General features: G+C 45.0%; 4 protein-coding genes across 7 annotated transcripts in view; all 4 read right to left on the bottom strand.

Annotated features, from left to right (window-relative positions):
* The window catches only part of LOC149457057 (rab GTPase-activating protein 1-like), a gene marked incomplete at its 3' end in the record, with an annotated part of 62,228 nt that extends 56,334 nt beyond the window's left edge, over window positions 1-5,894 (bottom strand). Inside the window, exon 1 of the mRNA XM_089684125.1 lies at window positions 5,800-5,894. The remainder of the gene's footprint in view (window positions 1-5,799) is intronic.
* An 11,887-nt stretch (window positions 5,895-17,781) lies between these two features.
* ZBTB6 (zinc finger and BTB domain containing 6) lies at window positions 17,782-24,975 on the bottom strand. The gene is made up of 2 exons (XM_089684144.1): window positions 24,149-24,975; window positions 17,782-21,739 (listed from the first exon to the last, which is right to left on the bottom strand). The coding sequence occupies exon 2, from the start codon at window positions 21,725-21,727 to the stop codon at window positions 20,471-20,473; it is 1,257 nt and encodes a 418-aa protein (XP_089540270.1). The 5' UTR covers window positions 21,728-21,739; window positions 24,149-24,975; the 3' UTR covers window positions 17,782-20,470.
* Window positions 24,976-33,915: 8,940 nt separating this feature from the next.
* ZBTB26 (zinc finger and BTB domain containing 26) lies at window positions 33,916-44,951 on the bottom strand. 4 transcript variants are annotated; one of them, XM_089684143.1, is made up of 2 exons: window positions 44,811-44,951; window positions 33,916-37,798 (listed from the first exon to the last, which is right to left on the bottom strand). In XM_089684143.1, exon 2 carries the CDS (start codon window positions 37,730-37,732, stop codon window positions 36,488-36,490), a length of 1,245 nt encoding a protein of 414 aa, XP_089540269.1. In that variant the 5' UTR covers window positions 37,733-37,798; window positions 44,811-44,951; the 3' UTR covers window positions 33,916-36,487. The 4 variants fall into 4 exon arrangements, with proteins under 4 accessions (XP_089540269.1, XP_089540268.1, XP_089540266.1 ...); XM_089684142.1 differs by having other exon boundaries at window positions 44,570-44,867; XM_089684140.1 differs by having other exon boundaries at window positions 44,588-44,867.
* Window positions 44,952-52,637: 7,686 nt separating this feature from the next.
* LOC149457054 (ADP-ribosylation factor-like protein 13B) lies at window positions 52,638-71,744 on the bottom strand. Its single transcript, XM_089684138.1, has 9 exons — window positions 71,679-71,744; window positions 71,312-71,382; window positions 70,227-70,476; window positions 68,698-68,803; window positions 65,960-66,144; window positions 62,923-63,031; window positions 61,117-61,336; window positions 59,523-59,618; window positions 52,638-53,818 (listed from the first exon to the last, which is right to left on the bottom strand). The coding sequence occupies exons 1-9, from the start codon at window positions 71,735-71,737 to the stop codon at window positions 53,751-53,753; spliced, it is 1,164 nt and encodes a 387-aa protein (XP_089540264.1). The 5' UTR covers window positions 71,738-71,744; the 3' UTR covers window positions 52,638-53,750.
* Between the last annotated feature and the right edge of the window lie 345 nt (window positions 71,745-72,089).

Raw genomic sequence — 72,089 nt, 5'->3', positions numbered from 1 at the left:
GACGGACTGTAGTGCGTTTCTGCAAGAAAAAAAAAAAAATCGCATTGGTGTGAACGGAGCTTTATGCAGGCCACAGATGGGTCGAAAATTGGCTGATTTTTCTGCCGAAAAAAAAAAAAAAAAAAAAAAAAAAAAAAAAAATCGGCTGATTTTTGCACCATTAACGGGTTAATTGGTCGGCCGTTTTTCCGGATTATGGCACATTTTTTTTGAGCGGTAAAGTTGGAAAAAAATCAGCCGATTTTCGCAGCAATGATGGGCAAATTGGCCGATCTTTTTACCGATAAAAAATCTGCGCATGAGAGGAAGAAAGAAGAATTCCAGTCCGCTATTATATTTGACATGAAAAAGTCTCGCGGTTGCAACAATGTATCCGTTTGTATCCGAATAAAACCATCTGTATCCGAAATGGATACAAATGGATACATTGTTGCAACCGCGAGACTTTTTCATGTCAAATATAATAGCGGAGCTCTCTGCAGGGACAGAACTAATTAAATGCCGGCCGTAGACGGGATGAAAATCGGCCGATTTATTTACCGTTGGTGGTAACGTCGGCCTATTGAACGACCGAATTTGGGGTTTTTTCTTAAAAAGCCCATCTATGGCCAGCATTATGCGGGGCATACATGGTTCAAATTCCGAATGATTTTTGTACGAAAATCAGACCTAAAATAATCGGCTGATTTTCGCTCTGTTAGTGGGGCGATGGCATCGGCCGATTTTTATGGTTCCTCCCCATTTCGTTCATCGGGCATGCTGGAAAATTCGGGAAAAACGACCGATTTTCGAAATCATTGGTGGCACCATCGGATCATAGAACGACCGACGTTTGGATTTTCGGAAAAATCGTTCGGAATTCGAACCATGTATGGCCTGCATTAGGCTAGGTTCACACTAATGCGGTGCATTACATCGCATGTTATTCTCTCAGAAACCACGCCACATTCCTGTGCCAATCACATGCGATCAGTGTGCGGTACATTTTGTATGGCTCCAAACGCACCGCACCCAAATGACGCAGGACCCTTTTTTTTTTTGGGTCCGCACTAGAATTGGATCGCATGGGCATTGACACCTCTGCGATCGGATTCTGCACATCGCACCGCATTTTACGGACTGATTTCGGTGGTGGTTGACTTAACATACACACCCGCAGCGGTTCGCGTGAACGGGGTGCGATTCTGATGCGGTGTGGAAATCGCACAGAAAATGCTGCGCGTTCCGCACCGCGTCAGTGTGCACCCGGGGCTGGCTCACCCCGGGATGCACATGTTCCCATGTGAGCTTTTTGCATGTCCTGTTTCTGACAGCATGTTCATTTCAATAGGTTGCCAAATGCACGGAAGGGCACAAAACGAAGGGCGGGCACAACTTTTAAAAATCGCACTGAACCGTACCACACGTTACTGCAGTGCCATGAGGTTTGGAGGATGCAAATACGCCACATTTGATTGATGCGTTTGGGGTGCCATTTTAAAATGAAAAGTCTAAGGAAGGGTAACACGTTACCATGCGGCTCGGGAAATCAGTCCCGAAACTTGCCTTCCCCCGCGCCTGCATTCCCACTACTGCACTGTGTACAAAAATCGCATGCCTTCATGAAACGCACGTGAATGGCAAGAACTTTCTTAGGTGCGTGAGAATGCGCAGACACTTCCTCCAGCCTCCCCATTCCTCTCCTGCGTTGTCACCTCATCACAAAGGCTTCTGGTGCAGATTATGACCTTGGAAATGAGTCAGCTGTCATTCCGGAGCCAATCAGCTTCGTCCGGGACATTCTCCGCCCCTCAGCTGTACGTTCACAAAGAGGGTGGGGATGCTCATGACATCATTGACCTAATATGGTCACGTGGCTACATTAGGTCCATGATGTCATCAACGATCCCTACTGCTTGTGTACGTGCAGCTGAGGAGGCGGGGAATCCTCTGGCCGCATCCCATTAGCCCGGGAACTACTGACCCCCCCAAGCTCCGCCCTAATTACGTCACAATGTGACGCCACCAAACAGTATTATACAGAAATGACAACTCCACATTCGTACCAGTGTAGCGTCGTAACGTGCAAAATTCCGCACGCTCACGAAACGCACGTTAATGGCAAGAATTTTATTTTTTGTGTGCGTGAGAACATGCAGACACTTCCTGTTATAGGGTGACAACACTCTCCTCCAGCCTCCCCATTCCTCTCCTGCGTTGTCACCTCATCGCAAAGGCTTCTGGTGGAGATTAAAACCTTGGAAATCAGTCAGCTGACATTCCGGAGCCAATCAGCCGAGTCTGGGACATTCTCCGCACCTCAGCTGCACGTACAGCCAATCAGCTGCATCCATGATATTAAAGCTCGGGAAGAACAACTGACCCCTCAAGCTCCGCCCCTAATAACAGCACGTCACGTTAAAATGTGACGCCACCAAAAACTATACAAGTCCACGTTCGTAGCAGTGTAGTGTGTATGTGTGCGCAGATTTGCACGCATTCACAAATCGCTAAGACCTCATTCACATTCATCAAAACATGATGCCACCGAACAGTATTATACAAAAATGACTCATTTCCACATTCCTACAAGTACAGCGTGTAAACGTGTGAAAAATTGCGCATATTCACAAAACACAGGAGAATGGCAAGCAAGAACTTTTTTTTTTTTTTCATGTGCGTGAGAACGTGCAGACACTTCCTGGTATAGGGTGACAACACACTCTTTCAGCCTCTCCATTCCTCTCCTGTGTTGTCACCTCATCACAAAGGCTTCTGGTGCAGATTATGACCTTGGAAATCAGTCAGCTGTCATTCCGGAGCCAATCAGCTGCGTCCGGGACATTCTCCGCCCCTCAGCTGCACGTTCATAAAGGGGGTGGGGATGCTCATGACATCATTGTGTACGTGCAGCTGAGGAGGCGGGGAATCATCTGGCCGCATCCCATTAGCCCGGGAAAAACTGACCCCCCCCCCTAAACTCCGCCCTAATTATGTCACGTCACAACGTGACGCCACCAAACAGCATTATACAAAAATGACAATTCCACATTCGTAACAGTGTAGCGGTGTAACGTGCAAAATTGGGCACGTTCACGAAACGCACGTTAATGGCAAGAACTTTTTTTTGTGTACGTGAGAACGTGCAGACACTTTCTGTTATAGAGTGACAACACTCCTCCAGCCTCCCCATTCCACTCCAGCGTTGTCACCTTATCACAGAGATTATGACCAGCGCTGAGCTTGGAAACCAGTCAGCTGTCATTCCGGAGCCAATCAGCTGCGTCCGGGACATTCTCCGCCCCTCAGCTGCACGTTCACAAAGGGGGTGGGGATGCTCATGACATCATTGACCTAATATGGTCACGTGGCTACATTAGGTCTATGATGTCATCAACAATCCCTACCGCTTGTGTACGTGCAGCTGAGGCGGGGAATCCTCTGGCCGCATGCCATTAGCCCGGGAAAAACTGCCCCCCCCAAGCTCCGCCCTAATTATGTCACGTCACAACGTGACGCCACTAAACAGCATTATACAAAAATGACAACTCCACATTCGTACCAGTGTAGCGTCGTAATGTGCAAAATTGCGCACATTCACGAAACGCACGTTAATAGCAAGCACTATTTTTTTGTGTGCGTGAGAACGTGCAGACACTTCCTGTTATAGGGTGACAACACTCTCCTCCAGCCTCCCCATTCCTCTCCTGCGTTGTCACCTCATCGCAAAGGCTCCTGGTGGAGATTATGACCTTGGAAATCAAGCAGCTGACATTCGTGACGCCACCAAACAGTATTATACAAAAATGACCCATTTCCACATGTTCACAAAACGCATGTTAATGGCAAGCAAGAATTTTTTTTTCCCGTGCAGACACTTCCTGTTATAGGGTGACAACACTCTCCTCCAGCCCCCCCATTCCTCTCCTGCATTGTCACCTTATCACAAAGGCTTCTGGTGGGGAATATGAGCAGCGCTGAGCTTGGAAACCAGTCAGCTGTCATTCCGGAGCCAATCAGCTGCGTCCAGGTCATTCTCCGCCCCTCAGCTGAACGTAAACAAAGGGGGTGGAGATGCTCATGACATCACTGACCTAATATAGTAACATGGCTACAATAGGTCTATGATGTCATCAACAATCACCACCGCTTTGTAAACCTGCAGCTGAGGGGGCGGGGAATCCTCTGGCCGCATTAGCCTGGACACGACAACTGGACCGCCCCAAGCTCCGCCCTAATTACATCACAATGTGACGCCACCAAACAGTATTATACAGAAATGACAACTCCACATTCGTATCGGTGTAGCGTCGCAACGTGCAAAATTGCGCACATTCATGAAACGCACGTTAATGGCAAGAACTTTTTTTTAGCGTGCGCGAGAACATGCAGACACTTCCTGTTATAGGGTGACAACACTCCAGCCTCCCCATTCCTCTCCGCCCCTCAGCTGCACGTAAACAAAGGGGGTGGGGATGCTCATGACATCACTGACCTAATATGGTCACATGGCTACATTAGGTCTATGCTGTCATCAGGGGCGGACTGACAACTCATGGGGCCCCCGGGCAATAGGGGATCATGGGGCCACTGTGTCCTTGCCCAAACTCAAAAAAAGCCTATGAAAAAAAGGTATCAGGGGCATCTCATGGGGCCCCCTACTGACCCCGGGCCCTCGGGCAGTGCCCGAGTTTCCAAATGGTCAGTCCGCCCCTGGATGTCATCAACAATCCCTACCGCTTTGTGTACCTGCAGGTGAGGGGGCGGGGAATCCTCTGGCCGCATCCAATTAGCCCGGGCATGGCAACTTGACCGGCCAAGCTCCGCCCTAATTACGTCACGTCACAACGTGACGCCACCAAATAGTATTATACAGAAATGACAACTCCACATCCGTACCAGTGTAGCGTCGTAACGTGAAAAATTGCGCACATTCACAAAACGCACGTTAATGGCAAGAGCTGACTCCTCCAAGCTCCGCCCTAATTACACACATCACGTCAAAAACGTTGCGCCACCAAAAACGTCCACATTTGTACTAGCGCATGACACATGTGGATGCCGATTGGCAGCCATTAACAAAGCGCGAGCAAAAGGGCCCATTTGCATTTGCGTTTTTTCTTTCCCGCGCCGTATTTGTCGCGTGACAGCGTAGGGCAGCCAAAGCGGCTCTTGCGCTTTTTTTTTTTTGGTAGCCGCGTTTGACGTGCCGATAAGAACGGTTCGCCCAGCGTGATGTGCGTTCTGGCGCAGTTTCCAGAAACGCGAAGGTGCGTCGAGGTCTTATAGCGACTTTGCATGCACGGCGAGATGCGCGGCGCTGGAAAGGGTTACGGAAGCCTCTTTGCCGCGTGCAGGACGCACGGTTGACATAAAAGAGACCACCGAACGCACGTCTCCCGCCAAACAAACAGGAAAAGCTGCAGAAACATGGCGGAGTTGAATTAGTACGAAGTTCTAACGTGAACTGTCACTGGGCACTATTATGGGGTGTCATGGAGACCGGAAGTGGCTGCAAAGAGGGTGCAGGGGACTAGCAGCACCCAGGACGGACAGGAGGTGACAACAGGGGTCCCAAGAAACACCACACAGAGCCATAGCACACCAGAACACCCGCCTGGGGCCTCCGAGGGAGGAGGGGGCCTCCGGTGTGATGAGGAGACACCCTGTCACCCCTCACAACACTGACAGGGGCCCCGGGCCCGGATGAGGCCTACCCGTGACCTCCGAGGAGTGCGGGGCCCTCCCGGGCAGTCCCTGTACACCGGGCCGCGGCTCGACACCCTCCCCTCCGAATCCCAGACACCCTGGGCTCCTCACCTCCCGGATCCAGGCCATGGACGGATCCGCGCCGGAAGTGACGCCGGGGCGCCGCAGTCACGTGACGTGCCGGCGCCATGGGATGTAAACATCCGCCGTCCTTTCAATCACCTTTATTGACAAAGAGACAAGAAGGACAGAGAGTGTAGGGGAGGGGGTGTGGAGGGAGAGGGGGGCTCAGAGTGTTCCCTACAGGACAGGGGCTGTCCCACTCTCCTCTGTCACTGATATCCCATGTGGAAATCCATTTTATACCGGATATAAATCATACATATTGTCTCCTTCATAAATCATTATATCAACTATAAATCATAATAATATATTTATTTATTATATTTATGTATTTTATAAGTCATGCCATCAATTATAAATAATTTTATACATATGGTATCCTTTATAAATCATTCTTAGAATTAGTATAATATATATATGAATGTTTCAATAAAGAATATAATAGAATTATTTGTAAAGGTTATAATATGTATAAAATGCATTATAATTAATGTCAGAATTATTGATAATTAATAGAATGATATAAGAATGATTGATAAAGGATATAATATGTATAAAATTATTCATAATTAATGTAACAATTATTCATAATTAATAGAATGATTGATAAAAGATATAATATGTATAAAATGATCTATAATTAATGTAACAATTATTTATAATTAATAGAGTGATTGATAAAGGATATAATATGTATACAATGATTTATAATGAATGTAACAATTATTTATAATTAAGAGAATGATTTATAAATGATATAATATGTATAAAATTATTTATCATTATTGTAACAATTATTTATAATTAATAGAATGATTGATAAAAGATATAATATGTATAAAATGATCTATAATTAATGTAACAATTATTTATAATTAATAGAATGATTGATAAAGGATATAATATGTATACAATGATTTATAATTAATAGAATTATATAAGAATGATTGATAAAGGATATAAGATGTATAAAATGCATTATAATTGATGTCATAATTATTGATAATTATTATAATGATATAAGAATGATTGATAAAGGATATAATATGTATACAATTATTTATAATTAATGTAACAATTATTTATAATTAATAGAACAATTTATAAAGGATATAATATGTATAAAATTATTTATAATTAATGTAACAATTATTTATAATTAATAGAATGATTTATAAAGGATATAATATGTATAAAATGATTTATCATTATTGTAACAATTATTTATAATTATTATAATGATATAAGAACGATTGATAAAGGATATATGTATAAAATGCATTATAATTGATGTCAGAATTATTGATAATTATTATAATGATATAAGAATGATTTATGAAGGATAATATGTATAAAACTATCAATAATGTAACAATTATTTATAATTAATATAATGATATAAGAATGATTGATAAAGGATATAATATGTATAAAACTATTTATAATTAATGTAGCAATTATTTATAATTAATATAATGATATAAGAATGATTGATAAAGGATATAATATGTATAAAACTATTTATAATTAATGTAGCAATTATTTAGAATTAATATAATGATATAATGATAAATAATTTTATACATATTATATCCTTTATCAATCATTCTTATATCAATATATTAATTATAAATAATTGTTACATTAATGATAAATAATTTTATACATATTATATCCTCTATCAATCATTCTTATAACAATTATTTATAACTAATATGATGATATAAGAATGATTTATAAAAGGATATATGTATAAAATCCATTATAATTGATGTTAGAATTATTGATAATTAATATAATGATATAAAAATGATTTAAAAAGGATATATGTATAAAATTATTTATCATTAATGTAACATTTATAATTAATATAACGATAGAATGATTGATAAAGGATATAATATGTATAAAATGCATTATAATTGATGTTAGAATTATTGATAATTAATATAAGATTGATTTATAAAGGATATAATATGTATAAAATCCATTATAATTGATGTTAGAATTATTGATAATTAACATAATGATATAAAAATGATTTAAAAAGGATATAATATGTATAAATTATTTATCATTAATGTAACATTTATAATTAATATAATGATAGAATGATTGATAAAGGATATACTATGTATAAAATGAATTTTAATTGATGTTAGAATTATTGATAATTAATATAATGATGGAATGATTTCTAAAGGTTATAATATGTATAAATCAGTTTTATACCAGATATGTCATTCTTATACATCCTGTATTAATTTGGATTGTAATTGTACTGTCTGCCCTTATGTTGTAAAGCGCTGTTGGCGCTATATAAATCCTGTATTATAATAATAATATCTCCTTTATAAGTCACTCTTCTCTCAATTATAAATAATTTTATACTAATTATAATATATCCTTTATAGATCATTCTTATAATTGGTATAATATATATAAGAATGATATATAGAGAATAAAATTGATATAAGAATGATTTATAAAAGTTAGAATATGTATGCAATGATTTATAATTGATTTCAGAAATATTTATAATTATTATACTGAATCAAAAATTATCTATAAAGGCTATAATTGATATAAGAATGATTTATAATATGTATGAAAATAATTTATAATTGATGTAGGAATTATTTATAATTAATATGAAGATATAAGAATGAATGGAGGAAAGATCAAAACTAATCTCAGAAAGTACTATTTTACTGAAACAGTAGTTGATGCTTGGAATAAACTTCCAGCAGAGGTAGTGAGCCAGTCAGCAGCAAATAGCTTCAAACATGCTTGGTACAAACATAGGTTTATACTCAGGCAAAAAAGGTAACACAAAAAAAAAAAAAACACACACACACAACCCCCTCCCCTTAAAAAAAAAAGAATACAAAAAAAAAAAAAAAAACAGGCAGACTTGATGGACCACTCAGTATTTTTCTGCTGTCACTTTTATATGTTTATAAAGGATATAATTCAGATAAGATTTATAGATAATATATTTGATATAATAATAATAATCTATAGCTGATATAATTAGTAGAAGAATGATTTATTATGAATAAGACTGATATAAGAATGATTTATAAAGGACATATGATGTACCAGAATAATTTAAAAAGAATATAATGGACATAAAAATTAATAATTACAACGGATATAATTGATATAGGAAATATTTATAAAGAATACAATATGTATAAGAACAATTTATAATTGATACAATTGGTTTAAGAATGATATATAAAGATATATGTGTAAGAATGATTTATAATTGATACAATTGGTTTAAGAATGATTTATAAAGATATAATATGTATAAAAATGATTTGGAATTGTGAGTTTTTTTTTATTTAAATAAATATGATATAAGAATGGCTTATAAAACATATGCTGAATATAAGATGCATAAAGAATAGAACTGATGTAAGAATGTTTTGGAAAGGTTATAATATGTATAAGAATGATTTATTGTATAGTTAATGTAGGAATTGTTTATAATTAATATGATGTATAATGCATATAATTAGTATAAAATATATAACAAATACATTTAATACAATAATGTATAGCTGATATAAGTATAAGAATGATTTGTAAATATACAGTAATTGATTAGAATTACATTTAAAGGCTATAATTTGTGTTAATTTATAAAGAATATAATTGATCTAAAAAAAGAATTATAAACAATATAATATAGATCAGGATAATGTATGAAGCTATAATTGATATAGGAAAGATTTATAAAGGGTATAATATTTATCAGAGTAATTTATGAAGCTATCTCTGATATAGGAATGATTTTTAAAGGTTTTAATTGCTATAGGAATTATTTACAGTGGGGCAAAAAAGTATTTAGTCAGCCACCAATTGTGCAAGTTCTCCCACTTACAAAGATGAGAGAGGCCTGTAATTGGCATCATAGGTAGACCTCAACTATGAGAGACAAAATGAGAAAACAAATCCAGACAATCACATTGGCTGATCTGGAAAGAATTTATTTGCAAATTATGGTGGAAAATAAGTATTTGGTCAATATCAAAAGTTCATCTCAATACTTTGTTATATATCCTTTGTTGGCAATGACAGAGGTCAGACGTTTCCTGTAAGTCTTCACAAGGTTGGCACACACTGTTGCTGGTATGTTGGCCCATCCTCCATGCAGATCTCCTCTAGAGCAGTGATGTTTTGGGGATGTCGCTGGGCAACACGGACTTTCAACTCCCTCCAAAGGTTTTCTATGGGGTTGAGATCTGGAGACTGGCTAGGCCACTCCAGGACCTTGAAATGCTTCTTACGAAGCCACTCCTTCGTTGCCCGGGCGGTATGTTTGGGATCATTGTCATGTTGGAAGACCCAGCCACGTTTCATCTTCAATGTCCTTGCTGATGGAAGGAGGTTTGCACTCAAAATCGCACGATACATGGCCCCTTTCATTCTGTCCTGTACATGGATCAGTCGTCCTGGTCCCTTTGCGGAGAAACAGCCCCAAAGCATGATGTTCCCACCCCCATGCTTCACAGTAGGTATGGTGTCCTTTGGATGCAACTCAGCATTCTCTCTCCTCCAAACACGACGAGTTGTGTTTCTACCAAACAGTTCTATTTTGGTTTCATCTGACCATATGACATTCTCCCAATCCTCTTCTGGATCATCCAAATGCTCTCTAGCAAACTTCAGACGGGCCCCGACATGTACTGGCTTAAGCAGGGGGACACGTCTGGCACTGCAGGATCTGAGTCCCTGGCGGCGTAGTGTGTTACTGATGGTAGCCATTGTTACGTTGGTCCCAGCTCTCTGCAGGTCATTCACTAGGTCCCCCCGTGTGGTCCTGGGATTTTTGCTCACCGTTCTTGTGATAATTTTGACCCCACGGGGTGAGATCTTGCGTGGAGCCCCAGATTGAGGGAGATTATCAGTGGTCTTGTATGTCTTCCATTTTCTAATTATTGCTCCCACAGTTGATTTTTTTCACACCAAGCTGCTTGCCTATTGCAGATTCAGTCTTCCCAGCCTGGTGCAGGTCTACAATTTTGTTTCTGGTGTCCTTCGACAGCTCTTTGGTCTTCACCATAGTGGAGTTTGGAGTGTGAATGTTTGAGGTTGTGGACAGGTGTCTTTTATACTGATAACAAGTTCAAACAGGTGCCATTGATACAGGTAATGAGTGCAGGACAGAGGAGCCTCCTAAAGAAGAAGGTACAGGTCTGTGAGAGCCAGAAATCTTGCTTGTTTGTAGGTGACCAAATACTTATTTTCCATTATAATTTGCAAATAAATTCTTTCCAAATCAGCCAATGTGATTGTCTGGATTTTTTTTCTCATTTTGTCTCTCATAGTTGAGGTCTCCCTATGATGCCAATTACAGGCCTCTCTCATCTTTGTAAGTGGGAGAACTTGCACAATTGGTGGCTGACTAAAAACTTTTTTGCCCCACTGTATTAGGAGTATAGTATGTATAAAATGATTTGTAAAGGGTATATTATGTATCAGAGTAATTTATGAAGCTTGAGTTGATAGAAGAATGATTTATAATGGATATAATATGTAGAAGAATGATATAATTGATATGTAGAATAATACTGGGTATAAAAATAGCTTCCAACTGTCCCTGATTTGTAGGATTGTCCCTCTTCCAGAACAAAGTCCTCCTCATTTGTCCCTCTTTTTTGGTCTGATGTACCTACCTGTATAAAACATGTATTATTTCTCTTCCAAAAAGCATTTTACAGCACTAAACTTTTCATTGACTTTCTAAATTGCATTTTCAAATTCCAAAAGCCGATATAAAAGGAGTAGTAGTGCTTAAAAAACAAAAAAAAAACACAAAACCAAAAAAAACAAAAACAAAACAAAAAAAAACCAAAACAAAAAAACAAAATAAAAAAAAACAACCCAAAAAAACAAAACCCAAAAAAAACAAAACCCAAAAAAACAAAACCAAAAAAAACACTTGTGGGTTTAGCAAATAATTTTTTGTGCAATTCTCCGTGTAACAGAAGATGTTGCGGAGGGTAGGCAGCGATTTGATGATTCATGTACCATTCTGAGGGTCTTACATTCCTTCTTGCTGGGGGTCCTTGCTGGTTTCACATTCCACAAAAAGGTAGGAAATCTTCTCTTTTGCAGCAGATTTGTTCATCCGGCCACCTCACCTTTACCTGGGAGCTGGCACCTGATCGCAACTTCCCTTTTTTGCCACTTGACTCTCCAACAGAAAATCATGGCACACAGCATATCCGTGTACTTGGAGAAGAATTCCAGGTACTGATATTTAATGCATAGTCACATTGGGCCAGCTTGGATCAACGTAACTATATATACCCACATGGAAGAAAAATATATTTGAAATATATTTTAAAAATATCCTTCCCAAATATGTTGACATATATTTGAAATGCTAAAATTTTGGCCGTATTCAATATATTTAAAAATATATATTCAATAAATATATATTGCATTTGAAATGCGTTTTTTATATATTACATAACATATGAAAAATATTTTTAAAACTAATTTTTTTTAAATATATTCTTCAGATTTTTTACATATATTTGTAAATTCATTCCAAAAATGTAGATTTGTATTTTTAAAGACTTACAGTGTATTTGAAATGTATTGTAATAAAAATGCATTTCAACATGCAATATATATATATATATATATTTATTGAAATATATTTTTAAATATATTGAATACGGCCAAAATCGTAGCATTTCACATATATGGCAATATATTTGGGAAGGATATTTTTAAAATATATTTCAAATATATTTTTCTTTCAAATATACAAACACAAACCTCCTTCAATAGTAGATCTAGATCCCTTCCAGCAACACTAGACCCCTCCTTCCATAGTAGATCCCTTCCAGTAACACTAGACCCCGCCTTCCATAGTAGATCCCTTCCAGTAACACTAGACCCCTCCTTCAATAGTAGATCCCTTCCAGCAACAATAGACCTTTCCTTCAATAGTAGATCCATCCCAGCAAAAATAGACCCCACCTTCAATAGTAGACCCCTTCCAGCAATAATAGACCCCACCTTCAATAGTAGATCCCTTCCAGCAACAATAGACCTTTCCTTCAAAAGTAGATCCATCCCAGCAAAAATAGACCCCACCTTCAATAGTAGACCCCTTCCAGCAATAATAGACCCCACCTTCAATAGTAGATCCCTTCCAGCAACAATAGACCCCTCCTTCAATAGCAGATCCATCCCAGCAACAATAGATCCCTCCTTCAATAGCAGATCCATCTAAGCAACAATAGATCCCTCCTTCAATAGTAGATCCATCTAAGCAACAATAGATCCCTCCTTCAATAGTAGATCCATCTAAGCAACAATAGATCCCCTATTTAATAGTAGATCCATGCCAGCAACATTAGATCCCTCCTTCAATAGTAGATCCATCCCAGCAACAATAGATCCCTCCTTTAATAGTAGATCCATCCCAGCAACAATAGATCCCTCCTTCAATAGTAGATCTATCCCAGCAACAATAGATCCCTCCTTCAATAGTAGATCCATCCCAGCAACAATAGATCCCTCCTTCAATAGTAGATCCATCCCAGCAACAATAGACCCCTCCTTCAATAGTAGATCCATCCCAGCAACAATAGACCCCACCTTCAATAGTAGATCACTACCAGCAAAATTAGACCCCACTTTCAATAGTAGATCCCTTCCAGCAACAATAGACCACTCCTTCAATAGTAGATCTCTTCCAGCAACAATAGACCCTTCCTTCAATAGCAGATCCCTTCCAGCAACAATAGATCCCCCACCAGCAACACTAGACCAGCATTGAAAAACAGATCCCCTCCAGTAACAATAGATTCCCCCAGCAATCAACACCAATAGACCTTCCAGCATGTTTAAACTTGCCATCATACAAATGACATGTAAAAGAATCAGGCTAAAATATTTATTACAATACATTAAAAAAACATTTTTTATTATTTTTTTTTTAATTAGAACGACTTTTTATTATATTGTTATAGTTTTATTATACTCACAATGACAATTATAATTCACAATATTTACTATTTCATCAACAGCATTTCCATGCCGCCACATAGATTTACTGTCACCACTAGCAAACATAGGATCAAAATTCGTGGCAGCACAGAGAATGCTTCATATAGACAAGAAGATAAATTGAAGTCGAAAAAGTTTTTCTTGCTTGAAGCTACCAAATCTACAAAGAAACGGATGAAAAAGTCCACAAAAATGAAAATCCGTGAGCAGGTTCATTATAGTCTGGCTTAAGGCCCTGAACTCTCAGGTCCGTCCTCAATCTGGCCCTCAGCTCTCAGGTCTGACCTTGGTCCCGCCCCCAACTCTCAGGACTGACTTCAGTCTTGCTTTGAGCTCTCAGGTCCAACCTCGTCCTGAATTCCAAGGACCCACCTCAGCCTCGTCCTGAATTCCAAGGACCCACCTCAGCCTCGTCCTGAATTCCAAGGACCCACCTCAGCCTCGCCCTGAATTCCAAGGACCCACCTCAGCCTCGCCCTGAATTCCAAGGACCCACCTCAGCCTCGCCCTGAATTCCAAGGACCCACCTCAGCCTCGCCCTGAATTCCAAGGACCCACCTCAGCCTCGCCCTGAATTCCAAGGACCCACCTCAGCCTCGCCCTGAATTCCAAGGACCCACCTCAGCCTCGCCCTGAATTCCAAGGACCCACCTCAGCCTCGTCCTGAATTCCAAGGACCCACCTCAGCCTCGTCCTGAATTCCAAGGACCCACCTCAGCCTCGTCCTGAATTCCAAGGACCCACCTCAGCCTCGCCCTGGACCCGCAGGTCCGACCTCAGCCTCGCCCTGGACCCGCAGGTCCGACCTCAGCCTCGCCCTGGACCCGCAGGTCCGACCTCAGCCTCGCCCTGGACCCGCAGGTCCGACCTCAGCCTCGCCCTGGACCCGCAGGTCCGACCTCAGCCTCGCCCTGGACCCGCAGGTCCGACCTCAGCCTCGCCCTGGACCCGCAGGTCCGACCTCAGCCTCGCCCTGGACCCGCAGGTCCGACCTCAGCCTCGCCCTGGACCCGCAGGTCCGACCTCAGCCTCGCCCTGGACCCGCAGGTCCGACCTCAGCCTCGCCCTGGACCCGCAGGTCCGACCTCAGCCTCGCCCTGGACCCGCAGGTCCGACCTCAGCCTCGCCCTGGACCCGCAGGTCCGACCTCAGCCTCGCCCTGGACCCGCAGGTCCGACCTCAGCCTCGCCCTGGACCCGCAGGTCCGACCTCAGCCTCGCCCTGGACCCGCAGGTCCGACCTCAGCCTCGCCCTGGACCCGCAGGTCCGACCTCAGCCTCGCCCTGGACCCGCAGGTCCGACCTCAGCCTCGCCCTGGACCCGCAGGTCCGACCTCAGCCTCGCCCTGGACCCGCAGGTCCGACCTCAGCCTCGCCCTGGACCCGCAGGTCCGACCTCAGCCTCGCCCTGGACCCGCAGGTCCGACCTCAGCCTCGCCCTGGACCCGCAGGTCCGACCTCAGCCTCGCCCTGGACCCGCAGGTCCGACCTCAGCCTCAGATTTCACGGCAAACAATTTTGCTAGTTTCTTCATAGAGAACAAGATACACCCAGTGGAGACCTCATTGCTCGGCGTTCAGTCCAAGTGTGGCCTGCAGTTAAAGTGCAAAAACAAAAGACTTCTCCTTGAGGGTCTGTGAATATTTCAAGAGGCCGGTAGGTGACTCAACCTATTTTTTAAATTTTAGTTTTGCATTAACACTATACACAGGTGTTAAAAAACATTTCAGGGAAGCAAGACAAATATATTCCCAGATCCCACTGTTGGGTTTATGGATCTTTGCACCCTGGCCAAACTAATGTCTTGTCCCCGTTTGATGTGGAGGTCCCTACGGAACGCCTCAGTGTGCTTACTTGTCATGGAGACTACGTACCATATTCACACTTTCCAGACCACCATACAAAACACCTAAAATTGAAAGTGAAAGAGATACCATCTGTACCTAGAGAGGAAAACTGAGCTGGACAGTTCAGTGCTAAAACCATGTTTAGGATACAAAGAAAAAAAATGTTCTAGATATAAATTTTACCGGCTCCTCCTCCACACTAACACCTACGGGTTCAATTTATGAAAGCTAGTACATAAAAGACTGTGGCGTCGGCCAAATCAAACATTTGCATTACCCCTGCCATACATGCCCATTCAAATCAATGGGACCGCATCACAACCACGTGCCAACCGCTGGGCAAACAGGTGGCCGTATTTCAATTGTAAAAATCACCTTGAGATTGGGGGAGGGGAAAAACAGCATTCAGGAGGAATTAGTATCACCTCCTGAATGCCTGCAAAACAACCACTCAGCCTCAGATCGATTTTCATGACGTGCGCCACCGTGTGGAAGAGGCCTATACCCACATGGAAGAAAAATATATTTGAAATATATGTTAAAAATATTCTTCCCAAATACATTGACATATATTTGAAATGCTACAATTTTGGCCATATTCAATATATATATATATAGATAGATAGAGAGAGAGAGAGAGAGAGAGAGAGAGAGACACAAAAACACATTTCAACATGCAGTATATGTGTGTGTATTACAAAATATCAAAAATACTTTTAACAATACATTTCAAATATATTGTATGTCTTTAAAAATACAAATCTACATTTTGGAATGCATTTACAAATATACGTGAAAATGACTTTATGTTAAAAAAAAATCTGAAGAATATATTTTAAAAATATATATTTTTAAAAATATTTTTAAAAATATTTTGTAATATGTAAAAGATGTATTTCAACATGCAATATATATATATATATATATATATATATATATATTACAACATATATGAGAAATATTTTTAAAAATACATTTCAAATATACTGTATGTCTTTAAAAATACAAATCTACATTTTTGGAATGCATTTACAAATATATGTTAAAAGGACTTTTTTTTCTATGTTAAAAAAATGTGAAGAATATATTTTAAAAAATATTTTTTTTTTTATATTTTGTAATATATAAAAGACGTATTTCAACATGCAGTATATATATATATATATATATATATATATATATACACACACACACACAAATAATATATACATATATATACATATACACACACATATATACACACACACTATATATATATATATACATACACACACACACATACACGCACTGTATGTTGAAATGTGTTTTTTATAGATTACAAAATATATGAAAAATATTTTTAAAAATATATATTTTTTTTAAAATATATTCTTCAGATTTTTTTAACATATAAAAAAGTCATTTTAACATATATTTTTACATCTATTTGTAAATGCATTCCAAAAATGTAGATTTGTAATTTCAAAGACATACAGTATATTTGAAAATGTATTTTTAAAAATATTTTATAATAAAAACGCATTTCAACATACAGTATATATATATATTTTTTTTTATTTATTGAAATATATTTTTAAATAAATTGAATATGGCCAAAATTGTAGCATTTCGAATATACGGCAACATATTTGGGAAGAATATTTTAAAATATATCTTTCTTCCATGTGGGTTGGTGCAGAGCTCCAACCTGGGATGCGAGGAAGCAGGGAAGAGGGAGAATGGGACAGGGGCAGAGGCGCTGCACCATGGGCCTCTAGGTTGTACTTGCCCCCTGGGCCAAAAGTTGCCTGTCAGCCCCCTGTGGGGCACCTGGAAGAGAGAGGTGACTCCATGCATGTGGCGCATCATGGCAAAGGGTGGACGTGGCTTCAAGGGGCACGGCCAAATAAACCCTGACCCTTCTCTCTGTGTATACTACACCCGTACACCACAGTAATTGCAGCATCACAATATGCCAGAGACTCTCACAGACACACGTAAACCTCAGCACAAAGGAACATATAAAAGAGCAAAAAAACAACAAAACACTCACATGACATCCGTCTTCCTGCATACAGGATATAGGCAGAAATCACAACTGTTACTAAGCCGAACTTAGAACTTTCATTAAACAGTTGGGGATTGCTTAACAACTAGCAATGGTTAAAACAACGAGCATTTCGGTCAGGAGTATGTAATGTACATCACAGCTTGCACAGTGCAATTGCCAGGGGTATGGAATGTACAGCAAAGCTTCCAGACCAATGGTCAGGAGTATGTATTGTACATCACAGCTTGCAGAGTGCAGTGGCCAGGGGTATGTGATGTACAGCCTAGCTTGCAGAATCCAGTGGCCAGGGGTACGCAATGCACATCACAGTTTGCAGAGTGCAGTGGCCAGGGGTATGTAATGTACAGCAAAGCTTCCAGACCAATGGTCCGGAGTATGTAATGTACAGCAAAGCTTTCAGACCAGTGGTCAGGGGTATGTAATGTACAGCAAAGATTGCAGACCGGTGGTCAGGGGTACATAATGTACAGCACAGTTTGCAAAGTGTGGTGGTCAGGAGTATGTAATGTACAGCACAGTTTGCAAAGTGTGGTGGTCAGGAATATGTAATGTACAGCACAGTTTGCAAAATGTGGTGGTCAGGAGTATGTAATGTACAGCAAAGCTTTCAGACCAATGGTCAGCAATATGTAATGTACAGCAAAGCTTTCAGACCAATGGTCAGCAGTATGTAATGTACAGCAAAGCTTTCAGACCAGTGGTCAGGAGTATGTAATGTACAGCAAAGCATGCAGTCCTGTGGTCAGGAGTATGTAATGTACAACACAGTTTGCAAAGTGTGGCGGTCAGGAGTATGTAATGTACAGCACAGCTTGCAGAGTGCAGTAGTCAGGGAGTATACAATGCACATCACAGCTTGCAAAGTGTGGCGGTCAGTAGTATGTAACGTACAGCACAGCTTGCAGACCAGAGGTCAGGAGTATACTTCGTAAAGCACAGCTTGCAGAGATCAGGGCAGTATAATGTACAGCATAGCTTACAGAAGGGACAGTGGTTTGCCGGGCCTAGACAGAGTGGCTGGTGGTGAATGTCCCCATGTAAAACAGGTAATTGGTGTAGAGTGGGAAGCTCCAGGAGGTCCTACTGACTGCTTTTGGCCCTGGTGAGGGATGTTGTCATTGACATTATGCAGACACCATCTGGCGGGAGATCACTCCAAGTTCGGTCACTAGGTCTGGACACCAACCAATGAGAAAGTGGCACTGGTCCTATAGTTGAATAGACACCACCAAGCGGGAGGTCAGTCAGTTGCAGCTCAAGGCACCCCTAGCGACGTCTGGAGGAATCTCGCGGTTTTTATGGAAATCTGGTTGAAAACGACTTCCAGAGGGTCACTTAAGCGAGTCTTCTCGGGCAGCTAATATCATATTCAAGATGGCGGCACCCAGCAGCTGTCTCGGGGCTTTTGAACATCCACACAAGGGTAGATTTTAGGAATTGGCCGCCTTGGGCTCTTCGGCAAGAAGGGAGTGCCAAATGTATGGAACATGCAAACTATGCTGCTTAAGTTGTTCATGGCAAATGGGGAGCACCTCAGGATCGTCGCCTTGGGTGCTAAAGGTGCTGCCTCAGCACTGTCCCTGCTGCTCTGTTCAGCTACTGAGAATGAAGTGAAATACCTGGCACTACGGGTATGGGGACATGGACTTGCTTTCTCTCACGTGACAATGCTGGTGTCTCCTAATTAGCCCAGTGCGATCACATGGGGCATGGAGAGAGTCGTCGTTGGTGGCAGTGGGAGGAAGAGTGCCCCGTCGTTGGTGGCAGTGGGAGGAAGAGTGCCCCGTCGTTGGTGGCAGTGGGAGGAAGAGTGCCCCGTCGTTGGTGGCAGTGGGAGGAAGAGTGCCCCGTCATTGGTGTCAGTGGGAGGAATAATATCCCACCAGTGGGAGGAAGAGTGCCCCTTCGTTGGTGTCAGTGGGAGGAAGAGTGCCCCTTCGTTGGTGTCAGTGGGAGGAAGAGTGCCCCTTCGTTGGTGTCAGTGGGAGGAAGAGTGCCCCTTCGTTGGTGTCAGTGGGAGGAAGAGTGCCCCTTCGTTGGTGTCAGTGGGAGGAAGAGTGCCCCTTCGTTGGTGTCAGTGGGAGGAAGAGTGCCCCTTCGTTGGTGTCAGTGGGAGGAAGAGTGCCCCTTCGTTGGTGTCAGTGGGAGGAAGAGTGCCCCTTCGTTGGTGTCAGTGGGAGGAAGAGTGCCCCTTCGTTGGTGTCAGTGGGAGGAAGAGTGCCCCTTCGTTGGTGTCAGTGGGAGGAAGAGTGCCCCTTCGTTTGTGTCAGTGGGAGGAAGAGTGCCCCTTCGTTGGTGTCAGTGGGAGGAAGAGTGCCCCATCGTTGGTGTCAGTGGGAGGAAGAGTGCCCCATCATTGGTGTCAGTGAGAAGAATAATATCCCACCATTGGGAGGAAGAGTGCCCCGTCATTGGTGTCAGTGGGAGGAAGAGTGCCCCGTCATTGGTATCAGTGGGAGGAATAGTGCCCCATCATTGGAGTCAGTGGGAGGAATAGTGCCCCATCATTGGAGTCAGTGGGAGGAATAGTGCCCCATCGTTGGTGTCAGTGGGAGGAATAGTGCCCCACTGTTGGTGTCAGTGGGAAGAATGATGCTCCATTTTTTGTGTCAGTGGTAAAACGATTCTCCATTGTTAATGTCAGTGGGAGGAATAGTGCCCCAAGGGCCAGATAAAGGCAAGCAAAGGGCCACAGTTTGGAGACCACTGCTCTACACCAAGCACTAGTCATAGTCTATGGTGACTTTTGTAATGTCCAGGCCTGACTTATCTCCCCCACTTCTCCCGTGAACTGAATTAAGATGCTTTTTCAAAGCGGACTTGTGCTTGAAGTCCATGTCACAACAATGGCACTTGTAAGGCCTGTCCCCGCTGTGAATGTTGAGGTGGTCCTGTAGGGTGCTCTTGGCGGTGAAGGTCTTCAGGCACACAGAGCACTGGAACGGCCTTATGCCCATATGTCCACGGATATGTCGATTCAAGTTCTTCTTCTGGGTAAACGTCTTCCCGCACTGCAGGCACAGGAACAGTTTGTGCATCTTCAAGTGGCGCAGGTAGTTCTCCAAGTGGAGGAAGCCGCGGGGGCACTTTGGACACTGATGTCTCCAGGAACAGGCCCATTCTGCTGTGCTCTGAAGACCTTGTATGGCTCCGGCAGATGAATCTCCAGCTTCTTGGTAGCTCGGGTACGGACCGCCTTGCAGATCAGTCACACGGTTTTCGACGGTGGAGTTTATGATCGAGTGCTGTGTGTCCGAAAAGTACATGTTGGACTTTGACGAGGTGCAAGGCTGAGGGAACTGATCGCTATCGGCGTTATTGGCGTTATCAGACATGGAGCCCATCTGGAAAACGCAAATGTCGCTTTCTTTGTAGTCAATATCCACGCCAGAGAGATCTTCGTTTTTGGACATGGGGCTCCGCAATGGTTCTTGGTCGTCTTCCTCTTTCTTGACCTGGTAATCGATGTTCAGCTGGCTGTCCTCCGACAGTTCGATGATCTCGCAGTCTTTATCCTGACCGCCGCCGGCGTCGATCCGAGGCTCGCTGGGAGGGTTGTCTTCTGGTTTCAGCGTCGCTGCGTTTTCGCACGTCTCGCTTTGTAAGTACCGAGAGAGGGCTTCTGTGCATTTCTCCACAATGTGGACCATCTGCAGGTAGCTGGCCGCTGTTAGGTACTTCAGGAGCTCTTTTCTTTTGACCTCCAGGACCCCGGTGTAGCAGGACAGCAGCAGCTTCTGACCCACGTCCGTGTTTTGCAGGATGGTGATGTGAACTTGCCTGGACTGGTTCAGCAGAAACTGGTCCCTCATGAAGGTGGAGCAGGCGGCGAAGACCACCTTGTGTCCGTGGAACTCAGCATCGTTGATGTAGATGGACACGTCGCAGAACAGGTTTTGCTCTCGGAGAATGTTCATCTTGTGTAGTATTCCATCTGCTTGCTGCTCGAAGCGGAAGTGAAGGACTTCGGAGTCAGTCATGGTGCACAAACCCTGGAAGAACATGAATAGAACATGGTTACAGAATATGCAGGGGTTCAGGGACATGTAAAGTCCTGGCACCTATCTGGCCATGCTTGGGCGCCATGTAGCCCTCTGGACCCCTGCAGATAGTAATCTGTGCTCTCCTGTTACACCGTAATAACAGGGATCTCTAGCAGTCTCATGTAATGTGTCATTAGGCTGTGCCCAGTCACCAACAACTCCAGTAGCACGTCTACACTCTCTGACCATCGCTTTTAGTGCGCCTGCACTCTCTGACCATCGCTCCTAGCATGTCTGCACTCTCTGACCATCTCCTGTATCTCATGTACACTCTCTGACCATCCTTTTTAGCGTGTCTACAACTCTGACCATATCTTTTAGCGTGTCTGCACTCTCTGACCATCTCTTAACGTGTCTCCACCCTCTGACCATCTCTTTTAGCGTGTCTGCACTCTCTGACCATCTCTTTTAGCGTGTCTCCACCCTCTGACCATCTCTTTTAGCGTGTCTCCACCCTCTGACCATCTCTTTTAGCGTGTCTCCACCCTCTGACCATCTCTTTTAGCGTGTCTGCACCCTCTGACCATCGCTTTTAGCGTGTCTGCACCCTCTGACCATCGCTTTTAGCGTGTCTGCACCCTCTGACCATCGCTTTTAGCGTGTCTGCACCCTCTGACCATCGCTTTTAGCGTGTCTGCACCCTCTGACCATCGCTTTTAGCGTGTCTGCACTCTCTGACCATCGCTTTTAGCGTGTCTGCACTCTCTGACCATCGCTTTTAGCGTGTCTGCACTCTCTGACCATCGCTTTTAGCGTGTCTGCACTCTCTGACCATCGCTTTTAGCGTGTCTGCACTCTCTGACCATCGCTTTTAGCGTGTCTGCACTCTCTGACCATCGCTTTTAGCGTGTCTGCACTCTCTGACCATCGCTTTTAGCGTGTCTGCACTCTCTGACCATCGCTTTTAGCGTGTCTGCACTCTCTGACCATCGCTTTTAGCGTGTCGACACTCTCTGACCATCGCTTTTAGCGTGTCGACACTCTCTGACCATCGCTTTTAGCGTGTCGACACTCTCTGACCATCGCTTTTAGCGTGTCGACACTCTCTGACCATCTCTTTTAGCGTGTCGACACTCTCTGACCATCTCTTTTAGCGTGTTGACACTCTCTGACCATCTCTTTTAGCGTGTTGACACTCTCTGACCATCTCTTTTAGCGTGTCTGCACTCTCTGACCATCTCTTTTAGCGTGTTGACACTCTCTGACCATCTCTTGTAGCGTGTTGACACTCTCTGACCATCGCTTTTAGCATATCTACACTCTCTGACCATCTCTTTTAGTGTGTCTGCACTCTCTGACCATCGCTGTCAAATTGCATGATAAATCGCATTGGCCTGAATGGTGGCTAAGTGTCAGGTTGCCCACCGCACTATCGCGGTCCCATTTTAGATCACGGATTATAAATACTGTATAATAATAATATTATAAATCCTGTATAATAATAATAATATAAATCCTGAATAATAATAATAATAATAATATAAATCCTGAATAATAATAATAATATAAATCCTGAATAATAATATAAATCCTGTATAATAACATAAATACTGAATAATAATAATATAAATCCTGTATATTAATAACATAATTCCTGAATAATAATATAAATCCTGAATAATAATAATATATAAAGCCTAAATAATAATGTAAATCCTGTACAATAATATTAGTAATATAAATCCCGAATAAAGCTATTATAAATTCTGTATAATAATAATAACATAAAATCCTGAATAATAGTAATAATATAAATCCTGTAAAATAATAATAATATTATAAATCCTGTAACAGTAATAATATAATTATTGTAAAATAATCATATAAATCCTGTATAACATAAATCCATAATAATAATATTATAAATCCTGTATAACAATAAAATAAATCCTGAATAATAATATAAATCCTGTATAATAACAATAATATAAATCCTGAATAATATTAATATGTATAATAATCATCATATAAATCCTGTAAAATAACATAAATCCTTAATAATATTATTATAAATCCTGTATAATAACATAATTCCTGAATAAAATATAAATCCTGAATAATATCAATCCTGTACAATAATATTAGTAATATAAATCCTGAATAAAGCTATTATTATAAATTCTGTATAAGAATAGTAATATAAATCCTGAATAATATAAATCCTGAATAATATAAATCCTGTATAATAATAACATAAAATCCTAAATAAAAGTAATAATATAATTCCTGTATAATAACATAAATCCTGAAGAATAATAATAATATAAATCCTGTATAATATTGATATGTATAATAATAATCATATAAATCCTGTATAAAAATAACAACATAAATCATGACTAATAATAAGTGACTTGCCGGCAGTGTCAGATCCTCTACTCGTCGTCATACAATAATCCTCCTTCCATAAGGCGATCCTCCAGAAATTTCGCCTCTTCCTCTCCGTCCAGAATTCGTCTCTTCTCGGCGATCATCCGGCTTGTGAGAACATCGCTTCCTGGTCCTCTCCGCAAACCCCTCCGACCAGAAACACAGGAACCCAGAGCGGATTCTACTTCCGGGTCATGGCGTCCTCCATTGCCCAAGGTGATTGGAGCCGTTGTAGTGGCAAGAAGAGTTCCCCCATGAAGATGTCTCCCTGACGCATCTGCGCATGTCACGGTTTGTATCCGCACACTTGCAGCAACACAGCCGAGTCCAGTCCGGATACTGTATCTTTGAATCATTGGCACCAACAGTTACACTTTCAGGAAGATCTTTCGGAGGTCCGCCACCTTCTGCGAACCACCCCGCCCCCTACTTCCTCTTCAGCTTCACCCTTGTGATACCTGATAAAACCAGCACATAGTAGGTGCAGCGATTAGAGAGACATCAACTGCTGGGGTGCAGAGAGAGACAACCTGAAATCCGATCAGATAAAATCAATCAATATAAATAAAATACAAAAAAAAAAACCCACAACAAATTAGGATACATAAATAATACAATCCTGTACCTTCAACAAAATAAAAAATAAGCCTTTCAATACCTAAAGCGGCATCAAAATATCTTAAAAAAAAAAAAAGCTCAGGGATCACTTTGACGCAGTTGGTCAGAGAGGGATCACTTTGACGCAGTTGGCCAGAGAGGGATCACTTTGACGCAGTTGGCCAGAGAGGGATCACTTTGACGCAGTTGGTCAGAGAGGGATCACGTTGACGCAGTTGGCCAGAGAGGGATCACGTTGACGCAGTTGGTCAGAGAGGGATCACGTTGACGCAGTTGGTCAGAGAGGGATCACGTTGACGCAGTTGGCCAGAGAGGGATCACTTTGACGCAGTTGGTCAGAGAGGGATCACGTTGACGCAGTTGGCCAGAGAGGGATCACGTTGACGCAGTTGGTCAGAGAGGGATCACTTTGACGCAGTTGGTCAGAGAGGGATCGCGTTGACGCAGTTGGCCAGAGGGATCACGTTGACGCAGTTGGTCAGAGAGGGATCACTTTGATGCAGTTGGTCAGAGAGGGATCACGTTGACGCAGTTGGCCAGAGAGGGATCACTTTGACGCAGCTAGCCAGAGAGGGATCACGTTGACGCAGTTGGTCAGAGAGGGATCACTTTGACGCAGTTGGTCAGAGAGGGATCACGTTGACGCAGTTGGCCAGAGAGGGATCACGTTGACGCAGTTGGCCAGAGAGGGATCACTTTGACGCAGTTGGTCAGAGAGGGATCACGTTGACGCAGTTGGCCAGAGAGGGATCACGTTGACGCAGTTGGTCAGAGAGGGATCACGTTGACGCAGTTGGCCAGAGAGGGATCACGTTGACGCAGTTGGTCAGAGAGGGATCACTTTGACGCAGTTGGTCAGAGAGGGATCGCGTTGACGCAGTTGGCCAGAGGGATCACGTTGACGCAGTTGGTCAGAGAGGGATCACTTTGATGCAGTTGGTCAGAGAGGGATCACGTTGACGCAGTTGGCCAGAGAGGGATCACTTTGACGCAGCTAGCCAGAGAGGGATCACGTTGACGCAGTTGGTCAGAGAGGGATCACTTTGACGCAGTTGGTCAGAGAGGGATCACGTTGACGCAGTTGGCCAGAGAGGGATCACGTTGACGCAGTTGGCCAGAGAGGGATCACGTTGACGCAGTTGGCCAGAGAGGGATCACTTTGACGCAGTTGGTCAGAGAGGGATCACGTTGACGCAGTTGGCCAGAGAGGGATCACGTTGACGCAGTTGGTCAGAGAGGGATCACGTTGACGCAGTTGGTCAGAGAGGGATCGCGTTGACGCAGTTGGCCAGAGGGATCACGTTGACGCAGTTGGTCAGAGAGGGATCACTTTGACGCAGTTGGTCAGAGAGGGATCACGTTGACGCAGTTGGCCAGAGAGGGATCACTTTGACGCAGCTGGCCAGAGAGGGATCACTTTGACGCAATTGGCCAGAGAGGGATCACTTTGACGCAGTTGGTCAGAGAGGGGTCACTTTGCTGCAGTTGGCCAGAGAGGGGTCACTTTGCTGCAGTTGGCCAGAGAGGGGTCACGTTGACGCAGTTGGTCAGAGAGGGATCACGTTGACGCAGTTGGCCAGAGAGGGATCACTTTTACGCAGTTGGCCAGAGAGGGATCACTTTTACGCAGTTGGCCAGAGAGGGATCACTTTGATGCAGTTGGTCAGAGAGGGATCACTTTGATGCAGTTGGTCAGAGAGGGATCACGTGGACGCAGTTGGCCAGAGAGGGATCACGTTGACGCAGTTGGCCAGAGAGGGATCACTTTGACGCAGTTGGCCAGAGAGGGATCACTTTGACGCAGTTGGCCAGAGAGGGATCACGTTGACGCAGTTGGCCAGAGAGGGATCACGTTGACGCAGTTGGCCAGAGAGGGATCACGTTGACGCAGTTGGCCAGAGAGGGATCACGTTGACGCAGTTGGTCAGAGAGGGATCACTTTGACGCAGTTGGTCAGAGAGGGATCACGTTGACGCAGTTGGCCAGAGGGATCACGTTGACGCAGTTGGTCAGAGAGGGATCACTTTGACGCAATTGGCCAGAGAGGAATCTCTTTTATGCAGTTGGCCAGAGAGGGGTCACTTGACAGTTGGCCAGAGAGGGATCACTTTGACGCAGTTGGCCAGAGAGGGGTCACTTTGACGCAGTTGGCCAGAGAGGGGTCACTTGACAGTTGGCCAGAGAGGGGTCACTTTGACGCAGTTGGCCAGAGAGGGGTCACTTTGGCGCAGTTGGCCAGAGAGGGATCACTTTGACGCAGTTGGCCAGAGAGGGATCGCGTTGACGCAGTTGGCCAGAGAGGGATCACTTTGACGCAATTGGCCAGAGAGGGGTCACTTTGACGCAGTTGGTCAGAGAGGGGTCACTTTGACGCAATTGGCCAGAGAGGGATCACTTGACAGATGGCCAGAGAGGGATCACTTTTATGCAGTTGGCCAGAGAGGGGTCACTTTGCTGCAGTTGGCCAGAGAGGGGTCACTTTGCTGCAGTTGGCCAGAGAGGGGTCACTTTGCTGAAGTTGGTCAGAGAGGGGTCACTTTGCTGAAGTTGGTCAGAGAGGGATCACTTTGACACAATTGGCCAGAGAGGAATCTCTTTTATGCAGTTGGCCAGAGAGGGGTCACTTTGACGCAGTTGGCCAGAGAGGGATCACTTGACAGTTGGCCAGAGAGGGATCACTTTGACGCAGTTGGCCAGAGAGGGGTCACTTTGCTGCAGTTGGCCAGAGAGGGGTCACTTTGACGCAGTTGGCCAGAGAGGGTTCACTTTGCTGCAGTTGGCCAGAGAGGGGTCACTTTGATGCAGTTGGCCAGAGAGGGGTCACTTTGACGCAGTTGGCCAGAGAGGAGTCACTTTGACGCAGTTGGTCAGAGAGGGATCACTTTGACGCAATTGGCCAGAGAGGAATCTCTTTTATGCAGTTGGCCAGAGAGGGGTCACTTTGACGCAGTTGGCCAGAGAGGGATCACTTGACAGTTGGCCAGAGAGGGATCACTTTGACGCAGTTGGCCAGAGAGGGGTCACTTTGACGCAGTTGGCCAGAGAGGGGTCACTTTGACGCAGTTGGCCAGAGAGGGGTCACTTTGGCGCAGTTGCCCAGATCACTTTGATGAGAAGGGTCACATGTAAACCAACATCTCTGCTACACCCCACCCAGGCTGTACGATGCGCCCAATGTCCATGCACAGCCGGGGCAGCCATGAAGGTCACATGTATCAGAATACAGGACTGGACAGACATGATGTCCTGAGGTGACCCCTGGGTGGGATTCCTGAGGAGGCTCCTGGAGTGGGGGGGTGAGGTATGGATTATTCATGAGGGTCTCCAGTCATGTGACTAAATTGGAAAATTAGCATATTAGTGGGCTGATCACTATTGTTTTGCTGATTGTAACAATTTGCCTCCAGATGGCAGACTGAGCGGAGAATACAGAGCATGCCCACACACCATACAATTCCCTTCAACTATGCAGTGCCAGGGCCGGCCTGACTGCAACCAATCCAAATTGTTCAGGTCCGACCTATTGGATGGATTCGGAAAATCTAAAGGAAAGTTGTGTAATGTATGGCCGGCCTTTCAAGACCTCTATCAGTGTTACTAATAGGGAGATCTCTTCCTCTCCGCTCACCTACCTTCTCTTCCTCTCCTCTCACCTACCTGCTCTTCCTCTCCTCTCACCTACCTGCTCTTCCTCTCCGCTCACCTACCTGCTCTTCCTCTCCGCTCACCTACCTTCTCTTCCTCTCTGCGCTCACCTACCTTCTCTTCCTCTCCGCTCACCTACCTTCTCATCCTCTCCTCTCACCTACCTTCTCTTCCTCTCCGCTCACCTACCTTCTCTTCCTCTCCGCTCACCTACCTTCTCTTCCTCTCCGCTCACCTACCTTCTCTTCCTCTCCGCTCACCTACCTTCTCTTCTTCTCTCCGCTCACCTACCTGCTCTTCTTCTCTCCGCTCACCTACCTGCTCTTCCTCTCACCTACTTGCTCTTCCTCTCCTCTCACCTACCTGCTCTTCCTCTCTCCACTCACCTACCTGCTCTTCCTCTCCGCTCACCTACCTACTCTTCCTCTCTGCTCACCTACCTACTCTTCCTCTCTGATCACCTACCTGCTCTTCCTCTCCGCTCTCCTACCCACCCTTCCTCTCTTCTCACCTACCTTCTCTTCCTCTCCTCTCACCTACCTTCTCTTCCTCTCCTCTCACCTACCTTCTCTTCCTCTCCTCTCACCTACCTGCTCTTCCTCTCACCTACCTGCTCTTCCTCTCTCCACTCACCTACCTACTCTTCCTCTCTGCTCACCTACCTACTCTTCCTCTCTGATCACCTACCTTCTCATCCTCTCACCTACCTGCTCTTCCTCTCCGCTCTCCTACCCACCCTTCCTCTCTGATCACCTACCTTCTCTTCCTCTCTTCTCACCTACCTTCTCTTCCTCTCCTCTCACCTACCTTCTCTTCCTCTCCTCTCACCTACCTTCTCTTCCTCTCCTCTCACCTACCTTCTCTTCCTCTCTCCGTTTACCTACCTGCTCTTCCTCTTCGCTCACCTACCTGCTCTTCCTCTCCTCTCACCTACCTTCTCTTCCTCTCTCCGTTTGCCTACCTGCTCTTCCTCTCCGCTCAACTACCTGCTCTTCCTCTCTCCGCTCACCTACCTGCTCTTCCTCTCTCCGCTCACCTACCTGCTCTTCCTCTCTCCGTTTACCTACCTGCTCTTCCTCTCCGCTCACCTACCTGCTCTTCCTCTCCTCTCACCTACCTTCTCTTCCTCTCCGCTCACCTACCTGCTCTTCCTCTCTCCGTTTACCTACCTGCTCTTCCTCTCCACTCACCTACCTTCTCTTCCTCTCTCCGTTTGCCTACCTGCTCTTCCTCTCCGCTCACCTACCTGCTCTTCCTCTCTGCTCAACTACCTGCTCTTCCTCTCTCCGCTCACCTACCTGCTCTTCCTCTCTCCGCTCACCTACCTGCTCTTCCTCTCACCTACCTGCTCTTCCTCTCTCCGCTCACCTACCTGCTCTTCCTCTCCGCTCACCTACCTGCTCTTCCTCTCCTCTCACCTACCTGCTCTTCCTCTCTCCGTTTGCCTACCTGCTCTTCCTCTCTCCGCTCACCTACCTGCTCTTCCTCTCCGCTCACCTACCTGCTCTTCCTCTCCGCTCACCTACCTGCTCTTCCTCTCTCCGCTCACCTACCTGCTTTTTCTCTCTCTGCTCACCTACCTTCTCTTCCTCTCTCCGTTTGCCTACCTGCTCTTCCTCTCCGCTCACCTACCTGCTCTTCCTCTCTCCGCTCACCTACCTGCTCTTCCTCTCTCCGCTCACCTACCTGCTCTTCCTCTCTCCGCTCACCTACCTGCTCTTCCTCTCTCCGCTCACCTACCTTCTCTTCCTCTCCGCTCACCTACCTTCTCTTCCTCTCCGCTCACCTACCTTCCCTTCCTCTCCGCTCACCTACCTGCTCTTCCTCTCACTTACCTTCTCTTCCTCTCACCTACCCTCTCTTCCTCTCTGCTCACCTACCTTCTCATGCTCTCCTCTCACCTACCTGCTCTTCCTCTCCACTTAACTACCCTCTCTTCCCACCTACCTCCTCTTCCTCTCTTCTCACCTACCTTCTCTTCCTCTCTTCTCACCTACCTGCTCTTCCTCTCTTCTCACCTACCTGCTCTTCCTCTCTGCTCACCTACCTTCTCCTCCTCTCCGCTCACCTACCTCCTCTTCCTCGCCGATCACCTACCTTCTCTTCTCACCTACCTTCTCATCCTCTCCTCTCACCTACCCTCTCTTCCTCTCCTCTCACCTACCTGCTTTTCCTCTCTGCTCACCTACCTTCTCTTCCTCTCTGCTCACCTACCTTCTCTTCCTCTCTGCTCACCTACCTTCTCTTCCTCTCTGCTCACCTACCCTCTCTTCCTCTCCTCTCATCTACCTTTTCATCCTCTCCTCTCATCTACCTTCTCTTCCTCTCCGCTCACCTACCTTCTCTTCCTCTCCACTTACCTACCGTCTCTTCCTCTCTGCTCACCTACCTTGTCTTCCTCTCACCTACCTTCTCATCCTCTCCTCTCACCTACCTTCTCATCCTCTGTTCTCACCTACCTCCTCTACATTCCTACATACTATTGGACCATGGAGAAGGAACGTAGCCACCCTCTAACAGGAAGTCAGATCACAGCATCAAAAAAAGAAAAAGAAAAAAAAAAAAAGGGGGGGGGGGATTTGTATATTTGGAGGACTTTTATGAGTTAAAACCACATACCATTAGTATTTTCACTGGGTCCCAGCCAGAGATTCCCCGCCGGCACCCGGCCAGAGATTCCCCGCCGGCACCCAGCAATCACTGAGGACTGACAGGGGAGAGGTCTGTATAAAAACAATACAGATCTCTCCCGTCAGCACCAGCACAGCTGCTTTGTATGACTCTGCACGGCATGTCTCCCTAGTAAGACAGCACACAGTTAACCCTTTGATCGCCCCAGATGTTAACTCCTTCCTGCCCACTGCCATTAGTACAGTGCTTGTTATTAGCACTGATCACTGTATTGGTGTCACTGGGGAGGTCAGTGACACCAAGTCAGTTCCCCCCCCCCAGTGTCAGAATGACCGCCGCAGTCCCGCTATAAGTCGCTGATCGCCGCCATTACTAATGTAAAAAAAAAAAAAAAAAATCCTATTATCTATACCGCCATTTGTAAGCACTATAACGTTCCCGTAAATCAATTAATTTACACGATTTGGGATTTTTGTTTTTAGCAAAGACACGGAGCAGAATACATTTCGGCCAAAATTTATGACATTTTTTATTACTTTTTTTTACTGGACATGTTTAATAGCAAAAAGTCCAATATATTGATTTTTTTCTCAAAACTGTCGGTCTTTTTTCAATTTTTTTTTTATAAAAACCGCAGAGGTGATCAAATACCACCGAAAGAAAGCTCAATTCATGGGGAAAAGAGGGACATAAATTTCATGATGAAATTTAGATTTTTTTTTAATTTTTACTGGATGTGTTTAATAGCAAAAAGTCCAAAATACTGTTTTTTTTCTCCAAATTGTCGGTCTTTTTTTTTTTATTTGTAAATAAAAAACACACAGGTGATAAAATACCACCGAAAGAAAGCTCAATTCCTGGGGACACAAAAAAAAAAAAAGGACGTAAATTTCATGATGAAATTTAGATTTTTTTATTAAAAAAATGCTGGACACGTTTAATAGCAAAAAGTCCAATAAATCGTTTTTTTCTCAAAACTGTCGGTCTTTTTTTTTTTTCCTTATAAAAAACGCACAGGTGATCAAATACCACCGAAAGAAAGCTCAATTCGTGGGGAAAAAAAAGGACGTAAATTTCATGACGAAATTTTGATTTTTTAATTTTACTGGATATGTTTAATAGCAAAAAGTCCAAAATACTGTTTTTTTTCTCCAAATTGTCAGTCTTTTTTTTTTGTAAATAACGCACAGGCGATCAAATACCACCAAAAGAAAGCTCAATTTGTGGGGAAAAAAAAAAGATGTAAATTTCATGACAAAATTTAGATTTTTTTTTTTTACAAAAAAATTTACTGGACGTTTAATAGCAAAAAGTCCAAAATATAGTTTTTTTCTCAAAATTGTCGGTCTTTTTTTAAAATAAAAAATGCACAGGCGATCAAATTCCACTGCAAGAAAGCTCAATTCGTGGGAAAAAAAGGGACATAAATTTCATGATGAAATTTAGATTTTTTTTTATTTTGCTGGACATGTTTAATAGCAAAAAGTCCAATATATTGTTTTTTTTCTCAAAACTGTTTTTTTCTTCTTTTAATAAAAAAAACGCACAGGTGATCAAATACCACCGAAAGAAAGCTCAAATTCGTGGGAGAAAAAAAAAAAGGATGTAAATTTCATGACGAAATTTAGATTTTTTTTTACAAAAAAATGTACTGGATATGTTTAATAAAAAGTCCAAAATATAGTTTTTTTCTCAAAATTGTCAGTCTTTTTTTAAAATAAAAAACGCACAGGCAATCAAATACCACCAAAATAAACCTCAATTTGTGAGGAAAAAAAAGGATGTAAATTTCGTGACGAAATTTTGATTTTTTTTTTACAAAAAAAATTTAATGGATATGTTTAATAAAAAGTCCAAAATATAGTTTTTTTTCTCAAAATTGTCAGTCTTTTTTTAAAATAAAAAACGGACAGGCGATCAAATTCCACCGAAAGAAAGCTCAATTCGTGGGGAAAAAAAGGGACATAAATTTCATGATGAAATTTAGATTTTTTTTTTTTATTTTACTGGACATGTTTAATAGCAAAAAGTCTAATATATTGTTTTTTTTCTCAAAACTGTTTTTTTCTTCTTTTAATAAAAAAAAACGCACAGGTGATCAAATACCACCGAAAGAAAGCTCAAATTCGTGGGAGAAAAAAAAAAAAAGGATGTAAATTTCATGACGAAATTTAAATTTTTTTTTACAAAAAAATTTACTGTATATGTTTAATAAAAAGTCCAAAATACTGTTTTTTTCTAAAAAAATTGTCAGTCTTTTTTTAAAATAAAAAACGCACAGGCGATCAAATTCCACCAAAAGAAAGCTCAAATTCGTGGGAGAAAAAAAAAAGGACGTAAATTTCATGACGAAATTTTGATTTTTTTTTTACAAAAAAATTTACTGGATATGTTTAATAAAAAGTCCAAAATATTGTTTTTTTTCCTCAAAATTGTCAGTCTTTTTTTTTTTTTTTTTTTAAATAAAAAAACGCACAGGTGATCAAATTCCACCGAAAGAAATCTCAATTCATGGGTACATAAATTTCATGATAAAATTTAGAATTTTTTTTTTTTCATTTTACTGGACATGTTTAATAGCAAAAAGTCCAAAATATTGTTTTTTTTTTCTCAAAATTGTCGGTCTTTATTTTTATTTTTACAGCGCAAAAAATATAAAACGCAGAGGCGATCCACCAAAAGAAAACTCCATTCGTGGGGGGGGGGGGGGTGGAAAGGATGTCAATTTCGGCGTGGCACGACCGCGCAGTTGTCAGTTGAAGTAACGCAGCGCCGTGTCGCAAAAAATGGCCTGGTCATGAAGGGGAGGGGGGAAATCCTCTGGAGGGCGAGGGATTAATTTCAGAATGAGAAGACACAGATCCCGTAAACGAGGACAATCTTTATTGTGTGACAATGGAATACACTCGGAGATGTTCGTACCGCCACAAAGAAACATCGCCCTGCGGGGGAAAAAAAAAAAAGAGATGCAATGTACACCGGGAGTGGCTTATGGTTGGACCACCTGTGGTGGTCAATGGGACGTAGTCATTGGATGGTAAGACCACCAAAAACCACGGAGGGTTCAAATGGAACGCCTGGTATGAAGATTTCTACATGGGTACGTTGGTTTAGTTCGGTCCAATGTAACTCTGTATGTACCATGAGTGTGGAATCGCCTCCACATCGTCTCCAAACTACGGCCCTCCAGGTGTTGAGGAACTACAAGTCCCATGAGGCCTTGCAAGACTGACGGCCACAGGCAAGACTCCTAGAGGCAGGAGGCATGATGGGACTTGTAGTTCTTCAACAGCTGGAGGGTCATAGTTTGGAGACCCCTGTAATAGGCACCACTACTACGTTGATCTTCTCTAGCTTCCGGGTCCCGGCCAGATTGATGCTCTGTGAACACAGGAGGTCGGCCGCTGGGCACAGGCACCTTTTACAGAATGCTTTGGTTTTTTTCTCAAAGCGTTCTCTGATTGGACGAGGTGGAGAGTGTGACATCACCATCCATCCTCTCCTTCTCGTCCAATCATCTATCCGACTGATGGGAAATGAAGTGTGGAATGTGGAGGTATTGGTAGGTGGCGCTATGTTACATCTGTCCATTACATGGTACATGGAGGATAGATGGGAGATGAGTCGGTGGACATTTCCTTTAAGGTGGACATTTCCTTTAAGATGGATATTTCCTTTAAGGTGGACATTTCCTTTAAGACGGACATTTAGTTGTTTTTTTTGTAATCAGCACAAGGGATGGTACTTACAATGTATGGGAAGTGTCCCTTTTACTGGCGGCAGCCATGGTTCTTGATATCATCATCTGTCCTCAACCAATCCCCTCACAGCTGTGATCTGCCAATGCTACAGGGGGTTAAATATGAGCTGCTGGACCTGTCAAAGGATAGGCCGCCCCCTTCTGCCCCTCTGCTCCAGTCATAGAACCTTCAGTCAATGAAAAGTGCTTTATTACTGGAGGAGGCGGACCTTACGGTTTTCCACACCCCGCCCCCCCCCCCCCTCCATTCACAGAAGCTTTGCTATTGTCTTATTGTCTCCTCCAGTCATAGAGCACTTTTCATTGCAGGAGACAATAAGACCATAACAAAGCTTCTGTGAATGGAGGAGGGGGGGTGGAAAAACGTAAGGTCCGCCTCCTCCAGTCATAGAGCACTTTTCATTGCAGGAGGTGGACCTTCCATTTATCCACACTCCTCCTCCATTCACAGAAGCTGTACTACTGCCTTCCGCAATGAAAAGTGCTCTATGACTGGAGGAGGTGGACCTTCCGTTTATCCACCCTCCTCCTCCATTCACAGAAGCTGTGCTATTGTCTGCTGCAATAAAAAGTGCTCTATGACTGGAGGAGGTGGACCTTCCGTTTATCCACCCTCCTCCTCCATTCACAAAAGCTGTGCTATTGTCTCCTGCAATAAAAAGTGCTCTATGACTGGAGGAGGTGGACCTTCCATTTATCCACCCCCCCCCCTCCTCCATTCACAGAAGCTTTGCTATTGCCGTCCACAATGAAAAGTGCTTAATGACTGGAGGAGGTGGACCTTCCGTTTATCCACCCTCCTCCTCCATTCACAGAAGCTGTGCTATTGCCTTCCACAATGAAAAGCGCTCTATGAATGGAGAAGGTGGACCTTCCATGTATCTGCCTCCCCCTCCTCCATTCACAGAAGCTGTACTAACATGGAGAAGGTGGGCCATTCCATTCATTCTCCCCTCCTCCATTCATTGAGAAATTTTTAACAGCAAGATAGTAGAGGTTCTATGATTGGGGGGGAGGGGCGGGGTCTGGGTCGGCACTATTGACGAATGGCTCGTATTGTCTCCCACAGCCAGTGCCGGGAGAAGGTGATCCAAGGCCCAGGGTGATACCAAATCAATTGAATGCACCCTATGGGCTCCCATCCCCCAACACATAAAGACACTGTGCCCCCCTCTTGCCCCCCTCCCGTAGGTCTCGGCCTTGACCACAGCACCAGATCACAGCTGCAGGGGTATCCAGAGGGATGACAGACTCTCAACTTGGATGAATGTACCCTATGGGCTTCTGCCTTGTGGCACCCCCCCATCCCCCAACACAGACACTGCCCCCAGGGCATCTGCCCCTTTTGCCCCCTTTCCCAAATCTCGGCCTTGCCCACAGCACCAGAAAATCACAGCTGCCCGGTTATTCGGGGTGACAATGGACTCTCAACAGGTTTGAGCACACTCTATGGGCTTCTGCCTCGTGGCACCCCATAGCCCCCAACACTGACACTGCCCCCAGGACATCTGCCCCTCCAGCCCCACACCCCTTGGCTCATCCATGCCCTGCTGCCGGGGCATCCGGGGGCCAATGAACCAACCAGCCACCAGCACACGGCACCCTTTTTATTCATGAGGAGCACCATCCCTGGTGCTGATTTCCACCCAAAAATATTTCACCAAACTTCCTTTTCATTGGTGCAGACTCTGTGAAATCAGTTCGCTGCCGTCATGGGCGCCGGCAAAAGCTTCATAGTCCAGGCCGACGTCCTGCGTGCTCCTCTCGTGTGCGTTGTCAAAACTGTTCTTCCCGTGCAGCTGTTTGAGGTGTTTCCTCAGCACGGGTTTGTGCGCGAACACCATGTCGCAGTAGTTGCATTTGTGCGGCTTGTCCCCGCTGTGCAGGTTGAGGTGGTCCTGTAGGGAACACTTCTGGGAGAAGGTTTTGCCGCATATTTTGCACTGGAAGGGTTTGATGCCCGCGTGGACCCGCATGTGCCGGTGCAGGTTGCCCTTCTGGGTAAAGGTCTTTCCGCATAACAAACACATGAACAGCTTGTGCATTTTTAGATGGTTGGCGTAGTTCTCCAAATGGCGAAACACTCTGGTGCATTTCGGGCACTGGTGGTGCCATTGGAGGGTCTTGTCCAAAATCCTACTGCTGGGCCCGAAGAGTTCTTTAGGAGAGGGCCCCATGTTGTCGCTGCTGTTATCAGACACGGCGTAGTTGTGGATAGGGTTGGTGTCCGTGTCCCCGGCTCGGTTTTCTACGGTGGAGTTGATGAGGGAGTGTTGAGGTTCTAGGGAGTGGAGGGCAGTCTGGTCGGAAGTCATAAACTGACTTTGGCTGACCTTGGCATTGTCGTTGGGTACCTCACTTATAGACTCAACTTTGACAATCTGAATATCGTCGTTGTCTATGCTATCGTCTGAGTTGGAGGCCACCGGAGAGTCTGGTTTCATGGGATCCTCTATGTCCTCTTCTTGTTCCACAGGCTCCGGTGATGGTTTAGTCTCTCCTTCATCCGTGGCCCTCACGGCCGCTTGCTGTGGTTTAATGAATTTCCACAAGGCTTGCGTGCATCGCTCTACCACGTGGCTCATCTGCAGAAAGCTGGCCGCCGTCAGATAGTTGACAAGATCCATCTCTGGGAATTCCAGGACTCCGGTGTAACAGGACAGGAGCAGATGCTTACCGGCTTCAGAGTTCTGTAGTATGGAGATGCGGACTTCCTGGGAATCGCTAAGCAAGAATTGGTCCCTTAAGTAAGGGGAGCCGGCGGCAAACACCACTTTGTGTCCTGGGACTTCGGCATCATCGATGTATACGGTGACATCGCAGAACTTGTTCTGTTCTCGTAAAGTGTTCATCCTTCCCAACATGGAGTCTCCATGGTTGTCAAGCTCGAAGTGGAGCACTCCTGTTCTTTCAGACATTTTTGGTTCTGAAGTGCTGAAGATCTATAAAGGATCATTACATAGGCAGGTAGGTGACATCAACGTCTGAAAAACAGCAAAAAAAAAAAAAAGGAACAAGTTAGGTTATGGCCTTTATACTTTCTGCGTAAGTATTCAATAATTCTGCAACTAGTTTGTACTCATGTACTTAGAACAAGGGTTCCATGGATCTTTAGGGTTCCTCCAGAGCTTTCTCTAGGGTTTCTTCAGAGCTTAAAATAGAAAAAGGGTTCCATGGATCTTTAGGGTTCCTCCAAAGCTTTCCCTAGGCTTCCCCCAGAGCTTTCTCTAGGGTTTCTCCAGAACTTAAAATAGAATAAAGGTTCCATGGATCTTTAGGGTTCCTCCGGAGCTTTCCCTGGGGTTCCTCCAGAGCTTTCCCTGGGGTTCCTCCAGAGCTTTCCCTGGGGTTCCTCCAGAGCTTTCCCTGGGGTTTCTCCAGACCTTTCCCTAGGGTTCCCTCAGAGCTTTCCCTAGGGTTCCCTCAGAGCTTTCCCTAGGGTTCCCTCAGAGCTTTCCCTAGGGTTCCCTCAGAGCTTTCCCTAGGGTTCCTCCAGAGCTTTATCTAGGGTTCCTCCAGAGCTTTCTAGGCTTCCCTCAGAGCTTAAAATAGAACAAAGGTTCCATGGATCTTTAGGGTTTCTCCATAGCTTTTCCTAGGATTCCCCCAGAGCTTTCTCTAGGGTTTCTGCAGAGCTTAAAATAGAACAAAGGTTCCATGGATCTTTAGGGTTCCTCCGTAGCTTTCCCTAGGCTTCCCCCAGAGCTTTCTCTAGGGTTTCTCCAGAACTTAAAATAGAACAAAGGTTCCATGGATCTTTAGGGTTCCTCCGGAGCTTTCCCTGGGGTTCCTCCAGAGCTTTCCCTAGGGTTCCCTCAGAGCTTTCTCTAGGGTTTCTCCAGAACTTAAAATAGAACAAAGGTTCCATGGATCTTTAGGGTTCCTCCATAGCTTCCCCCAGAGCTTTGTCTAGGGTTTCTCCAGAGCTTAAAATAGAACAAAGGTTCCATGGATCTTTAGGGTTCCTCCGTAGCTTTCCCTAGGCTTCCCCCAGAGCTTTCTCTAGGGTTTCTCCAGAACTTAAAATAGAACAAAGGTTCCATGGATCTTTAGGGTTCCTCCGGAGCTTTCCCTGGGGTTCCTCCAGAGCTTTCCCTAGGGTTCCCTCAGAGCTTTCCCTAGGGTTCCTCCAGAGCTTTCCCTAGGGTTCCTCCAGAGCTTTCTCTAGGGTTCCTCCAGAGCTTAAAATAGAACAAAGGTTCCATGGATCTTTAGGGTTCCTCCATAGCTTCCCCCAGAGCTTTCTCTAGGGTTTCTCCAGAGCTTAAAATAGAACAAAGGTTCCATGGATCTTTAGGGTTCCTTCAGAGCTTTCCCAAGGGTTCCTCTGGAGCTTTCAAGTGGTTCCACGGGAGCTTTCCCTGGGGCTCCTCCAGAGCTTTCCCTAGGGCTCCTCCAGAGCAGCCTTTGTCAACCTTTCTTACCGTCAAAGAACACAGGGATAACCCTTACTGAAATCAATAAATCTGGGGTAAAAATGGAAAAAATGCTTTTTTCATTGGTGGTCAGTAGGAAAACCAAAACCCTTACAGTGGTGGTCAGAATGTCACCCTTACATACAGCTAAAAAGATCGGTGATTGGTGTCATGCTGCTGGCTTTGCCAAGTGGTTGTGTAATTATGCATGCACCATCCTGCACTCAAGGAACCCCTAGCAACCTCTGGAAGAATCCTAGAGTTCCATGGAACCCTGGTTGATCATGGCTGCTTTAGAGATTTCCCCAGAGTTCCTCCAGAGCTTTCTCTAGGGATTTCCAAGTGGTTTCTCTAGGCTTCCCCCACAGCGTTCTCTAGGCTTCCCCCACAGCGTTCTCTAGGCTTCCTCCGGCGCTTTCTCCGGGGTTCCTCCGGCGCTTTCTCCGGGGTTCCTCCGGCGCTTTCTCCGGGGTTCCTCCGGCGCTTTCTCCGGGGTTCCTCCGGCGCTTTCTCCGGGGTTCCTCCGGCGCTTTCTCCGGGGTTCCTCCGGCGCTTTCTCCGGGGTTCCTGCGGCGCTTTCTCCGGGGTTCCTCCAGTGCTTTCTCCGGGGTTCCTCCAGTGCTTTCTCCGGGGTTCCTCCAGTGCTTTCTCCGGGGTTCCTTGAGCCATGGCAGATTGATCCTTCATCTGATGGTCCATGCATAGTTTCAGCACTCAAGTCATTTAAAGCCAGTGGTGAGGAACCAGCGAGCCTCTCATCTTGACTCTCAGGTAACCACTGCCCTAGCTGACTGTATGTGGCCCTTTTGTCCAACTGACCACCAATGTAAGGAGGCACCACACTGACCACCAATGTAAGGAGGCACCACACTGACCACCAATGTAAGGAGGCACCACACTGACCAGCAATATGGGAGGCACCACACTGACCACCAATATGGGAGGCACCACACTGACCACCAATATGGGAGGCACCACACTGACCACCAATATGGGAGGCACCACACTGACCACCAATGTAAGGAGGCACCACACTGACCACCAATGTAAGGAGGCACCACACTGACCACCAATATGGGAGGCACCACACTGACCACCAATATGGGAGGTACCACACTGACCACCAATATGGGAGGCACCACACTGACCACCAATGTAAGGAGGCAGCACACTGACCACCAAGGTAAGGAGGCACCACACTGACCACCAAGGTAAGGAGGCACCACACTGACCACCAAGGTAAGGAGGCACCACACTGACCACCAAGGTAAGGAGGCACCACACTGACCACCAAGGTAAGGAGGCACCACACTGACCACCAAGGTAAGGAGGCACCACACTGACCACCAAGGTAAGGAGGCACCACACTGACCACCAATATGGGAGGCACCACACTGACCACCAATATGGGAGGCACCACACTGACCACCAATATGGGAGGCACCACACTGACCACCAATATGGGAGGCACCACACTGACCACCAATGTAAGGAGGCACCACACTGACCACCAATGTAAGGAGGCACCACACTGACCACCAATGTAAGGAGGCACCACACTGACCACCAATGTAAGGAGGCACCACACTGACCACCAATGTAAGGAGGCACCACACTGACCACCAATGTAAGGAGGCACCACACTGACCACCAATGTAAGGAGGCACCACACTGACCACCAATGTAAGGAGGCACCACACTGACCACCAATGTAAGGAGGCACCACACTGACCACCAATGTAAGGAGGCACCACACTGACCACCAATGTAAGGAGGCACCACACTGCGGAAGACTAAATATGAGGCACGAAGATCCCGAGGGCTCACATTTGGAAAGCAAAAAAAAATAAATTTTTTTTTGTATAAAAAAATGTTGCTAAATGAGGTATGAGGCACAAGAAGGCTCACAGTAAGCATCCAATGAGACAAAAAAAATAGATATTAAAAAAAAAAAAAAATGCAACCCAATAAGCACCAGAAAGCAAACTGAGGCACGAGGCACCTGATGGTTCCCGATAAAAATTTGAACAAAAATTTGATGTAACCAAATGAGACTGCAAAAATGAGGCATGCAGAAAAAAAAAAACAAATGAGGCAAAAGAGAAAAAAAAAGGTTTCTAAATGAGGCACTTGGAGGCTCAATGAAAAAAAAAAATGGAGGCAAAAAAATAAATAAATTACATTTTGAAATGAGGCATGAGGCACTCGGAGGCTCATAGTAAAAAAAAAAAGAAAAGAAAAGCACCTAACAAGGGGCAACCCCCCCCCCCCCCCACAAATTTTCTCAATAATAATAAAAAAATATTTCTAAATGAGGCGCTTGGAGGCTCACAGTAAAAAAAAAAAAAAAAAGCACAAGGGGCAACCCCCCCCCCCCCACAAAGTTTCTAAATAAAAAAAAAAAAAGATTTGTAAATGAGGTGCTTGGAGGCTTAATGTAAAAAAAAAATCTAATGAGGGGCAAAAGAGACGATAAATAAATGAGGCATGAGGCACTTAGAGACTCATAGTAAAAAGCACCAAGGGATGAAGGAAAAAAAAAAAGCTACTTTAAAAATGCGACATGCACTTAATAAACATCAGGAAGCAAAATGAATGAGGCATGAGGCACCTGATGGCTCACAATTAAAAAAAAAAAAATCTAACAAGGGGCATAAACAAAATTAAGTTTCTAAATGAGGCATGAGACACTTGGAGGCTCGTTGTAAAAAAAAAAAAATCTAACAAGCAGCAAAGGGAAATAAATAAATGAGGCACGAGGCAGCTGGAGGCTCACAATAAAAATAGGATATAAAAATAAGGCATGCACCTAATACGTTTCACAAATGAGGCACCTGAAGGCTCAAAGTAAAACATCTAACAAGGGGCAAAAAAAATTGGATATAACTAAATGAGACATGAGGGGGAAACCAAAACCCGATTGCTGAATGAGGCACGAGGCACCTGGAGACTCACAGAGAAAGAACACAGGGGAATCTGTAGGCGGAGCTTGTCCTCCCTGAGTCCGCCCCTAGCCTTCATTTCTTCTGCCCCTCGCTATGTGCCTCGTGCCTCAATTATACACTTCATTCTGGTTTTACCCCATGTTATAGGGGTGTGCTGGGGGAGGGGGGTACAGAGGCGTGTTGGGGGGTACAGAGGTATGTTGGGGGGGTACAGTAGTATGTTGGGGGGTACAGCGGTGTGTTGGGGGGTACAGTAGTATATTGGGGGTACAGTAGTATGTTGGGGGGTACAGAGGCGTGTTGGGGTTACAGTAGTATATTGGGGGTACAGTGGTGTGTTGGGGGGGTACAGAGGTGTGTTGGGGGGTACAGAAGCATGTTGGGGGGGTACAGAGGCGTGTTGGGGGTTACGGAGGCGTCTTGGGGGGTACAGTAGTATGTTGGGGGGTACAGAGGTGTGTTGGGGGGTACAGTAGAAAGTTGGGGGGTACAGAGGCGTGTTGGGAGGGTACAGAGGCATGTTGGGGGTACAGAGGCGTGTTGGGGGTAATTAGTATATTGGGGGTACAGTGGTGTGTTGGGGGGTACAGAGGTGTGTTGGGGGGTACAGTGGATTGTGGGGGGGTACAGAGGTGTGTTGGGGGGTACAGAGGCGTGTTGGGGGGTACAGAGGTGTGTTGGGGGGTACAGTAGTATGTTGGGGGTGTACAGAGGTGTGCTGGGGGTACAGTAGTATGTTGGGGGTACAGTGGTGTCTTGAGGGGTACAGAGGTGTGTTGGGGGGTACAGTAGTAAGTTGGGGGGTACAGAGGCGTGTTGGGGTTACAGTAGTATATTGGGGGGTACAGTGGTGTGTTGGGGGTACAGTGGTGTGTTGGGGGGTACAGTGGTGTGTTGGGGGGTACAGAGGCGTGTTGGGGGGTACAGAGGCGTGTTGGGGGGGTACAGTAGTATAATGGGGTACAGAGGCGTGTTGGGGGGTACATGGCGTGTTGGGGGGTACAGAGGCGTGGGGGGGTACAGAGGCATGTTGGGGGGTACAGAGGCGTGTTGGGGGGTACAGTAGTATAATGGGGGTACGGAGGAGTGTTGGGGGGTACAGTAGTATGTTGGGGGGGTACAGAGGTGTGTTGGGGGTACAGTAGTATATGGGGGGTACAGAGGTGTGTTGGGGGGTACAAAGGCATGTTGGGGGGTACAGAGGTGTGTTGGGGGGTAGAGGCGTGTTGGGGGGTACAGAAGTATGCTGGGGGGTTACAGAGGTGTGTTGGGGGGGTACAGTAGTATGTTGGGGGGTACAGAGGCGTGTTGGGGGGTACAGTGGCATGTTGGGGGGTACAGTGGTGTGTTGGGGGGTACAGTAGTATGTTGGGGGTACAGAGGTGTGTTGGGGGTACAGTAGTATGTTGGGGGGGTACAGAGGCGTGCTGGGGGGTAGAGGCGTGTTGGGGGGTACAGAGGCGTGTTGGGGGGTACAGTAGTATGCTGGGGGGTTACAGAGGTGTGTTGGGGGGTACAGTAGTATGTTGGGGGGTACAGAGGCGTGTTGGGGGGTACAGAGGCGTGTTGGGGGGTACAGAGGCGTGTTGGGGGTACAGTAGTATATTGGGGGGGTACAGAGGCCTGTTGGGGGGTACAGTAGTATATTGGGGGTACAGTGGTGTGTTGGGGGGTACAGAGGTGTGTTGGGGGTACAGTGGCGTGTTGGGGGTACAGTAGTATGCTGGGGGGTTACAGAGGTGTGTTGGGGGGTACAGAGGCGTGTTGGGGGGTACAGTGGCGTGTTGGGGGGTACAGTGGCGTGTTGGAGGGTACAGAGGCGTGTTGGGGGGTACAGTGGCGTGTTGGAGGGTACAGAGGCGTGTTGGGGGGTACAGTAGTATATTGGGGGGGTACAGAGGCCTGTTGGGGGGTACAGTAGTATATTGGGGGTACAGTGGTGTGTTGGGGGGTACAGAGGTGTGTTGGGGGGTACAGTGGCGTGTTGGGGGTACAGTAGTATGTTGGGGGGTACAGTGGCGTGTTGGGGGGTACAGTGGTGTGTTGGGGGGGGGTACAGAGGCGTGCTGGGGGGGTACAGAGACGTGTTCGGGGGTACAGTAGTATGTTGGGGGGTACAGAGGCGTGTTGGAGGGTACAGAGGTGTGTCGGGGGTACAGTAGTATGTTGGGAGGTAGAGGCGTGCTGGGGGGTACAGTAGTATGTTGGGGGTACAGTGGCGTGTTGGGGGGTACAGTAGTATGTTGGGGGTACAGTGGCGTGTTGGGGGGTACAGTAGCGTGTTGGGGGTACACAGATGAGGTTTCTCGCCTCCTGAACATCTACAAGCTGCCCCTCTACCTTCCCTCTAAAAAGCGATCTGCTGTGATCCGAGGTCGGTAGCCCCGCCTCCCACCTCCACAGGTTTCCATACTTCTAGAGCCACCAACGTGGGCCGGGGATCAGGAGCTGTGACTTCACTGGCTGCATGCTTGTTCCCGATCATGTCCAGGGAAATCACCTTCAACGAGGAGCAGAGCCAACCTCCGCACACCTTCCCAATGCAATCAGCACCGGTGATCAGGAACCTCCTTGTCCCCCCATCTTCATCCTCTGTAGCAGATGCACGGGGGTGCCATTATTACCGCCCCCCATACCTGAGGATAGGAAATCTCTCCTCGGACTCCTTCAGCGGCGCACCGGAAGTGACATCATGGCTGAGCCAGGAACAGCAATACAGCGACACGAGGATTTCCGCCCTCACTGCACTACTCTTGCCGGCTGCTGCGACTTCCTATTTCCGGGATTCTTCCATCTGCAGCCTTAGACGACCCTCACAATGGAGGAGAAGGTCATACTGTCACATTCTTCATTCACTAGAGGCTGAGGCCTGTGTTTCCACCATGAACCCCTTCAGATGTGTCCTCACAAAAATGGTGGCCTCCACCTTGGTCTTGTTAGAAGGTCCCCCCCTCCTCCTCCCGGGACTTTCTTTCCTCCAGCTCTCCATTGCTACTTAGACCCCTCCCCCCCCCCCACACACACACCAACCTCAAAGATGGCCACCTACTGGTGGACCTTCTACCAGCCTTTGTCCAAAACATCCCCTCTGGAACAAGGCGTGCGAACCCCCTCCGGCACGAGGCGTGGGAACCCCCTCCGGCACGAGGCGTGTGAACCAACTACAGCACGGGGCGTGGGAACCAACTGCAGCACGAGGCGTGGGAACCAACTGCAGCACGAGGCGTGGGAACCAACTGCAGCACGAGGCGTGGGAACCAACTGCAGCACGAAGCGTACGAACCCCCTCTGGTGCGAGGCGTGCGAACCAACTACAGCGTGAAGCGTGCGAACCCCCTCTGGTGCGAGGCGTGGAAACCAACTGCAGCACGAGGCGTGTGAACCAACTGCAGCACAAGGCGTGTGAACCAACTGCAGCACGAGGCGTGTGAACCCCCTCCGGTGCGAGGCGTGCGAACCAACTACAGCGTGAAGCGTGCGAACCCCCTCTGGTGCGAGGCGTGGAAACCAACTGCAGCACGTTTCGGTTCATTTTTTCCCCTTTTTCTTCTTTTTAAACGTGGATATGTGCGTTTCGGTGCATTTTGTTCCCTCTCTTTTTCTTCAATTTAAATAGGATTACGTGCGATCCTGTGCGTTCTTGGTACGTTCCGGTGCTTTATTGATGCGTTCCGGGGGTTCTTAATGCATTTTGGTTCATTCTTCCCTTCCTCTTTTTCCTCTATTTAAATGTGGACATATGGGTTCCGGTGCATTTTTGACGCTTTTTGTTGCGTTTTTAATGCGCTTCGGTTCATTTTTCCACCCCCTCCTTTTCTTCAATTTAAATAGGGTTACGTGCGATCCAGTGCGTTTCGGTTCTTTTTTTACACATTCCAGTGCGTTTTTAATGCATTTCAGTTAATTCCCCCCCCTTCTCTTTTTCTTCAATTTGAATAGGGACATGTGCGTCCGGTGCGTTTTTGATGAGTTCCGATTAGTTTTTTTTTCCCCACTCTTTTTTTTCAATGTAAATAGGGTTATGTGAGTTCCAGAACATTTTTGGTGTAGTCCGGTGCGTTTTTGACATGTTCTGGTGCGCTTTTTTTCCCCCCTCTCTTTTCCTTCAATTTAAATAGGATTACGTGCGTTCTTGATGCTTTCTGGTGCTTTTTTTTACGCGTTCCGGTGTGTTTTAATGTGTTTTGGTTCATTCTTCCCCTCTCTTTTTCCTCTCTTTAAATATGGACATGTGGGTTCCGGTGCTTTTTTGATGCGTTCTGGGGCTGTTTTGACGCGTTTTGGTTCTTTCTTCCCCTCTCTTTTTCCTCTATTTAAATAGGGACATGTGTGTTCCGGTGCATTCTTTTATGCGTTTTGGTGCGTTTTGGTTCATTTTTTCTTTTTTTCTTTTTTTTTTTCAATTTAAATAGGTACTTATTTTTGTGTTCGGGTGCATTTTTGACACGTCTGGTGCGTTTTTGATGCGTTTCAGTTCATTTTTCCCCCTCTCTTTTTCTTCAATTTAAATAGTTCCAGCACGTAGTTGGTGCATTTTAATGCGTTTTACCGCGTTCCAGTACAGTTCTGTGCAGCAAAAATGTTGCCTGTTCTACTCCTTTTTTTGTTTTTTCTGCAGCCGGAACGCACTGGAACTGCAAGCGCTGATGGGAACTGTGACACTGACCACCATATCACCTACTTTGTGTGCGTTTAGGATGCAGAAAAAAGCAACTGAAACGCATGAACTGGCCCTAAATGCAAAACGTTGCCTTTTGGTTCAATAGACTTCAATGGAGACGCTGCAGAAATGCATCTAGTACGTTTCAGATGCGTTATTGAAGTGTTACAAAATGCAAAACATGTCAACAACGCATGTGCAAAAAAAAAAAAAAAACGCACTGCAGAAATGGATCAAAAGCAAACTGCATAGGTGTGAACCTGGACCCAAAGACTGAGCATTTATATATTTATTTCAAGTGTGCGCATCCTTGGCAACCAGAAATTTTCGAACCGATTCGAATTTGTTTTGAAAAATTAGGATTTCGTTAGAAATTCAATAAATGAAACAAAATTTAACAAAAACAAACTGATGTTTTTGGTCAGAAAAAACCAACAAAACGGCAAAGTCTACCAAGTTGTACTCGAGTCACCTGAAGAAATCGCACTTTGTAAGTCTCGCGACTCTCAGGTCGCAGTAATGTGACCCGAGCCTTCGTGTTAGAAGCCATCTTCCGAAATTCAGATTTTGAAAGGAATAGAAAAAAAACAAAAGAATAAAATAAAAGTAAAATTGAAACAAAAAATGGAATAAAAATAATAGAATATAAACAAATAGAATAGATGTGATTAGAATATAACCGTCTTCTGAAATTCGCATTTTGAAAAGAATAGAATGGAGTGAAATAGAATAAAAAAAGAATAAAATAGAAAAAAATAAAATAGAATATAACCATCTTCTGAAATTTGAATTCTGAGAAGAATAGAATGAAGTAAAATAGAATATAAAGGAATAGAAAAAAATAAAATAGAATATAACCATCTGCTGAAATTTGAATTCTGAGAAGAATAGAATGGAGTAAAATAGAATATAAAGGAATAGAAAAAAATAAAATAGAATATAACCATCTTCTGAAATTTGAATTCTGAGAAGAATAGAATGGAGTAAAACAGAATAGAAAGGAATAGAAAAAAAATAGAATATAACCATCTGCTGAAATTTGAATTCTGAGAAGAATAGAATGGAGTAAAATAGAATATAAAGGAATAGAAAAAAATAAAATAGAATATAACCATCTTCTGAAATTTTGAATTCTGAGAAGAATAGAATGGAGTAAAACAGAATAGAAAGGAATAGAAAAAAATAGAATATAACCATCTTCTGAAATTTGAATTCTGAGAAGAATAGAATGGAGTAAAATAGAATATAAAGGAATAGAAAAAAATAAAATAGAATATAACCATCTTCTGAAATTTGAATTCTGAGAAGAATAGAATGGAGTAAAACAGAATAGAAAGGAATAGAAAAAAATAGAATATAACCATCTGCTGAAATTTGAATTATGAGAAGAATAGAATGGAGTAAAATAGAATATAAAGGAATAGAAATAAATAAAATAGAATATAACCATCTTCTGAAATTTTGAATTCTGAGAAGAATAGAATGGAGTAAAATAGAATATAAAGGAATAGAAAAAAATAAAATAGAATATAACCAGCTTCTGAAATTTGAATTCTGAGAAGAATAGAATGGAGTAAAACAGAATAGAATATAAAGGAATAGAAAAAAATAAAATAGATGTAAATAGATTAGAAAGAATATAACTGTCTTCCAAAATGTGAATTCTGAGAAGAAGAGAATGGAATAGAAAAGAATAAAATAAAACAGAAAAGATTAGAATAGGATAGAAAAAATAAAATAGAACCATCTTCCGAAATTCGAATTTGGAGAAAAATAAAATGGAGTAAAACAGAATAGAGTAAAAAATAAAAGAATAGAATCGAAAAGAGTAGAATAGAAAAAAAAAGTGAATAGAATAAAACCGTCTTCTGAAATTTTAATTTTGAGAAGAATAGAATGGAGTAGAACAGAAAAGAATAGAATAGGAAAAAATAAAATAGAATATAACAATCTTCCGAAATTCAAATTTGGAGAAAAATACAATGGAGTAAAACAGAATAGAATAAAATGGAAGATGTGAATATAATAGAGAGCATATAACAATGTTCAGAAATTCGAATTTTGAGAAGAATAGAATGGAGTAAAACAAAATGGAAAATAAAAGAATAGAATAGAAAAAAAAGTGAATAGAATAAACCCGTCTTTTTAAATTCGAATTTTGGGAAGAATAGAATGGAGTAGAATAGGAAAAAATAAAATAGAATATAACAATCTTCTGAAATTCGTATTTGGCGAAAAATACAATGGAGTAAAGTGGAATAGAATAGAAAAGAATACAATAGGAAAAAAAAGATGTGAATAGATTAGAAAGCATATAATCTTCTTCTGAAATTCGAATTTTGGGAAGAATAGAATGGAGTAAAATAGAATAGAAAATAAAATAGAACAGAGTAGAATAGAAAAAATGTGAATAGAATATAACCATCTGAATTTTGATTAGAATTAGAAAATATAGAATAGAATAGAAAAAAATAAGAGAATATAACCATTTTATGGAATTCGAATTCTGAGAAGAATAGAATGGAGTAAAACAGAATAGAAAAGAAACATTTTCCATTCTGTTCCTTCAAATGGAAAAATGATTGTTCCAAAAAATGAAACATTTAGCAGTGGTGGAACTACTGGGGTTGCGAAGGTCACACGTGGGTCCTGGCATTCTGCCACCGTGAGGGGTACCCAAGATTGTAGGAACGGGGGAACATGAGCTCGGTTTACATTGCTGTGACCCCAAAGTTTCCTGGGCTTGCAAGGAAGGGCCCCGGGTTCAGAGGCAAGGGCCCTGGGACCGATGGAAAGACCTCCGGGATCAGAGGGAAGGGCCCCCCAGGCCAGAGGAATAGGTCCTGGGACTGATGGAAAGGGCCCTAGCGGTCGGGGGCATTTCATGGTTTCTTTCACTGGGGCCCTGAAGGTTCAAATTAGTCCAAAGGACCCTCTAAAGCTGACCACACACTATGAGCGTTTTCTTCAAAAACTTTTTGTTTTAAAAACCTTACTCCGAAGAATGTACGTTCGATCTTCCAATGGTTAGTCGGGTCAAGTCGTCGGTCGTCTTCGGAAAAATTCAAAGGATTCTCTCCTAATTTCTTACAGGGAATGTGGATTTTGTTTGGGAAAGCCCATTCGTTCCCAAATCGAATGTTAGAAGCTAACGAAATGTTGATCGACGTTCATCAAGGCATCGAATGTTCTGAGAATTTTTAGTATGAATGTATGTTTGAAAATCTACTAGTGTAGGGGAGGACTCTGATGTCTGACGCTTCAACGGTGGGACGTGTAATGTAAGGTTCGGTGGAAATAATGAAACGGAGAAGGTCTGTAGGATGAGCGTTGCCATTGTGGCTGTTTTGTCCCCTCCTCTGTCGTGCGACTCGTGATGTGGGGAGGGAAAGCACATTGATGGAGGTGGGGAGGGAAGGCTCATTGATGGAGGTGGGGAGGGAAGGCTCATTGATGGAGGTGGGGAGGGAAGGCTCATTGATGGAGGTGGGGAGGGAAAGCACATTGATGGAGGTGGGGAGGGAAGGCTCATTGATGGAGGTGAGGAGGGAAGGCTCATTTATGGAAGTGGTAGGGAAGGTTCATTGATGGAAGTGGTGTGGAGAGAAGGCTGGCCCATGTAATCCATTCCAATAGAAGAACTACAAATTGGTGAAAAAGTGAATGCTTGTTCTGGTCGTGCGACTGTCCTCTGTCGTGCGACTCGTGATGGAGGTGGGGAGGGAAGGCTCAATGATGGAGGTGGGGAGGGAAGGTTCATTGATGGTGGTGGGGAGGGAAGGCTCATTGATGGTGGTGGGGAGGGAAGGCTCCTTGATGGAGGTGGGGAGGGAAGGCTCCTTGATGGAGGTGGGGAGGGAAGGCTCCTTGATGGAGGTGGGGAGGGAAGGCTCATTGATGAAGGTGGGGGGAGTGAAGGCTCATTGATGAAGGTAGGGAGGGAAGGCTCATTGATGAAGGTGGGGGAAGGGAAGACTCATTGATGGAGGTGGGGTGGGAAGGCTAATTGATGGAAGTGGGAGGGAAGGCTCATTGATGGCAGTGGTGGGGAGGGAAGGCTCATTGATGGAGGTGGGGAGAGAAGGCTCAATGATGGAGGTGGGGAGGGAAGGCTCAATGATGGAGGTGGGGAGGGAAGGCTCATTTATGGAAGTGGGAGGGAAGGCTCATTGATGGAAGTGGTGTGGAGAGAAGGCTCATTGATGGAGGTGGGGAGGGAAGGCTGGCCCATGTAGTCCATTCCAATAGAACTACAAATTGGTGAAAAAGTGAATGCTTGTTCTGGTAGAAAGGTGTCATAACACACAGAGCATCGCAGTTTGTTGTGTATGGGGCTGTGTAGCTGCAGACTGGTCACAGTGCCCATGCTGACCTGTGTCCACAGCCAAAGGTGCCTACAATGGGCATATGAGTATCACGTGGATGGTCATAATGGCATGGTGAATGGTTATTTAAAATGGCATGGCGGGTGGTCATAATGGAATGGTGAATGGTCATGATGGCATGGCGGGCGGTCATAATGGAATGGTGAATGGTCATGATGGCATGGCGGGCGGTCATAATGGAATGGTGAATGGTCATGATGGCATTGCAGGTGGTCATGATGGCATGGCGGGCGGTCATAATGGAATGGTGAATGGTCATGAATGCATGGCGGGTGGTCATAATGGAATGGTGAATGGTCATGATGGCATTGCAGGTGGTCATGATGGCATGGCGGGTGGTCATAATGGAATGGTGAATGGTCATGATGGCATTGCAGGTGGTCATGATGGCATGGCGGGTGGTCATAATGGAATGGTGAATGGTCATGATGGCATTGCAAGTGGTCATGATGGCATGGCGGGTGGTCATAATGGAATGGTGAATGGTCATGATGGCATGGCAGGTGGTCATGGTGAGTGGTCATGATGGCATGTTGGGTGGTCATAATGGCATGGTGAGTGGTCATGATGGAATGGCGGGTGGTCATGATGGCATGGTGAGTGGTCATGATGGCATGGCAGGCATGGTGAGTGGTCATGATGGAATGGTGGGTGGTCATGATGGAATGGCGGGCATGGTGAATGGTCATGATGGAATGGTGAATGGTCATGATGGAATGGTGGGTGGTCATGATGGCATGGTGAGTGGTCATGATGGCATGGCGGGCATGGTGGGTGGTCATGATGGAATGGTGGGTGGTCATGATGGCATGGTGCGTGGTCATGCGGGCATGGTGAGTGGTCATGATGGCATGGCAGGCATGGTGAGTGGTAATGATGGCATGGCGGGTGGTCATGATGGCATGGTGAGTGGTCATGATGGCATGGCAGGCATGGTGAGTGGTCATGATGGAATGGCGGGCATGGTGAATGGTCATGATGGAATGGTGAATGGTCATGATGGCATGGTGGGTGGTCATGATGGCATGGTGGGTGGTCATGATGGCATGGTGAGTGGTCATGATGGCATGGCGGGCATGGTGAGTGGTCATGATGGCATGGCGGGTGGTCATGATGGTATGACGGATGGTATTAATGGCATGGTGGGTAACGCACTGGGTGAAAACGCGGAGATGGGAACCTGTCCCATAGGAAATCATGTTAAATGGACTGCTGTGCGTTTCTGCAAAATGCAGCGGAAAACGCTTCACTGGACATTTTGGTAGAAGGCTCTGGGTGGGGGGGGGGGGTTGGACCCCCATAACCCCCCCTTATCTACGTCCCTGCTTAGGTGTGAACCTAGACTAACACACCACATGCATGTGATGGTGACACGGTACATACAATGTATCAGTGGAACAGAAGAAGTAACAATAATCTGAGACGCAGCAATCCTTTTTTTTTATTCTATGACAACGGCTATGGGCAGAGTACAGACATTTGTGCTTTTACATATTTTGTTTTCATTCTTTTTGTGTATTTTATTTACATTGTTTATTACACTTTTAACATTTTTTTTTTTTTTTTGTAACTTCAGCTACCATGAGAGGTGACTAAGACCAGCCCCCCCCCGCGAGATAGCTCTGGGCAGTGACAGGTCCTCTTCATGGAGAGAGCAGGAGCCTATTAGACCCCCGATTCCTCCTCTGCCCGCCAAGGCCAGCCAATCAAACAACAGGATCGTTTTCATGGGCTGGCATAAAGTCGATACGTCCCATGTGACAAAATAATCATTTATTATCGCACCTGCTACTTCCGATGCTAGGACATGAGCTGTGGCGTTGTACAAACTACCCGTTCTAATGATTTCTACCCGGTTGTGATTCTGTTGTGGTCTGTGATGCTGATCGGTGGGATCTGCTATCTAGGGGACATGAGGGGGCGTCCTAGGTCTGTGATACCGATTGGTGGGATCTGCTATCTAGGGGACATGAGGGGGTGTCCTAGGTCTGTGATGCTGATCGGTGGGATCTGCTATCTAGGGGACATGGGGGGGTGTCCTAGGTCTGTGATGCCGATTGGTGGGACCTGCTATCTAGGGGACATGGGGGGGCATCCTAGGTCTGTGATACCGATTGGTGGGATCTGCTATCTAGGGGACATGGGGGGGTGTCCTAGGTCTGTGATGCTGATTGGTGGGATCTGCTATCTAGGGGACATGGGGGGGCGTCCTAGGTCTGTGATGCTGATCGGTGGGATCTGCTATCTAGGGGACATGGGGGGGTGTCCTAGGTCTGTGATACCGATTGGTGGGATCTGCTATCTAGGGGACATGGGGGGGTGTCCTAGGTCTGTGATGCTGATCGGTGGGATCTGCTATCTAGGGGACATGGGGGGGCGTCCTAGGTCTGTGATGCTGATCGGTGGGATCTGCTATCTAGGGGACATGGGGGGGGTGTCCTAGGTCTGTGATACCGATTGGTGGGATCTGCTATCTAGGGGACATGGGGGGGCGTCCTAGCTCTGTGATGGCGCAGCCAAGTCCTGGCCCGTTACGGGTTGACCTTCCTTCGCAGTTCTTGCTTCAGCTTTAGAGCATGCATGGCTCTTCTGTACAGATCTGCAGGGCGGAAATCATCGACTATTAAAGAATAAATTATTATCGAGCATTTTTTTTTTCAGACGAGACACATTCCTAGCCAGATTGCATGTTAATAATAATTAATAATAGTAATTAATAATAGTTAATAATGTTTCAGAGTGACTACAAATCACGGGGCCCCACAGAAAAATCGTGATGGGGCCCCACAGCAAAATTTAGATCCTTTAATTAGTCCAAAAGGGAGCGAATTCGAGAAATGTACGGTCCAAGTTTACATACACTTTAACAGCTTCCCTAATGGGGACCCCTTCCCTCTTCCCTTCGCCCTTTCCTTCCTACTTCCCTTTTCCCTTCCCCCCCTTCTCTTTTCTCATCCCCCCTCCTCTTTTCCCCTCCCTCTCCATTCCCTTCCCCTCCATTCCCTATTCTCCTCCCCCTTCCCCCCTTTCCCATCCCCCTTTCCCTATCACCCCCTTTTCCCCTTTCCCCCCTCCCTTCCCTAACCCCCTCTTCCCCTTCCCTCCCTTCCCTATCCCCCCTCTTCCCTATCCCCCTCTTCTCGTTCCCTCCCTTCCCTATCCCCCCTCTTCCCCTTCCCTATCCCCCCTCTTCTCCTTCCCTCCCTTCCCTAACCCCCTCTTCCCCTTCCCTCCCTTCCCTATCCCCCTCTTCCTCCCTTCCCTATCCCCCTCTTCCTCCCTTCCCTATCCCCCTCTTCCTCCCTTCCCTTTCCTCCTCTTCCTCCCTTCCCTTTCCTCCTCTTCCTCCCTTCCCTTTCCTCCTCTTCCTCCCTTCCCTTTCCTCCTCTTCCTCCCTTCCCTTTCCTCCTCTTCCTCCCTTCCCTTTCCTCCTCTTCCTCCCTTCCCTTTCCTCCTCTTCCTCCCTTCCCTTTCCTCCCTTCCCTATCCCCCTCTTCCTCCCTTCCCTCCCTTCCCTATCCCCCTCCCTTCCCTTTTCTCCCTTCCCTATCCCCCCTCTTCCCCTTCCCTCCCTTCCCTATCCCCCCTCTTCCCCTTCCCTCCCTTCCCTATCCCCCTCTTCCTCCCTCCCTTCCCTATCCCCCTCTTCCTCCCTCCCTTCCCTATCCCCCCTCTTCCCCCCTCCCCTATCCCCTTCCCCCTCTTCCTCCCTCCCTTCCCTATCCCCCCTCTAGCTCTCTACACACTGTTGTTGGGCTCATCTGAAGGCCACACCAAGTTTGGAGGTCTTTAGCTATTGACTCTGCAGACAGTTGGTGACTTCTGCGCACTGTGCGCTTCAGCATGCGCTGACCCCGCCCTGTCATGTGACGTGGCCTACCACTTGGTGGCTGAGTGGCTGTTGTTCCCAGTTGCTTCCACTTTGTTATAATCCCACTAACAGTTGAGCGTGGAATATTTAGTAGCCAGGAAATGTCACGGATGGACTTATTGCCCAGGTGACCACCTATCACGGGACCACGCTTGGAGTCACTGAGCTCCTGAGAGCGACCCATTCTTTCACCAATGTTTGTAGAAGCAGTCTGCATGCCTAGGGGCTTGATTGTATACACCTGTGTCCATGGAGGGGATTGGAACACCTGAATCACATGATATGGAGGGGATTGGAACATCTGAATCACATGATTTGGAGGGGATTGGAACACCTGAATCACATGATTGGGAGGGGATTGGAACACCTGGATCACATGATTTGGAGGGCGGGGCCAATACTTTGGGCAATATAGCATATAACCTATAGCTGAGCACAAAACTGAGTTTAAATATCTCACTCTGTAATGCCAAAAATAGCCAGTAGATGGCACTAGGAGTATATTTGTGAAAGCAAACTTTATTAGGTGACTTAAATAGGCACATTGTGAACTTTAATATCATCAAACCGTTAGAGAATAGTATTTAAAGGGGGACTCTACTAACTCTTCCTCCCACCATCTTGTACCCCTCTTCACCTCTGTGGCACCATCTTGTACCCCTCCTCGCCTCTGTGACACCATCTTGTACCCCTCCTCACCTCTGTGACACCATCTTGTACCCCTCCTCACCTCTGTGACAGCATCATGTGTCCCCTCCTCTCCACTGTGACAGCATCATGTGTCCCCTCCTCGCCTCTGTGACACCATCTTGTACCCCTCCTCGCCTCTGTGACACCATCTTGTACCCCTCCTCGCCACTGTGACAGCATCATGTGTCCCCTCCTCGCCTCTGTGGCACCATCATGTACCCCTCCTCGCCTCTGTGACACTATCTTGTACCCCTCCTCGCCTCTGTGGCACCATGTTTTACCCCTCCTCACCTCTGTGACACCATCTTGTACCCTTTCTCACCTCTGTGACACCATCTTGTACCCCTCCTCACCTCTGTGACACCATCTTGTGTCCCCTCCTCACCTCTGTGACACCATCTTGTTCCCCTCCTCACCTCTGTGACACCATCATGTGTCCCCTCCTCACCTCTGTGGCACCATCTTGTACCCTTCATCACCTCTGTGACACCATCTTGTACCCCTTCCTCACCTCTGTGACACTATCTTGTAGCCCTTCCTCACCTCTGTGACACCATCTTGTACCCCTCCTCACCTCTATGACACCATCCGGAGACCCTCTTCATCCTTAGGACACCATCAGATACATCTCCTCACACATTTGACATAATGTAATAAATATTTGCAGCACCATCTGGTACCCCTCCTTACCCATGTGACACCATCTGATACCTTTCCATACCCCATAACTCCCAATTTCTTGGGTGACATCTCTTCTGCTGCTCCCACATTGTCTCTGGAGTGACAGATTAGATGTCTTCCCTGTACATTGCTTTGAGGGTCTCCCCAATGCTCATCCTCATCACATCCTAGCACAAGGGTTCCATCCCACCGATATGTATGTTTTCTGTGTTGCATCGAACTGCATCAGTATCACTATCATTCTGTAGTATGCTGACCTCTAGAGGCATTTTTGAGGTACTACTACTTGTTTACTGATGGAATTTGGTATCTCCATCTGTCCTCCCCTCTTGTTTAGAGCTAGTTTCCCTCCCTGTCTCTTGCATGTTTCCTCAGAAGAGAAGGTATAGATGCACCCTGGATCTAACTACCTTCCCCCTTTCCAGCTGCTTCCATCATCACATCCCCAATCGATGCCATTGATTCACACACGCACACATCTTTATCCGGATCATCTGCATTGAATGTACTGGCCACCCTAAACCCCTTAGCACCCACTGAGGAACCAGATGGCCTCCACAGGAAGCAATAGGAGGAATTTGCATTTGATAGCGACCCACCTAGGAGCATCAATTATGCCACCTCCAGCCCAATTACCCCCCTCTCACAGCAAAGCCAGGGTTCTCAGAGTCTCCAGCATCTCAGTTGCCACCCTGTTTGGAGCTGGGGAGGCCTCCAAAAGCAGTTCATTGGTTGTGTCAGATCCATAGACAGCTCCCACTCTTGCTGGCAATGCTCTTCTTGTCCATGTTTTCCCAGGCTGGATATGACCGGGGGCGGACTGACCATTTGGAAACTCGGGCACTGCCCGAGGGCCCGGGGTCAGTAGAGGGCCCCATGAGATGCCCCTGGTACCTTCTTCATAGGATTTTTTGAGTTTGGGCAAGGACACTGGGGCCCCATGATCCCCTATTGCCCGGGGGCCCCATGAGTTGTCAGTCCGCCCCTAGATATGACCCCAAAATTATAAATGCATCAAGGTGGCACTGGGCACCAAAGGCATGAGATACTGTTGAGGGACCAAGCCAAGAAGAGGCACCTTGCAGGTCTAGCCCAACGTCAACTCTGTCACCCAATAGGAGGAAGAATGTTGGAGCGGCCAGAAGATGACATCGTAGAAGAGCAGCAAGGGGCCTCTGCTGACCTGATAGGGCCTTTACCCCTCTGTTGGCAGCCCAGACTGGGCCACCAGTCCATCCAGAGTGGTTCAAAACACATACAGTCATGGCCGAAATTGTTGGCACCCTTGATATTTCTCCAGGAAATCATGTATTTCTCACGAAACGTATTGCATTAACACATGTTTTGCTATACACATGTTTATTCCCTTTGTGTGTATTGGGACAAAACAAAAAAAGGGAGGAAAGAAAGCAAATTCGACATAATGTCACACAAACCTCCAAAAATGGGCTGGACAAAAGTATTGGCACCCTTTCACAACTGCGGATAAATAAGAATGTTACAAGCATGTGATGCTCCTGTAAACTCACCTGGGGCAAGTAACAGGTGTGGGCAATATAGAAATCACACCTGAAAGCAGATAAAAAGGAGAGACGTTCACTTAACCTTTGCATTGTGTGTCTGTCTGTGCCACACTAAGCATGGACAACAGAAAGAGGAGACGAGAACTGTCTGAGGACCTGAGAACCAAAATTGTGGCAAAATATCAACAATCTCAAGGTTACAAGTCCATCTCCAGAGAACTAGATTTGCCTTTGTCCACAGTGCGCAACATTATCAAGAAGTTTGCAACCCATGGCACTGTAGCTAATCTCCCTGGTCGTGGACGGATGAGGAAAATTGATGAAAGATTGCAACGCAGAATAGTCCGGATGGTGGATAAGCAGCCCCAAACATGTTCCAAAGACATTCAAGCTGTCCTGCAGGCTCAGGGAGCATCAGTGTCAGCGCGAACTATCCGTCGACATTTAAATGAAATGAAACGCTATGGCAGGAGACCCAGGAGGACCCCACTGCTGACACAGAGACATAAAAAAGCAAGACTACAGTTTGCCAAAATGTACTTGAGTAAGCCAAAAGCCTTCTGGGAAAACGTCTTGTGGACAGATGAGACCAAGATAGAGCTTTTCGGTAAAGCACATCATTCTACTGTTTACCGAAAACGGAATGAGGCCTACAAAGAACAAAACACAGTACCTACGGTAAAATATGGTGGAGGTTCAATGATGTTTTGGGGTTGTTTTGCTGCCTCTGGCACTGGGTGCCTTGACTGTGTGCAAGGCATCATGAAATCTGAGGATTACCAAAGGATTTTGGGTCGCACTGTAGGGCCCAGTGTCAGAAAGCTGGGTTTGCGTCCAAGATCCTGGGTCTTCCAGCAGGACAATGACCCCAAACATACGTCAAAAAGCACTCAGAAATGGATGGCAAAGAAGCGCTGGAGAGTTCTGAAGTGGCCAGCAATGAGCCCAGATCTAAATCCCATTGAACACCTGTGGAGAGATCTTAAAATTGCTGTTGGGAAAAGGTGTCCTTCCAATAAGAGAGACCTGGAGCTGTTTGCAAAGGAAGAGTGGTCCAAAATTCCGGGTGAGAGGTGTCAGAAGCTTATTGATGGTTATAGGAAGCGACTGATTTCAGTTATGTTTTCCAAAGGGTGTGCAACCAAATATTAAGTTAAGGGTGCCAATACTTTTGTCCAGCCCATTTTTGGGGTTTTGTGTGACATTATGTCATATTTGCTTTTCTGCCTCTGTTTTATATTTGTTCCAATACATACAAAGGGAATAAACATGTGTATAGCAAAACATGTGTTAATGCAATACCTTTTTTGTGTGAAATACTTGATTTTCAGGAAAAATATCAAGGGTGCCAACAATTTCGGCCATGACTGTATATGACCTCATATGTGTTTTGGAATCCAGCGGTTCTGGGGACACGGCCCAACGAGCATAAAGAAATGATCTGTAATTGCTTCATATAAGTAATTCTTATAATAACGAAAAATATGTTCCAATTTATTATCTCAATTATAATACACGGAAGTTTCACTTTAACATACCGAATGTCTGGCCCATATCTCCTGCAGAGTGAACGCCATTCGGAGGTTTAATTTGTGGCTTCGGAATTGGCCGTCTTTTCCTTCTTCTCCTGGAACCTGGAAAACCGAACAATTGAAGATTCTTCCACATCAGACTTTTCTAACTTTTGACCCCAAAGGAACCCTTAAATAATTTTCAGGTCTAATGGTACCCATGCTAAGAATGTATGGGATGAAAGAAGAATGTCCCTTACATTGGTGGTCAGTGGGAAGAATGCCCCTTACATTGGTGGTCAGTGGGAAGAATGTCCCTTACATTGGTAATCAGTGGGGAAGAATGTCCCTTACATTGGTAATCAGTGGGGAAGAATGTCCCTTACATTGGGGATCAGTGGGAAGAATGTCCCTTACATTGGGGATCAGTGGGAAGAATGTCCCTTACATTGGGGATCAGTGGGAAGAATGTCCCTTACATTGGGGATCAGTGGGAACAATGTCCCTTACATTGGGGATAAGTGGGAAGAATGTCCCTTACATTGGGGATCAGTGGGAAGAATGTCCCTTACATTGGTGATCAGTGGGAAGAATGTCCCTTACATTGGTGGTCAGTGGGAAGAATGTTCCTTACATTGGTGGTCAGTGGGAAGAATGTCCCTTACATTGGGGATCAGTGGGAAGAATGTCCCTTACATTGGGGGTCAGTGGGAAGAATGTCCCTTACATTGGTGGTCAGTGGGAAGAACGTCCCTTACATTGGTGGTCAGTGGGAAGAACGTCCCTTACATTGGTGGTCAGTGGGTAGAATGCTCCTTACATTGGTGGTCAGTGGGTAGAATGCTCCTTACATTGGTGGTCAGTGGGAAGAATGTCCCTTACATTGGGGATCAGTGGGAAGAATGCCCCTTACATTGGTGATCAGTGGGAAGAATGCTCCTTACATTGGTGGTCAGTGGGAAGAATATCCCTTACATTGGTGGTCAGTGGGAAGAATGTCCCTTACATTGGTGGTCAGTGGGAAGAATATCCCTTACATTGGGGGTCAGTGGGAAGAATGTCCCTTACATTGGGGATCAGTGGGAAGAATGCTCCTTACATTGGTGGTCAGTGGGAAGAATGTCCCTTACATTGGTGGTCAGTGGGAAGAATGCTCCTTACATTGGTGGTCAGTGGGAAGAACGTCCCTTACATTGGTGGTCAGTGGGAAGAACGTCCCTTACATTGGGGATCAGTGGGAAGAATGCTCCTTACATTGGTGGTCAGTGGGAAGAATGTCCCTTACATTGGTGGTCAGTGGGAAGAATGTCCCTTACATTGGGGATCAGTGGGAAGAATGCCCCTTACATTGGGGATCAGTGGGAAGAATGCCCCTTACATTGGGGATCAGTGGGAAGAATGCCCCTTACATTGGTGGTCAGTGGGAAGAATGTCCCTTACATTGGGGATCAGTGGGAAGAATGCCCCTTACATTGGTGGTCAGTGGGAAGAATATAAATTTGAAAAAAAAAAAAAAAGAATATAAAATTGGTTGTCATGCTCTTGCCATTAGATAAAAGCTACCCCGTAGCTCAAGCTCATTATTACAGCCTATTTTTTGGTAAATGTGTTATATTTTTACCTCCCCGTTTTGCTTGATTGTTCTCCAGGGTCTCCGGTATGACGACCGTTTTGGAGTCCATATGGTGATGGCGAGATTCCCTGGTGGGAGATACTTGCGGTTCAACCTTTTGCTCATGAATTTTATTTTCATCAGCATTTGATGTGTGAGAAACGCTGCCTTCCAGCACCTTCACCTTCTTCCTTGTCCTCTTGTGTGTCCTCTGCAGGCTGTAACCTGTCTATAAAAGGGAAGAGGAAAGGAAAAGCGGAAATAAAACCAATATGATAAGTGATAGTAAAATGTTTTTCAATATATTTAAATATACAGTAGTATGCATGGGGGGTTGTATTTATAAAGAGCTATTCTTCCTGTGACACTGGATGTACATCCATTCTATGCCAATGAGACAAAATTGAACATTATTAGGCTATTCTCTTTGCATGTCGAATGTAATACATATACAAAACAGTGAATTAGGAAAATACTTCAGATACATATTTACCTTGTACTGTATGAATTAATAACTTTTGAATAGTGTTCCATTATTGGTGTCAGTGGGAGGAATAGTACCCCATCATTGGTGTCAGTGGGAGGAATAGTGCCCCATCATTGGTGTCAGTGGGAGGAATAGTGCCCCATCATTGGTGTCAGTGGGAGGAATAGTGCCCCATCATTGGTATCAGTGGGAAGAATAGTGCCCCATCATTGGTATCAGTGGGAGGAATAGTGCCCCATCATTGGTGTCAGTGGGAGGAATAGTGCCCCATCATTGATGTTAGTGGGAGGAATAGTGCCCCATCATTGATGTTAGTGGGAGGAATAGTGCCCCATCATTGGTGTCAGTGGGAGGAATAGTGCCCCATCATTGGTGTCAGTGGATGGAATAGTGCCCCATCATTGGTATTAATGGGAGGAATAGTGCCCCATCATTGGTGTCAGTGGAAGGAATAGTGCCCCATCATTGGTGTTAGTGGGAGGAATAGTGCCCCATCATTGGTGTCAGTGGGTGGAATAGTGCCCCATCATTGGTGTCAGTGGGAGGAATAATGCCCCATCACTGGTGTCAGTGGGAGGAATAGTGTCCCATCCTTGGTGTCAGTGGGAGGAATAGTGCCCCATCATTGGTGTCAGTGGGAGGAATAGTGCCCCATCATTGGTGTCAGTTGAAGGAATAGTGCCCCATCATTGGTATCAGTTGAAGGAATAGTGCCCCATCATTGGTATCAGTTGAAGGAATAGTGCCCCATCATTGGTATCAGTGGGAGGAATAGTGCCCCATCATTGGTGTCAGTGGGAGGAATAGTGCCCCATCATTGGTATCAGTGGGAGGAATAGTGTCCCATCATTGTTATCAGTGGGGGGAATAGTGCCCCATCATTGGTATCAGTGGGAGGAATAGTGCCCCATCATTGGTGTCAGTGAGAGGAATAGTGCCCCATCATTGGTGTCAGTGAGAGGAATAGTGCCCCATCATTGGTGTCAGTGGGAGGAATAGTGCCCCATCATTGGTGTCAGTGAGAGGAATAGTGCCCCATCATTGGTATCAGTGGGAGGAATAGTGCCCCATCAGTGGTATCAGTGGGAGGAATCATACCCCATTGTTGGTGTCACTGAAATGAATGGTGCTGCATTGTTGGTGTCAGTGGGAGAAATAGTAACTTGTAAAAGATGGAATATTTGTACCCCAAGGGCAGGATAAAGTCAAGCAAAAGGCAGCATCCAAAGGCCTGCAGTTTGGAGACCACTGATCTTAATTACTAGAAGATATTTTCTCTTAATATAAAGCTGACAAATAATATAAAAGACATTTTATCTATTTATTACCTGTGTCAGTATATTCTGTATGGGCTTCAGGGCTCTTTTTTTGCCACACGGGAATGGTTTGTGAAGGTCCGTGATTTCCTCATCGGTCACCTTCCATTTTGGCAGATCACTGCAACACAGAACTTATCTGTTGAAATAGGGTGTCCCGTGATATCTACAGTTTAGTAGTTATGTCCCATTACATTATTTAATTATTCTTCTTTTTACCTTTCCTCTTATACAGGAGGTGGTTGACAATACTTACATTGAGATCTCCTATTTCCCCAGCTACGCTGGCCAGTGTTTTACAGCACTGAACCAAAAAGTGCTCAGAGATGAGCACTTCCAGGTTTATACTGCAAAGCCTGACACTGGCAATGGATGTCCTGGCTTTCCAAAGGGCACAGGTGGCACATGTTGGACGGGGGGAGGATGGCACATTTATCAAGAGCAAAGAAGCCCCAAAGCCGAATGAAGAAATGTAAGCCAGCTCTCAGCTGCTATTGCGGCTGTGAGTTCATTTGCATTCCATTACTGCCATGGATGTCGTAGTTACAATGGTAGCAGAAAACACACATTCAACAGTGTGATAGTGAAAGAATTGATCAGTAACCAAGAATAAAGTTTCTCCCAGAGTTTGCTGGGGGATACAGCAGACATCTGGGTAAACGCTCTACTTCCGGAAAGTTGGAGACCAGGCAATTTAAAAGACACCACTTCTGGACAGACCTCCTACTTCTAGAAGGTTGGAGACCTGGCAATTTAAAAGACACCATTCCTGGACAGACTTCCTACTTCTAGAAGTTTGGAGACCTGGCAATTTAAAAGACAACACTCCTGGATAGACTTCCTACTTCTAGAAGGTTGGAGACCTGGCAATTTAAAAGACACCACTCCTGGATGGACTTCCTACTTCTAGAAGGTTGGAGACCTGGCAATTTAAAAGACAACACTCCAGGATAGACTTCCTACTTCTAGAAGGTTGGAGACCAGGCAATTTAAACGATAACACTCCTGGATAGACTACCTACTTTTAGAACATTGGAGACAAGACAATTTTAAAGACACCACTCCTTCTATAGAATGAATAGACTTTCTCCTTCTAGAACACAGGTGTCAAACTGGCGGCCCTCCATCTGTTGCCAAACTACAAGCCCCATGAGGCACTACAAGATTGACAGTCACAAGCATGAGTCTCAAAGGCAGAGGCATGATGGGACTTTTAGTTTTGCAACAGCTGGAGGGCCACCACTGTGACTCGCCTGTTCTGGAAGGTTGTAGACCTGGCAATTTAAAAGACAACACTCCTGGATAGATGGCCTACTTCAAAAAATATGTAGACCAGACAATTTAAAAGACGCCCTCCTGGATAGACCTCCTACTTCTAGAAGGTTGGAGACCTGGCAATTTAAAAGACACTACTCCTGGATAGACTTCCTACTTCTAGAAGGTTGGAGACCTGGCAATTTAAAAGACACTACTCCTGGATAGACTTCCTACTTCTAGAAGGTTGGAGACCTGGCAATTTAAAAGACACCACTCCTGGACAGACTTCCTATTTCTAGAAGGTTGGAGACCTGGCAATTTAAAAGACACCACTCCTGGATAGACATCCTACTTGAAGAAGGTTGGCGACCTGGCAATTTAAAAGACATCACTCCTGGATAGACTTCCTACTTCTAGAAGGTTGGAGACCTGGCAATTTAAAAGACACCACTCCTGGATAGACTTCCTACTTCTAGAAGGTTGGCGACCTGGCAATTTAAAAGACATCACTCCTGGACAGGCTTCCTATTTCTAGAAGGTTGGAGACCTGGCAATTTAAAAGACATCACTCCTGGATAGACTTCCTACTTTTAGAACATTGGAGACCTGGAAATGTAAAAGACATCACTCCTGGACAGACTTCCTATTTCTAGAAGGTTGGATACCTGGCAATTTAAAAGACAACACTCCTGGATAGACATCCTACTTCTAGAAGGTTGGATAACAGAGAATTTAAAAGACAACACTCTTGGATAGATTCCCTACTTCTAGAAATATGGAGACCAGACAATTTAAAAGACACCATTCCTAGACAGACTTCCTACTTCTAGAAGGTTGGAGACTTGGCAATTTAAAAGACACCACTCCTGGACAGTCTTCCTACTTTTAGAAGGTTGGAGACCTGAAAATTTAAAAGACAACATTCCTGGATAGACATCCTACTTGAAGAAGGTTGGCGACCTGGCAATTTAAAAGACATCACTCCTGGACAGACTTCCTACTTTGAGAACATTGGAGACCTGGCAATTTAAAAGACATCACTCCTGGACAGACTTCCTACTTCTAGAAGGTTGGAGACCTGGCAATTTAAAAGACAACACTCCTGGATAGACTTCCTACTTCTAGAAGGTTGGAGACCTGGCAATTTAAAAGACAACACTCCTGGATAGACTTCCTACTCCTAGAAGGTTGGAGACAAGACAATTTTAAAGACAACACTCCTGGACAGACTTCCTACTCCTAGAAGGTTGGAGACAAGACAATTTTAAAGACACCAATCCTGAATAGACTTTCTCCTTCCAGAACAGAGGCTATCCAAACTTCCAACCCCCAACCACCACCTTTTCCCTTCAATCTAGGGATTGAAGTACCTGCCCTCTACAATTAAACCCATTTTGACCCTGCTCAAGGCTGACTTTCCACTCCCCCAAGTTAACCCCCATACTTCCAAGTCCTGTCCCCACCCCATTTCCCTCCAGTACAGGCACTGGAGGTCCCTAGGATTACTATTTCTAGTCCAAATTCAGGTTGCTGAAACATCTGCCTGTGGTTTATGGATCCAGCTGACGGCGGTGATCTGATGGTTAAATGAAGCTATGTACTATTTCCGTTCATTTGCTTGAACGTTTGTGAATATTCTTTGAAACTTCAATAAAATTTTTTGAAACAAAAAGAAAAGATTTCTCCAAATGTATAATATTTCTAGATATGGCACCAGTTACACATAACCCATATTTAACCTTCTCCCTATTGCCCCTCCGTTTCTGCTTTGTTCTCAGTTCGGTTCTAGTACCTGACATTCCATGGTTTTACGGCGGTTCTGTGATGTATACTTTCTTTTTGCTCCGTGGTTTCTTGTAGGACGCTAGCGTTGAGCGTTGAGTAGCTGAGGGTTACAGACTTTAGAATCCACCGCAGTCCCTTCAGAATCATCCAGTCGTAATGGGAACGGAGCTCTGGAGTTGCTGAGCACGGTTCCTGTCCAATGAAAGGCATAGCAGACTCTGTCAGTGGGGTTCTATTATTTATAGTTGTTGATTTATTTGTATTTTTTTTTTATTTCATGCTAATTTTTTTTTTTTGCAGTTTTAGGAAATGACAACGGCAGCCGATCGAAATGGAAAGCCAACTTTTAATAAATTAAAAATGTCTTGTTGTGTGCCAATTTTATAGGCTATATTATTTTTTGCTGATCATTTTTCTTTCCTTTAACCCTTTCGTCTCCACTGGCGTACGTCATACGTTGGCAGCAGTGGGTTGTTTTACACACACGCCTGTAAATCTGGCAAGCCAACCGTTGGCTGTACAGCCGCCCAATCACCTCTATGCACCCCCAGTACATTGCCCCCCCCCCCAGGCATGTTTTTCGGGCTATGCTTTCCCACCTGCTGGCGCAGGAACCCCTTGCTGGGTGTCACCAGATCAGGGGTGGACTGACAACTCATGGGGCCCCCGGGCAATAGGGAATCATGGGGCCCCTGTGTCCTTGCCCAAACTCAAAAAAGCCTATGAAAAAGGTACCAGGGGCATCTCATGGGGCCCCCTACTGACCCCGGGCCCTCGGGCAGTGCCCGAGTTTCCAAATGGTCAGTCCGCCCCTGCACCAGATAGAGGGGAGGGAAACCAGCGAACAATCCAGTCCTTCCTGTATGGAAGAAAAATATATTTGAAATATATTTTAAAAATATTCTTCCCAAATATATTGACATACGTTTGAAATGCTACAATTTTGGTCATATTCAATATATTTCAAAATATATTTCAATAAATAAATATATATATTGGGCGGCACAGTGGCTAAGTGGTTAGCACTTCCTCCTGGCAGTACTAGGGTCGTTGGTTCGAATCCCAGCCACGGCACCACCTGCCTGATGTTTGCATGTTCTCCCTGTGTCTGTGTGGGTTTCCTCCGGGTACTCCGGTTTCCTCCCACACTCCAAAGACATGCTGGTAGGTTAATTGGCTCCTGTCTAAATTGTCCCTAGTATGTGTATGTATGAATGTGAGTTAGGGACCTTAGACTGTACACCCCTTGAGGGTTAGGGACTGACGTGAATGTACAATATGTAAAGCACTGCATAAATTGACGGTGCCTGATAAGTACCTGAAATAAATAAATAAATAAATATATTTATATATACTGCATGTTGAAATGCGTTTTTATTACAAAATATACGGAAAATATTTTTAAAAATACATTTCCAATATACTGTATGTCTTTAAAAATACAAATGTACATTTTTGGAATGAATTTACAAATATATGTAAAAATATATGTTAAAATTACTTTTTCATATGTTAAAAAAAATCTGAAGAATATATTTAAAGAAAATATATTTTTTAAAATATTTTTCATATATTTTGTGGTTTATAAAAAAACGCATTTCAACATGCAGTGTATATTTGTGTGTATATATATATATATATATATATATATATATATATATATATCAGGGGCGGACTGACAACTCATGGGGCCCTCGGGCAATAGGGGATCATGGAGCCCCTGTGTCCTTGCCCAAACTCAAAAAAGCCTATGAAAAAGGTACCGGGGCATCTCATGGGGCCCCCTACTGACCCCGGGCCCTCGGGCAGTGGCCAAGTTTCCAGATGGTCAGTCCGCCCCTGATATATATATATATATATATATATATATATATATATATAAAATATACTGCATGTTGTATGTATATATATATATATATATATACACATACACACATATATATATATATATTTATTTATTTAAATATATTTTGAAATATATTGAATATGGCCAAAACTGTAGAATTTCAAATATATGTCAATATATTTGGGAAGAATATTTTTAAAATATATTTCAAATATATTTTTCTTTCATGTGGGCTGGATAGCTATAAGGAGGATATATTGTATCTATTTACTTGACGCACCCTCATTGTTTACATTGGGTAAAATATTGTGCTTGTGTAGCCTAAAATTACCTTTAATGTATTTTTTTCCCTGAAATTTGAGCTTAATATGTCGTTGCACGAATATCGTGTGACATAAAAAAATGGAACTACCACTATTTTATTCTCCAGGGTGTCTGCTTTCAGAAATATATAATTTTGGGCGGTTTTAACTAATCTTTAGGCCTAAAATGATTTTTTAAACATTTTTGCAAACAATGCCAAGCTTAAGTAAACCGAATTCTGTCCCTATAGGTCTATGTGCTCGGTCTGTTTGATCCTGGTACTAGGCTACCACCAGGGGCGGACTGACCATTTGGAACTGCCCGAGGACCCGGGGTCAGTAGGGGGCCCCATGAGATGCCCCTGATACCTTTTTCATAGGCTTTTTTGAGTTTGGGCAAGGACACAGGGGCCCCATGATCCCCTATTGCCCGGGGGCCCCATGAGTTGTCAGTCCGCCCCTGGCTACCACTTATTGTCGAGTGCTCCTTCAATTACAAATTCCACAAAGCCCTTGAAACACAGCCACAGCAGAGCCCGTTAAGAATGTGATTCCTGTATGACCAACTACTTGCAACAAATTAAAAAATGGACGTACAATTCTGCAAAGCGTCTTGTTCTCATTCACCAGTTTTTCCAGTGACAGCAGTTCAATGATTTCGCTGGGTAGAAGCGCGTAGGCTCTGTCCTGTTTATTAGCAAATCTGCAAAAAAGAAAATGGATTCAGTATAGGCAGTAAAAAAATACGATTGTTAGAAATATGAATGTGCAGTCCGGGAACTCAAGTGTTCGGCACAAAGCCCTAACCTCAATCCTACTGAACATCTATGGACTGCAACCCTTCTGAGCACCCTTGGACCTCAACCCTACTGAATACCTTTGGACCTCAACCTTACTAAACACCCTTGGAACTCAACCCTACTTAACACCCTTGGACCTCAACCTCACTGAACATCTATGGACCTCAACCCTATCAAACACCATTGGACTTCAGCCCTACTGAACACCTTTGGACCTCAATCCTACTGAACATCGATGGACCTCAACCCTACTAAACATCTATGGACTCAACCCTACTGAACACTTTTGGATCTCAACCCTACTAAACATCTATGGACCTCAACCCTACTGAACACTTTTGGATCTCAACCCTACTGAACATCTATGGACCTCAACCCTACTGAACACTTTTGGATCTCAACCCTACTGAACATCTATGTACCTCAACTCTACTGGACACCTTTGGACCTCAACCTCACTGAACATCTATGGACCTCAACTCTACTAAACACCTTTAGACCTCAGTCCTACTGAACACCTTTGGACCGCAACTCTACTGAACACCTTTGGACCTCAGTCCTACTGAACACCTTTGGACCGCAACTCTACTGAACACCTTTGGACCTCATTCCTACTGAAAAGCTTTGGATCTCAACCCTACTGAACATCTATGTATCTCAACTCCACTGAACATCAATGCATTTCAGCTCTATTAAACATCTATGGACCTCAACCCTACTGAACATCAATGGACCTCAACTTTACTAAACATCTATAGACCTCAGCCCTACTGAACACGTTTGGACCTCAGCCCCATTGAACACCTTTGGACCTCAACCTCACTGAACACCTTTGGACCTCAACCCTACTGAACACCATTGGACTTCAGCCCTACTGAACACCTTTGGACCTCAACCCTAGCAAACATCTATGGACCTCAACACTACTGAACACCTTTTTCTTTTCAAGCATGACTGTTCTACTGTGTACAAATACAGCTCAATAAAGACATGGTGTGACCAGTTTGGTATGGAGGAACTTGAAAGTCCTGCAGAGAACTCTGATCTCAACCTTACGGAACACCTTTGGAATGAATTGGAATGTGACTGTGAGCAAGATCTTATCCATCATCAGTACCTAACCTCACCAATGGGCACAAATTGCCACAGGCACTTTCCAAAATCATGTGGAAAGTCTTCCCAGAAGAGTGGAGGATGTTATAGCCACAAAGAGGAACCAACAGCATAATAATTGCCATGTTTCGGAATAGGATGTCCAACAAGCTCATGTAGGTGTTGATGTTCAGGTCTCTGTATCTAACAGCGATACAAAATTGAAGAACTTACATTAAAAGTGGCTTCCCAGACACTTTTGGGTGTTTAAGGATACACGGGAGGATACTCGCTACTTCCTGTAATCCTCCCGGGTCACTAGAATCCACTAAAAAGACAAATGCATGGGCTTGGGGGTAATATAATCTCCAGTTGGCTCTGGCCTTCTGTCCACTGGGCAGCTCGAGAAGAGTGAGATCAAAGTGGTCAAGACGAAGGTGAGTTTTCAGAGGATCAGAAGACGGGGAGACCTGAGATGGATAAACTAGAAAGGGAATAAAAAAAATCAGATTTTTGGAGTGCAAAGTTGATACCTCAAATGTCAAATCTAAATTTAAGTTGTTTGTCCTCCAAGATGACTTAAAGCCCAAAATAAAAAGCAGCCCAGGCTTCACTACTGACCTTCAACCTAGGGCTGTCCCCTGCAGAACCCCTACACAAAATGCGAATGTAGGGTGTCAGTGTCCTGCCCCCGAGGAGGTATCACCACAGTATCATTGTCTAATGGTATAGAGAGGGGCACTGGTGGTTCTAAGCATCATTCACAACCTCTTCCCCAGCCCAGAATGGAGACAAAAAGGACCCTGTGACATCATGTGACCTTTGAGAAGGTGGGGCAGCAAGGTGGGTCATTTGAGGATGTAAGGGGCAACTTGGTTGAATGTACTCTATGGGCTGCTGCCTTGTGGTGCCCCCTTCCCCCAAACTGAACCCAGGGCAACTTCCCCTCCTGCCCCCAGAAGTCCCGACACTGTTCATGTCCATACCCACCTCATGCGGTTGTGCATTTCAAATCCCCAGACCCAAAAACAATTCCAATTTTTATTTTGCAGGCTGTGCTACATAGGCAGGGGCAGACTGACAACTCATGGGGCCCTCGGGCAATAGGGGATCATGGGGCCCCTATGTCCTTGCCCAAACTCAAAAAAGCCTATGAAAAAGGTACCAGGGGCATCTCATGGGGCCCCCTACTGACCCCTGGCCCTCGGGCAGTGCCCGAGTTTTCAAATGGTCAGTCCGCCCCTGTATATAGGAGACCTATTAGATGGAATTTTGGGAAAGGTGAACTCTTCTCTGATTGAAGAATTCTATAATCTCACCTCTTCTGATGGTTCTGATGACCGAAGTTTTTCCAGCATGTTCCAGCCCCAAGAAGACGATCGTCACCTTCCTGCAAGACAACAGTCACCCCATTACATAGAGGACATCCCTATGGACCAGAACATTACCTAAATCTGTGTTCTTTTTCCCATCTGTGTCCCCATTGGGGAGATTTCCCATCATCTTCCTGTCGCCTAGACCAAACAGGAAGGAAGGGGAAACCCCCTGCAAAGTGAGGGAATCCCCGAACTGGTGTCCCCATCGAACGATCTCCCCTCTATTCCTGTCCTGGTGACATCCATCCATCTCATAATGAGATTTTTATTCCGTTTATAAAGACGGTTGGTATTCCGGTGTCGGACTCACCTGATTGGCTCTTGCTTCTTCTGCATGCAGTGCCAGCAATGGGAGAAGAGATGGAACATCTTCCAATACCTGATCAGAGGAATCACATGGATTTTCAGGTGTCACTTGCATATAAAGAGTTATAAAATCTAACAGTAATATGGAGAGTATGTACATCCCGCATGGGTTTCTCATTATTTTTAGTCATCAGGTCCCTTCACATCTGACCTCCAGCTCACTCTGATTTCACCGCACACTGTGAGCTCCTCACAATGTGCATTAGAAGCTGCAGCAAGTCAGACAGAGCTCCGCCTCATTTCCTGGCTGGTGGACATCCAGCATCATCTAGCCCTTCCCAGCCTGGCCTGTCCCTGGCCCCGCCTCTATCATTCATTAGGGCCCGCCTCATTTCCTGGCTGGAGAACGTCCAGC

This window comes from Staurois parvus, unplaced genomic scaffold (genome assembly GCF_062004578.1).
Source record: "Staurois parvus isolate SC_StPar_1 unplaced genomic scaffold, SC_StPar_1.0 ptg000337l, whole genome shotgun sequence".
Classification (NCBI taxonomy): domain Eukaryota; kingdom Metazoa; phylum Chordata; class Amphibia; order Anura; family Ranidae; genus Staurois; species Staurois parvus.
Note: the sequence above shows the minus strand (reverse complement) of the source record. Positions and strands in the feature narration are given on the sequence as shown.

Excerpts from the sequence above, each read along its gene's own strand:
- ZBTB6 (XM_089684144.1), bottom strand. The coding sequence starts at position 21,727 with ATGACTGACTCCGAAGTCCTTCACTTCCGCTTCGAGCAGCAAGCAGAT.
- ZBTB26 (XM_089684143.1), bottom strand. The coding sequence starts at position 37,732 with ATGTCTGAAAGAACAGGAGTGCTCCACTTCGAGCTTGACAACCATGGA.
- LOC149457054 (XM_089684138.1), bottom strand. The coding sequence starts at position 71,737 with ATGTTCCATCTCTTCTCCCATTGCTGGCACTGCATGCAGAAGAAGCAA. Across the intron at positions 70,477-71,311 it reads CATCAGAACCATCAGAAGAG|TTTATCCATCTCAGGTCTCC; the intron begins GTGAGATTATAG and ends TTCCCTTTCTAG. Across the intron at positions 53,819-59,522 it reads AGATATGGGCCAGACATTCG|ATCTGTACAGAAGAGCCATG; the intron begins GTATGTTAAAGT and ends TCCGCCCTGCAG.